The sequence below is a fragment of the Perissodus microlepis genome, chromosome 7, assembly GCF_051167445.1.
Source record: "Perissodus microlepis isolate ML-2025 ecotype Zambia chromosome 7, ASM5116744v1, whole genome shotgun sequence".
Lineage (NCBI taxonomy): Eukaryota > Metazoa > Chordata > Actinopteri > Cichliformes > Cichlidae > Perissodus > Perissodus microlepis.
Window position 1 is genome coordinate 41284088 of NC_140467.1, and position 60948 is coordinate 41345035.

The 60948-nt window shown below is 39.1% G+C and overlaps 1 protein-coding gene and 1 long non-coding RNA gene across 2 annotated transcripts; one reads left to right on the forward strand and one right to left on the reverse strand.

Moving 5' to 3' along the window:
* Nucleotides 1–9827: 9827 nt before the first annotated feature.
* LOC146383682 (uncharacterized) lies at nucleotides 9828–13699 on the reverse strand. Its single transcript, XR_014800784.1, has 3 exons — nucleotides 13407–13699; nucleotides 11309–11464; nucleotides 9828–10883 (listed from the first exon to the last, which is right to left on the reverse strand). It is a non-coding gene; the product is annotated as an uncharacterized LOC146383682 (long non-coding RNA).
* Nucleotides 13700–16258: 2559 nt separating this feature from the next.
* On the forward strand, nucleotides 16259–56781 carry sppl3 (signal peptide peptidase 3). The gene is made up of 11 exons (XM_084935089.1): nucleotides 16259–16846; nucleotides 41210–41287; nucleotides 44849–44940; nucleotides 45125–45244; nucleotides 45469–45547; nucleotides 46543–46655; nucleotides 47178–47284; nucleotides 50296–50459; nucleotides 51983–52173; nucleotides 52327–52436; nucleotides 53593–56781. The coding sequence occupies exons 1-11, from the start codon at nucleotides 16821–16823 to the stop codon at nucleotides 53662–53664; spliced, it is 1152 nt and encodes a 383-aa protein (XP_084791215.1). The 5' UTR covers nucleotides 16259–16820; the 3' UTR covers nucleotides 53665–56781.
* The last annotated feature ends 4167 nt before the right edge of the window (nucleotides 56782–60948 follow it).

The following is a 60948-nucleotide window of genomic DNA, read 5'->3' on the forward strand; positions in this document are numbered from 1 at the left end:
CCTAAATGGGAAAGCTGAAAGTTGTCACTCTTTTCTATTTACCAAGAAGTTGAAACCATTCAAGGTTCTTTAAGAGTCCTGATCGCTCCTGTCCTACACCTAGATAAGGTTTTCACTATGAATGCTTTAACTGCAGGCACTAACTAGCACTTTCAGACCTCACATATCTTGTATTGTCTCTTCATAGCAAGTAAAAGCATCTTCAAAGCATCACATTGTCATCTATTAAGGCCTTTCTACTGCTTCTCATAGGCTTTGACTATACCCACCTTATTACTCCTATTTCTCCAGTCAGATGCATTATCTTAAGTCTTATGGGTCTCTGCCGCAGTCAAAACCCATTTAGGATGGATACTCCAAGGCCCCCTCACAGATCTCCCGTCACATAACCGTCCAGTGCTGCATGGGAGTGTTGAAAGGTTTTATAAACTTGACAAAGTACCAGTGTGCAGTTAAAAAAAACTATCAAATCCAACCAGGACCCACAACAGAAGCCTTAGAGGTTCAAGATGGCAGTTACCATTATGCCACTCCCCTTGCAAGGCCAGCAAGCTCCCCCCTCACAACTCCAGAAAGGTGTGAAGAGACAAAGTATAAATACTTTGTTACCGTACTTTACTTGAGTATTTTTCTGACAACTTGTTACTTTCACTTCCTTCCTTTTTGCACAACTATCTTTACATTCTACTCCTCACACTTTCAAAATAGGCTTGTTACTTTAGGTTTAACACATTTGAGTGAAGCTTTTATTTCAGATTGCCGCACGCTTTGAAACATCAAACTAATTTGAGCCTAAATGGAGGGAACAATAATACAGTACTATTGGTGTATCCATGACAGAGGCTTATCAACAACACATACTTTTATAGCATTTACAGTTCTATAATCAGGGATCTATAATTGGGTCAGAACAATCAGGAACTGCGTTTTTGGTGCAAATGTCCATAAGCTGTAGTGCAGTACTTTGGCATCTAGCTAGTGCTACAAATGAGAAGTGAGCATAAAAGGAGCAATGTTGGGCAATCAGCTCAACAAAAATCAGTAAACACACAAAGTGTGTGCAGTTTGTCAGTCTGCTAGCTAAAGGTGCAGCAGCTGCTCCTTAATTTCCCAGAATGAGACACGAGAGGAAGAAGAGAGGTTATTTTTAAAGGTATGCTTGATAAACTGAAAATGTAAAGCTTCCATGTAATGTCATAATTGTTTAAATCAGATATTGGCTTTTTAAATGACATGAAGTTATGGGTTTGTTTGTTTTTTTCACTTTGTGAAACATCCTGCAAAAGCAAATTTTATATTGCTTAAAGGTTGCATGAAGCCTGAGTCTGAGTTAGGTTACATCAAGTGCAAAGATTCATTCATTCATTCATTCAAGATTTAGATTCATTTGCTGAATTCAACCTTTATACCAACATTATATGGTCCATTATAAAGTTAGTATAAACGGCATACTGTCAGTGTAGGGAATGGAAATCGGGTAAATCCACAAAGAGCAATAAACCTCAAATCAGCAGCAGCAGCACAGTTCACATGAGCTCTCAGTATAAATTATTGTGTTATGATTCTTTTCGATCGGCCAAATCCCACTTTAAGCCCCAACTGTTCTCACTTTTCTTTGTAAGCATGGAGGCAAACTAAAAAAAAAAGTTTTTCAAGTTCTTTCAATTTTCAAGTGTTAATATTATTTCATAATTATAGTAATATAACACAAGGTTTATTTAGCTTTATGCAAAGATAGTGGGTAGCTATCTTCAAAGAGCTTTAAAGAGCTACTTTCTTACTTGGAGTGCATTTCAGAGCCTGCCCTTTGTCACGTATTATTTGTATATGTACTTCAATATTTGTATATGTACTCACGTAAAGAATGTGCCACTGCTGCATGCACTGTCTCTTATCTGTTGATCCAATCAAAGCAATCTTGTCTGCAGACTGTTGTGAACCCTAGTTGATTGTTTATCCTAGATTAGTGACTGGTTCTCCAACAATTACCTTTAAATTTTAACAAGCATGAGTAGGGATGGGTATTGATAAGATTTTCACGATTCCGATTCCAGTTTCGATTCTGTTTAACGATTCGATTCTTTATCGATTCTCTTATTGATTCTTTTTAAAAAAGGAGAACACTAAGGTCGAATAGCTTAGAACTTTGTTTTATATCTTCTCTTTGAACAAGATAGAAATTTAGGAGTACCATGGCCTTACAAACCCAACAGTGACATCTTAAGAGATCCAGCCTATGGTGGGGTGTCACAGGGTCCCCAGGAAAAAAAATTGTAAATGTAAAATAATAAAATAAATATTCTTCTGTAGCAATAACAAAGTATAACATAAATTATTCTGTAGCAATTACACAAGAATATCCAGTAATGTCCCTGCCAACAATTAAACACATTCACTTACCGAAAATCGGGGGCATCTGCTGTGGCAAATGGGTGCAAGCCTTTGACCACAAACTTAGTCACTGCTCGGTGACATTCGTCTATCCTGGCCTGAAAGGAGACTACCGGTAGACTGCAGCGAGAACTGCCAGCATCTGAGCCAGCCAGACTCTGTCTGTCTCTCTCATCATGGTCACCTAAATGCACAGTAATGGCAGGTTTTGTAATAAGGCAGATCACGCTAACATAATATGCACTGTTAGTTGATTATTTACCTGCCGCATTAACAGGAGAGGACGTACAAACGTTACCGCTGCTGCTGGGTTGAGATTCACGAGTCCGGAGCGGAATTAAAAACATGACATTCATTTAAGGTTATCGCGTGTTTTGTGAGCAAATGCTTTTGCATATTCGTAGTGTTTCCTCCCTTAAATGAAATATCTACTTTTCAAGTATTGCAAGTTGCCCTGTTGTTATCCGTTCTCGTAAAGTATAACCAAACTTTTGAGCGTTTGAGCCGCTTAGGTACCATGTTTCCTGCCAGGTAAATGACGCTCCGCAACGTGGTGACGTCATTCGGGGCGACTGGAATCGATAAGGGAATCGTTTGCAAAAATGGCAAACAATTCCAAGGAACTGAAACAGTGGGAACCGATTCTCAACAAGAACCGGTTTTCGATACCCATCCCTAAGCCTGAGGCCATGATTGTATCTCCACATGAACTATATCCTTAACAGCAGTAAAACGCTCACTTCCTTTTGTTCAACTGTTCAATGTTCATAATCTTTATGCATTATCAGATTCCTCACATATAAAAACCATTTCACATCTCTGTCTTTCATTTAATGAACATTTTGAAATTGAAACAATTGCAATTGGTCTCTTTGACTGGACTGGGGAAAAAATCATTGTTTTGTGATCATAATTAAATTGCAAAGGCCTGTTTACTGGTTTAGATGAATCATCTGTCTCTCACCTCCATAATACACAAAATGCCCTTCCAAACTATTAACAATAAGTTCTAGTAACTCAGCTCACCTCGACCCTATTATATACTCTTTATTGGCTCACAATTTATTTTAGAATTGATTTTTAAATTCTTGTAATCGCATAAGGAGTATAAACAGACAAGACTATTTATCTTCTTATTAACCTCCTAGAACCTGGCGTCCACATACGTGGACATCAGTTTGGGTTGTCTAGACCAAAATACAAAGTTTTGATCTACAAGGGCCTGATATCCACTTACGAGGACATTATACTGTCACTGTTCTATCAAAATTTAAAACAAATGTCCTCGTAGATGGCGCTGGCACAGCTGGCAGCCTTAACCCAATTTCCCTCGGGATGAATAAAGTATTATCAATCAATCAATCAATCAATCAATATGTGGATCTAATTTTTCTTAGAAACAAAAGTCAGGTAAAAAAAAAAAAAAAAAGCAGGTAATTCTTTGTCTTTACATTCATCAGGTCCCAATCAGCCCAAATAGCAAAGAGAAGTTAAAAATGCATGCCATGAAAGATTTGGGGTCTTAGGAGGTTAAACACACTGCTGCTCACTCTTTGTGATGCTCAGAATTTTTTGGTTGCTCCACGTATGAGATTACAGACTCTGGGAAGACAGAGCCTTTCAACCTGTGGCACCAAGGACCTAGAGTAAATCCCACTGGATTCTTTTAAAGAGCAGCTAAAACCTTTTTGTTAAACCACTGATCACTGACATGGTTAAACAACTGCACACTGGCAGGGCCCCTGGGGATAAGATTTGCTCTAAGTTCCTGGATGTTTTAGAGCTGTCCTGGCTGACACATCTCTCCAACATTGCACGGAGGTCTGCAGCAGTGTCTCTGGATTGGCAGGCTGGGGTGGTGGTTCCTATCTTTAAGAAGGTGGGACCCAGGATGTGCTCCAGCTACAGGGGGATCACACTCTTCGGCTTCCATGGGAAAGTCAATGCCGGGGTGCTGGAGAGGAGAGTCCATTCGTTAGTCAAACCACGGATTCAGGAGGAACAATGCAGTTTTCGTCGTAGCTGTGGAACAGTGGACCAGCTCTCTATCCTCCCGAGGGTACTTGAGGGTGTGTGGGAGTTTGGCTAAGGGGTCTACAAGTGCTTTGTGGACTTTCAGAAGATATTATGGGTCATTCTATCCCTGTATAAACGTAACAAGAGTTTGGTTCATATTGCTGGCAATAGGTCAGACTTGTTTTCGGTGGGTATTGGAATCCGCCAGGGTTGCCCTTTATCACTGATTCTGTTCATAGTTTTTATGGATAGAATATCTATTCTGGGTATGTCTTACCGGGAGAATGCTGCAGTGCAGACCCAGGACTCGCTGGAGAAGATATATTTCTCGGATGGCTTGGCAATGTCTCAGCTCAATATGAGTTGGAGGAGGTGTCTGGGCTGAGGGAGATCTGGGCTTCTCTGCTGACTGCTGCCCCCGCAACTTAACCCCAGAGAAGTGGCAGAAAATGGATGGGTGGAGGTGATTCATCATTGCCAGGTTCAGTGGATTGAACTTTGGAGCAGCCATTTGATAGGTGTGGTGGGCCACTGGTTCATCTGTTTGGGCTGATAAGATTTGACAAGAATTTGTCTCTTGTGTAACCTTTACCAGCATTATGGGTTAGAGGAGAAGTGTATTAGGCTTCTTTAGTGCTGTGATCCACTTTAGGGGTTAGCTTAGCCACATATTCAGTGTACTCTAGGATTGGAAAGTGCTGTAGAGTAATAAATCTGCTAGTCGTTTAAGTTTCAACACTTGGAAATCACCACCAAATCTCTCCATTCCTAGCAGTAAAAATCTTCCAGTTAACCCAAGAGCAGAATAAGAAACTCCCCGTACACAAATGGGCAACTTTAACATTCTGGATCCAGTCCTAAAGGAAGTGTGAGTCACTTGCCTTAGTGCAGGGGTGGGCAATCTCAGTCCACGAGGGCCAGTGTCCCTGCAGGTTTTACATCTCACCTTGGGTCAACACACCTGAATCACATGATTAGTTCGTTACCAGGCCTCTGGAGAACTTCAGGACATGTTGAGGAGCTAATTTAGCCATTTAAATCAGCTGTGTTGGTTCGAGGACACATCTAAAACCTGCAAGGACACCGGCTCTTGTGGACTGAGATTGCCCACCCCTGCCTTAGTGTCTTATCCTGGCTCTGATCTCTTTGGTCAGTGACACTGGCAACATGGGCAAATACTAGCAGATCATTTGTAGGACCAGTTTATCAAATTTCTATCAGGCCTATAGCCTGTCAGCCCTCCCTGAAGATACTTCCAATTACGGTTTCTTTAAACATTTTTCTCTCTAAAAAATGGGAGTGTAAAAAACTTCTCTATTTAGCCCTTTCCTATCCACGCCTCCCCACCCTTACCTCACTTCCTGTCCTTATTTTTCTTATAGCTGATTGGCTCTTGTATTTCTTTATTTCTTAATTGAGCTCATCCGGCACACATAATTCAAAAAAGGCACTCCCTTCACCACCACATGGGGTGGCGGCTGAGTTATTGTGTCTCTGTCAGAGCTCAGCGTGTTGTGCGTATGTTCCCTTTGTTCAAACTACCTATAATAAACCCATAATACTGGAGTAGTCATTGATAGATGTGTTCTTTGCATTTTGACCACATGTTCATGCTGATAATAATCCCTTTGTTTGACCCTTGTAATTAACAAAAAAGAAGAAGAGTGCATTTTTATGATATTTTCTCACTCATTGTTTGATGTCTCATGAAGTACAGCTATTTAGCTATCTCTTGTCATGAATCTAGAAGTTTTCTTGCATGGTGAAAAGTGACTGGAGCTGCTCCGACGCAGCCGGGAGTTCTACATAGCCAGGATGTTTTTACCTTAAATGGCTTCATTTATACTCTAACATCGGTAATCAGGTAAACGGTATGAACTTGATAAGTCAGCCTGAGGTTTTTCAATCTAGATGTGAGCATGTTAATATAAAAGAGGTTTATTAGCAGCAGAATGATATTTATTTCAAAGTATAATTTTAGAAGAATACAAAAAGCATAAAAAGCATATAGGTTAAAAAAACAGCACAGCTACTGCAGACAAGAAGCAGCGGGTGTGAGTGTGTATTCTACGATAAGTGATGTACACTGGCATTGTATTATTAAAAGGCACCGTATTAATGTGTGCACTTTAAGCACTGTGGTCAGTGAGACTTCACTGTAAGCTGACAGACCTCTACAGCTGAGACTGGGACTCCAAATTCTGTTTTTACTTAAGTTAGCAGTCTATGCTGTTTAATGTGCTAAACTCACGACCTTATTCTTTCAGCTGCAGACCTGGAGGTGTTAAATTATCAGAGAGTACGAAAATTAATTCCAAAAAAACTAAACAAACAAGCAAAAAAAAACATCTCCATATTAAGGATTATAAAACAATACAACTGTTTTGAAAGTGCAACCAACAGGAGAAAGCAAAGACAAAAACTAGCCTGTACCACATCCTCACACAACCAGTTCCTGGGACCCTCTAGGAATAGTGACACTAATATACGGGGAATTAATCAGTTAGTGGGGGTTGACATTGTACATTCCTCCCATCTTGAGCATAACCTGATCCAGAGCAGATTAGACCTGCAGGAAAAGTTACCATGGCAATCTAAGGTGTGATGTAAAATGTGAACCACATTAATTAAACTGAGAACCCAATAGTCAAACAGTCAAACCTTGTGGTACCTGTTAAGTCCCAATTCTTGTTGGTACACGCCCATAGTGTCCAAAAGTTTAACTGTTTATGCAACAACAGTGTTAAACCTAATGCTCAGCAATCCTACTGCGTGTTCAGTGACAGCACCGGCTAAACCGCAGAAAGGTAAATTACCATGAAGCTTTGGGTTGAGCGCAGCTGCTCCTCTCGTGAGCCGGTGCAATCTCGTGCTGCGTTTAAGTCCCAAAGGTAATTACCAGTTTCACCATTTACAAATAAAGTTCTTTGAAGTTGTAAACATGGGATCTTCAAATCAGTAACCTGCAATTCCCACATGACATCAATGCAGCACCGTGGGTCCGACCAATAAAATGCTGAAATAAGTAGCGACAGGACGGGGCACTTCAGGGACCAATCAGATCTCAGATCTCAGTTCTCATTGCCCCCGCACCTGGACCTGCCCATTATTTCACAATAACTTTCCAGGTAATTCTTAGAAATTGTTATAATTACAGGCATTTTCTTGGTATTTTGTCACTAATAGCAACCCTTTTGTTCCAGGAAGCTTTTGACTACAGCTCCTGATTTCAAGGAACACAGAGATTTTTATCACAAGCACTACACAAAGCAAGATCTGTTTGACGTCTGTCTCAGTAAATAAGCACGCCATGGTTACGGGCGCCAAAATACATAATTTAAGAGTTCTGACATATCTAAAGTTACTGTAACTATTGTGCTTGGGGTTGCAAAGGTTATTTAATATCACTTAACATTAATTCGCTGAAAGGCTGTGTGTTACAAGGTTAGCTCATAGTTCCTTCTTGCCTCTGTCAGTCCCGATCTGAAAGCGAAACCACTCCAGCTGGTGTCTAGAAAGAAAACATCCTCTCAAACTAAACCAGCAAGTGGTTTCTAAGAAATGAAAGGCTAAACTTGCTCTCACGAAAGACTGAGGTAATCTCGTGTTTTATTTCACGAGGCAGTTGAATGTAGGATGGTCGATTATGCCCTAGAATTTCAGCTGGGTTTTTTTATGCTGATTCTGTGACTATGTGTCTCTCGTGCTGAGAACAGATTGTACATAATCTGTAAGAAAAGAAGCTCTTTATGGACTTTGGTAATCCCAGCACTCATTGGCAAGAGGGAATCCCACTGCCCCATTTATGACCCCTCATGGTATTTGTAAGGAAAAACCTCCCTTATTCTGTTTTCAAGCATCTTATTTTCCTCTGATGAATATATGTACAGTCAAAACTACGTATTTTGACAGCTTGAATGTGGGTGTTACAAATATGCAAGAACTAAATAGGAGACTTTTAAGGCATAGTTTAGAGGTTCAGAAGTAATTATACTGATCTGCATGAAGCTCAAACAAAATTATCATCTGCAGTGCTTTGTTTAAAAGCTGTCTGCAGTCATGCATAAACTATACACACATGAGCAGAAGGCCATACTCTCTCAAGCGTTCTCTGCAGCTTCTTTAAGCCTATGTTGTTTTAAGGTGTTAGGATTCAGCCACTTCACATCATACGTGTATACCTAATATTCAAAATTTTTTTTTTTTTAAGTGTCGACATTGGCATAACCACAATCCTCAACTTCCTCATCACATAGGAAAAAATACTGATAACAACAAGTTAGCTTTCCAAGACACACTACTAAAAATGAACAAGCCACACACAGATTTGGTTTACTTCAAATAAATGTTGTTTAAGTCAAACTGAATGATAGACAAATGAAAATATAGAAAAAAATATAGTCAAACATGACAGTTGCTCACTTAGAAATGAACAAAAATCAAATCCAAATGCAAATTCTTAGTGATAAAATCAAAGACAAGGAAATTTCAAGCTTTCGGTAGACAATATGTACATCTGCATGCGTGAATGTATTCAAATGAGGGGAACACTGTGTATGACCTTCAGAGTGTCAGTGAATGTTTCCAGCAATTCGTATGAGAAGAGTAAGTGTGTATTTGTTAGGGTTTTAATGCCCAAGAAGTTTAGAAGATGAGAAACATTAACGTGAAACAAGGACCCACAAAGACAAAGAGGTCACTGCTGTTTCCCAGCAGGTCAGACAGGTAGTTTCATCCAAAATTGCTGCAGAAATCAGCTCATTTTCCTCTTTGTCTGCATGCCAGGAAAATTCAGACAAGTCTGTGAGCTCTCTGTAGCACTTATGGTTACAATTTATGAGTACTTCTGCTGCTTTTTCTTTCCCTATCTCTCAGTCTGGTTAACCTTCCTCCCTTCCCATCGTCAAAATGGAAAGGGCTGTTCTGGAAAGATATTCTTCGCTGCGTGCTTGGCATTGTTGTCGCAACACTTCTGTCAGCAGTAAAATCATCAATGAAATTAATGTCAGTGTGCCAGTTTTATTGGCAGCTGTAGATGCTCACTCTGTTACTGAACCAACAACATGTTTGACAGATTCCTTTATGATCTGCACTGAAAAAAATAATCAGTGGGATAAACGTAAAAAAATTATTGTAATCGGTTGCACGAAATTAAGTTATGTTTGGTTAACCTTAGTTTTTTATGTTATACCTGCACACATTTTTCTGGTAACATGAACATGACTTTGTTATGTTGTTGTTATGTTTTTCATTCCGGTCAAATATTTATAGAAACCACTTGTTTATCAGACATGAACTTTTTGTGTTAATTGTATTGGACTACTATGTGTTATATTGACAAGATTATTTTATGGTAAGCTTATTTTATTTTATAACAAAATTCTAATATATAATATATAATCTAATATATAATTGAGTGTTCAATAAATAAAACTAAATTAAGGCTGATCTTACTGTATGTACTGTACACTTTCTCTTCAATCAAAGAAATAAGCAAAACATTTTTGAACAATGACCTGTATTTTTGAAAATACTACACAGTTGTAACAATGGACTTTCAATTCAGGCTTCCAAAATATACATGAGTCATATTTGTACAATGCATCTCTTGAAAAACATTCCACAACATTCCTCAAAGTTATCTTCTGTAAGCTGAATTCAACATTGTGGGGCCTTTTGACATCGCGCTTATGTAAAAAATAGTTTTTTAAATGTAAGAGCCATAAGGTAATATGGCAACAGGGGTGTAATTATTAAAATGACACAAAGAAGAGACTTAAAATAACATTATAACCCACAGGCACAAAACCAAGAGACCTAAACTGATTAGTATTGGCTTGCTTCTATCACTAAACATCACAATCACTAATACTAGACGATGCAATCTGTTTGTAGTGGTGCACCTTGGGAAAAAAATTGCAAACTGGTGAAATTGGTGCAAGGCACCATTTCCATTGAGAAAAATGGACATTCAAAGTTTGAATTTTTTTTAAAAGAGCCATGGCTTGAAAAGTGAAAACTGCAGTAATAAAGGCCCCAAGTTGAAAAGTGCCAGAAAAATAAGTTTCACTATGTACTGCAACTTTACCAGTGCTGGCTTAAAAGAAAGGATGGTACATATTCGAAGAGGTAAACATGTTGTTCCCACATCATAACTGGAAAACTGTTCAATCGTACAGTCTGGTCCTGAAAACCTGGGCCTTCTTTGAAAGGCTGTTCCTTTTGAGCTCCATAACCAGTTTCTATAATACCTCGAAGGTATACTTTTCCAGTGGGTAGGTGAGGTTCAAAGTGTACATTAGTCCAAACAGCATTGCAGCTGCTAGGGTATAGTTATCCAAATCCTGCCAGACTCTCTGGCCTTCAAGGACTATCCCGATGTCCTCAGGGCTGCCATTGGCATCTCTTGACTTTATGATGTAAATTCCCATGGTTGTTTCCTTATTAGATCGTTGGATAATGGCTTCATCTGTGGCCTAGAAAATGCAGAATTCCAAAATTTAATTAAACAGAACACTGGTCAAAGAACATTATACCAAATCTTATTTTAATCTGTGTCACTATTCCAAAAAATGTTAACATTAACACATTAGGTGAACAAAAATGGATTCATTACAGCATGTGATTTGAGTCCTCAGAATGCTTAAAAAGGTAATGCATTTCTGAAGTGAAATCTCCATGCAAAGAAGCAGAATACTGTCAGAACATAGAGAGGTGTTCAACTATGAACTCCACACATAGTTCTAATGCAGGTAAAAGAAGAAAAAAAAAAACGCACCCATGGTAAATTGTGAAAATCCCAGGTGATTTTCAACATACTCCTGGCATAGAGTGACAAGCAGCATTTTGTTAAAATTATTATTTTCCCTAAAGTGTATACACAAATTAATTTTTTTCTTACCTGGGCCGTGGGCTCCAGAATGTTCTGAAGTCTTCTTCCTATTTGTCCTCCTCGCCTTTTGAAGACCTTTATTAGTTTGTCAGATAGCACATCTATCTGCGAGAGTAATCTGGACTGCAGTGGCATGGTGGTAATGCGCTTAAACTCTGCATTTATCTAAAAAGAGAAGTTGTCACATAAAAATGCTGTCAAAATCTCAAATCTCACAAGGTTACATCCACACAAAGTTGTTATTTTTTGTCATATTACTATTTATTAGCTATTGGTCCCATGTTGCTGAGCAGTTCCATAGTTGCCCTTACTTCCATACCACCCAAAGCCTGTTTGCAACCACAGCAGTTGCCTCCTTCTGGCCATTTTGCAGTTCTGCCAAATGACCCAGAAACTACATCTATTATTGTCATATACACATCAAGGTCTTTCATTAATACTTAGTTAAATTAGTTAATTTGACCTTTCCAGAAAATTTACCTTACAGAATGTGAGATAACATATGCAAATCTTCACTAGTAAATAAAATAATGTTATTAAAACCTTAACTGTAACACCTCTACATAACAGCGCTAGAGAATTGTTCTGAAGCAACACCAATCTGCCCTTCAGCAGGGATAAGCACCATATATCGATACAGAAAAAATAAATTTAACATATTTCTATCGTCATTATTTTTATCTCTTTAAGCCCTCCTCTCAGTCTCTCTATAAATCAGTTAAAATAATTTGTTGGGTTTTTGTGTGTCTTTAACATGTTATCAGTACATTACATTCACTGCCCCAGAACATGAAATAAAGCCCCACGTCATGCACTTCCTCTCCTAATGAGTACTGCATAGGTGTCATGCCCTAAATAAACCGACTTTAGTGAAGACACCCCCCCAACACACACACACACTGAGCCCACCCCATGGCAAACTAGCTTATTTAACTGTTTAACTAAAACATTTTAGGTACAACCAGTTAACTAAATGGACACAAGTTTGTTAGTCTGTATTCACTGAGAAAAAACAAGCGAATGTGACTGGGCACACACTGAAAAAAAGCTAATGCACATAATATTGTCCCGCAGCTTAAGCTAGCATTATCGTTAGTTAACTTAAGGAATGACTTGTTTTTTCCATTATGTTGCTCAACAGCAATTCATGAGAAAAACTTCCCCATCTAATGGATGTTCTCTTCGTTTCCTCTCAAACATGTAGTTTTCAGTTTACCTCGACAAAGTAAAGCTCAGCACCAACCGTAAACTAAGCGAAGACAAAAAATGGCGGACCGCCACAGTGAATTTTCCCTCGCAGAACACACCCTGGGGGGGGGTGGAATTTCAACAGAAAACATAACTATTTTCTGTTATTTTGATATGACTGGTTTTAAAAGACTGAACATCCTTCTAAAACAAGTGAAAGGCGTGAGACTTAATTATGTTTAGACCAAAAATATAAATGATTCATGTTGGATATATTTACTGTATTTTTACTAATTTAACAACCTCATCATTGCATTAGTCGCTTTATGCTATAGCATTACGCTTACATTAGCTTGAAGCTCAAGGTCGTCATTTTATTTAATTTCTTTTTCTGGGCTTACAAACAGGACACACAACATTTAAATAACCGTTACACTGAATCTTGGGTCTGTGTTGAGTCTTCCAGCTGCTGACTACAGAAGCTAGATTGACCTTTCAGCATGTTTATAGCGGCTGTGGCTATGTGCTGGTAATGTTACCGTGTGTGAGCAGTCACATTGGCAGCAGACATGTTTCAACAAACTAGTCATATCCCGGCCCTACATTAGCTTGTTTAATGGTTAAGACACTGCAGGTACCACCACTTACTACAGACACCGATGCAAGTTTGTAATAGTCTGTTAATTTAGACTGAAAGAATATACAAACAATATTAACTCACATTATATATGTTAATTACTAATTTGCTTATCGCATAATTTCGGTTACCATTAGCTAACTGGAGCCTAACATTAGCCTTTCATGGTTTTCGATAAACAGCCCACATACCTGTAAAATAACAACACCCCAGTAAAAGTCCACATATATAAAGGGTCTACACTCTTTCTCACTGGTGTGTTAGCTTTAAAATCTTATTTACCTTCAAGTGTAAAACTCCAGATGGTAGTAGATTTTCCAAAGCGAGAGACAAAAATGGCGGACAGTGCAGCCGATTTTTCCTTTCCAGGGGGCGGAGCTTGAGGATAAAACACGACTAACTTGTTTCTTTTCAACATGATTTGTTCTGAAAGAATGAATATTCTTAAAGAATATGTGAAAATTAAAAGACAAAAATATGTTTAGATGTGAAATTTAAATTAGTCATGCTGGATATATGAAGTAATTCTATGCAAATTCAACAACCACCCTATTGCATTTTTTTTAGTGTGGGTCATGAGCCGTTCCCCTTTCTTTTCTTTCATCAACCCATCATTCTCTTATATTAAATCTGGTGAATTACACGTTCATGTGTCTTGTCTTGTTAGATAAGGTCAACACCTTGCTTATGTGCTTATTATTATAATATAATGTAGTTTTGTTTCCATGCACTCATCTGTACGGAAGAGGATTAGGGCCACTGGAAAAAAAAAATAATAATTCTGACTTTAATCTCAGAATTCTGACTTTTTTCTCAGAATTCTGAGATTAAAGTCAGAATTCTTTTTTTTTTTTTTCCAGTGGCCCTAATCCTCTTCCGTACATCTGAATACAGTTTGATCATCCAAAGAATAGCTATGGAAAATTCCTAGTGAATATCAGACCCCTGCCATGACCCTGCCTAATGCCAGGACTTTTCAGCACGACTGCTCGTGACAGTGTATCTAAAAAAAAAAGATAATGTCTACGAGATATGTCAAATATATTGAGTCATTGCCTAATTCTTCTTTCATCCCCATCAAACCAACATTTCCACCGTAGCACAAGAAATCTACTGAGCAGATTACCATCAAATTTCCTGACCACACCCATGATACCTAAAGAATACGCCAGTTCTATTTTGGACATCTGTCCTTTAAGACCCCATCTCATCAGTTTGTACATTTTGTGTGGCCTTTGATGGTCCTCCTGGGAACTGAGTCCTTAATGGTTTTGGTGACCCCCTCTGACCTTTCCTCTCTTACCACCGTCTGGCCAAAATATCCACTTGAGGACTTCAAAGTCTAAAGGGCAGATTGTCATTCAGTTTACTAATATATGCTATCCAGAGGATAAAAGGTAAAATTTGCATTCTTTTGTGCACCTTTGCTCAAAAATGCATCTTTATCAGATTGGCGTATTGATTGTGAGAAACTCTTACAAAGCATTTGTGTCATTCTCAAAGCAACAAACCCTGGCTTTAATGATACATTGATCTTTTAGATGTGTTGTGTACTGATAAGGCTTCTTTAAAAGGACAAACGGTCTATAGATGTGTCACTGCAATTGTGAGTGATGAGAAAAATAAACTGTTGCAAAACCTGGCTACAGGAGAAATCAGGTACAGAAACGAAATTCCAGAAATTCACAAAAATCTGCACAAAAACAGAGCAATTCATACAATAACTGCAAATCACAAAAAAATAACAGCCACGGGTTAAAGAAAAAACCCAATGTTCATCCTTTACACAAGACTTTGTGGCAGTCTGTACAATTATAAAGCCTGGACCAAAGTCAGAGACCGGCAGACAATGCCATCATTAGAGCCATACATTTAACAGGACTGATAATAATAATTTTGTGGTCTTTGGGTGCCATTTGGGCATTAGACAAGTTGGGTATTGCAGTGTTTTTGTTCCCATAAAATCTCCATTCCATGTTCACAGAGGGAATCAATAATCTATTAGTGGGTAGGCTGTGGTATCACTACTAGGAAAGGACAATAGAAGGCAGCAATATGAAGTTACACAATGGCACCCAACATTTACCGCTGCATGACTGACATAAAAAATTTAGAAATTAAAGCTGAGCCAGTCTTAACTTTTCTTTCAGTGCTCCAGCGGTGCAGGCAAGCATCAACCAAACATATGCTTCCATTGTTTGCTTACTCACAGTGGATTTATACTTTTGTGTTAAGTCTGTGCTGTAGTTACATTGTAATTGCAAACCCTATGTGGTAACTGGACATTTACCTCCCTAGAAGTGTAACTACATGTTGCCATCGACACAGAAGCACGGATATAATTGCAGGAAATGGCGTTAGCCACAGAACTATAAATTAAGCTACGGATAAGTCCGCCCATGGATAACGTCACTGAGTGTTTGAGCAGAGATCTTGTAACTTGGTCAAGCCCAATACACGTTGACCTTTATTTCACCGGCAAAATCCCAATCTTCATGTGGAGTGTATGTTTTTTACCACTAAAAGGGGAACGACAGTGAATGCCCTACTATGGTTATTACATCGAGGAGCCAGAGGGGGCGACACAACAAATGGATTTATTTACGTAATCATCATCAATTAAAACATAAACATTGAGAAAAAAAAACAAAGAACTAGGCCCAATATATTTTTTATATAAATTTGACTTGATTATTTCAGTAAATATTGCTATGTTGCACACTCTTTTATTTATATTATAATAAAGGGCATCTATGGGGTGATTCACATTTCCAGTCAACATATTGTCCTGACAACTTGATAACCGCACGACATTACTTTTATCGGCTTTTGGTCCCTTTTAAAAAACAAAAAAAATCACCAAAGGAGTCGCATTATGCAAAATAATATTTTTAAAAATCTTAAAACGAATTAATTTTTTTTATAATTATACACACGTATTCAATTTAATTTGCTCTGAAAAAAAGTTTTTTTTATTTTTAATTTAATTTACATTTTTATTTTTTGTCATAATACTAAAGTAAATTGGTTAAATATTCATGCACGGCCCGTTTTTTCCGTATTTTGTATGTCACATAATTCAGCAATTAATTGCAACAACTCGTTGCCTTTCACAATCGCTGTGTATATGATAGGCTGCAGTGCTGCCGGGAGGGGAAACCATTACAAACGTTTTCGATGCATGAAAGCGTTTCAGTGCACGTCCTATTTGTAAACCTCTTCAGTAGGGCGATTTTGCGCGCTCCCGTGGACTCGCCATAGAAAACAAAGCTGAACGTCTTCCATAACAGCTAGAGGTGCAGACTTGAGGAATATCCGAATTTAGTCTGCATACAGCGAGCTGAATATGGATTTACTGTGGGTGTAGCATCGTTGGAGACCGAGCCTTCTCGGTTGGAGTGACAGCAGGACACTAGCGAAACCACCGAAAATAACAGCTGTGTCTTTTTTTCTCGGGGTGCTTTGTCTAGTCCACCTAACGATAGCAAACCATCACTCTCGTTTTAACCGCAAGATATTCAGCTAGTTCTTACTAGCTGCTGCCGGGATGTATCACCATGTTGTCACCAAAAAGTAACCGCTAAGACGTCGAATTGTGAAAGAAACGCAAGAAAACATCTCCCGGGTCCCGACGGGTTGTCACTGGGACCTGAATCTGTGTTAGCCACAGTCGCGGAACCCACTGTTTTTGGCGATATGGCGGAGCAAGGCTACTCATCCTGGTGAGTGCGTACAGGCATTGCGCTACCGACTGGTAGCCGCTGTTGCTATTGCTAAACCAGATTGCAATAGGTCATTAAACCAACGAACCGTATTTCTGTCAGTATACAGAAACCTTTGTCTCTTCACATCGACACTTTCACATGCATTTATCAACGTCTTCAGAGCAAAAGGTCACTCATCCAGATATTTTTCCATCAGCTTTTTTTTTTTTTTTTTTTTTTTGCTAAACTGCTAACTTTGGCTAGCCGTAGCTAACGAGCAGCCCCAGCTGATGCCGTGCTAACATTGTCCAGCATCGGTTAAATCCAATGGTGGCTGTTGTAAGGAAATGCTAACGAGTTAGCTGCCCTGCTGATAGCTAAAGCACAATGGGGTGGTCATTTTGCGAATTTTCCTTCGCTTTTTGGAGTACGGCTGGCTTTGTTGGTAAACCCAGTTGTGCACAATAAACGCAGCATTTCATGACAGTGTTAAAATGCTTAGTTTGTTGTCCGTGCCAACAAATTAGCGCTAGCTGGCATTCGTCGTCGACCTGCTGCTCACACAATAACAAAGGTTCGGCTGTAGCTAAGCTAGCATCGGTGTCATGTCACAAAAATGCAGTTTTTCCATACAGTGACAAGCGATAGGCGGTCACAGAAGGCACCATCAGGTCTCGAGGTATAGAAACGATATATAACTATAGTGTCATAGTAATTTTTGTGGTCGGCGAAAGTATAGATTGCACGAAATCATTCAGAGATGATGTGATAAGTGAAATGCGTTGTCTCCGAAAACGACCTCTTTCTTATGGCCTAGTTAATCTATACTAGGTTATACTTGTCTGATCTATGAACTAAAGATTAAGTGTTTGTGTCATGTCTACTACAAAATTGTTTTGAGTCTGAGAAGGCCGAGCCAACCGGGTCTTCCCTAAGAGAGTGCATTCATTGAGTTGTACGAGTCGACTGTGTTTATTTCATAGCCTAACCTTTATTTAATGTCACACTTTTTGTGAACCTTCTGCCTCTGAAAATCCCAGTATTCATGCTCTTTAAAAAAAATCACAATTGAATATCTTTCATCAGTTTTAGATCAGTGAACAAAAGTCTTTCCCAGTACAGCGATATCTGTAAATGCAGATAAAACAAAGTTTTTCCCAACGTTTTTGCCAGCAGGGTGCCACTGTGTGCTTTTAGCTTCATAAGTGGTCTATCAAGCTGTTTGTGTGGTAAATGTGTTGTATAAAAAGTCCAAATCACTGTAAAATGTGAGGCCAAAGAAAGAAAATAGTTTGTATATTTTTTTTAATGCACAATTTTTATGACTACACCCAGTCCACAGGCTTTTACAATGAAACTTGATATTTGAAAGGGTTGTTGTCATTAATTTTGTGTGCAATGTTATTGGATCTCAGAATGCAAATTAGTGTCCAAAAAAACAAGCTTCATGATCCTGTTTGACTTGTCAACGGCTGTGATATATCAGAAGATAAGAGAAGCACTGGTGAGGATTAATTAACATAGTAAGCCTAATTTATGTGACACAGCAGCAATAAAACCCACTGCCGATCAAGATGGATTTACACCTCGATGAGATCGGATCAAAGCACAAGCAAAACTACCTCCAGATGTGGTTAAATCAGTGGATCGATTCGTAACACAGCAGATAATGTCCATTTATTCTTTTGCTTTAAATGGGACTAACATTGAAATATGTCTTCACAATATTACAGCCCCATCATTTTTCTTTTTTTAATTAAATTTATAGGACTGAGATCATCTCTGCCTGGGAGGGGAGGAGGGTTAACTTTATGTTTGATTATTTATTTATTTTTTTAAAAAAAGGTATGAATAGAAATATTCAGGCATGCCTTATATGCCCCAAACAGCTGTTCCGACTTTGACACACAGTCTGCAGTAATGTGGGTGGATAACACTCCATCAACCTCACAGCCCAACGTCTTCATACGGCTGATCTTTTTTTACTTCCATGTTTGATTATGAAGATTCATAATCAAATATATTTTTTTTCAAAATTTATATTATATGATCAAATTAAGAATATTTTCCAGGTGCACTGTTATCTATACTGTTCTACAAACATAAAAAATGATTTGGGGTTATTTTATGTGCACTCCTACACATGACCATTTTGCATGTGTCTGTTTTATATATGCTGATATTTAAGTTATAGTGAGGCAGATTAAATCAAGTATGAATTCAAAAGCTAATGATGATGATTTAACATGTTATTGGGAAAACAACCTGTAACAATCCTCTTGATCGGTAAGCTATCTGGGATTGCTCTGAACATATTTATTATCATCTGTCCCCAGGCCTTGCTTTAACAGTGTTAACGTATTGTTCATTCTCAACTTTTTAACACTTGTTGAAGGTAGCTTAGTACAAAGGGAATCTGAAAAACAGATAACCTCCATCCAAGAGAGTGAAAAAGAGGAATCAGAGACATTATACTGGTTGAAATTTATTCAGAACAGCAAAGATGGTTATGAAATTTTAACTGAGAGGGGGAAAAGGGAAGGGGGGAAAACCCCTTGCTTTTGGGGAAAATCTGTACATAATTTCATTATAAAACATTTCATTTGTGAGTGTAGTTTGTCTCAATTGCCGCTTAAGTTCGAGTTCATTAGATACTTGCTTTAAACTAACTCCCCAAGCAAGTGCCACAAAGCTTTACCCAGATGGCTGCTCAGTGGCAAGACTTTCTTCTAGAAGGACTTTGGGAAAATTCAGCCACTTCAAAATTCTCTCTGGTCTAATTTGCATACACTAGTCTATTTTTTTGAGGAAAAAAGAGGAAGAAAAGAACCACACACACCCACAGAGGCAGTTTATAGAGGGGAAAAAAGAAAACATACAGAAACACAATAGAAGCACTGATAAGAACATGCCAAGTGGACAAACCACAAAGCCATGTCGGCCAATCAGAACCACAGGCTCTGCGACGTCAAAAACTGCCAACCCTGCAAATGCCTTTTCTGAATTTCTTGACCCATGATTTCCAAAAGGCCAGTTTCAGTGACCTAAAACTGCGTGTGTGGCTAAAAGGCTAAAGTCCATGGAGAAGGAAAATCTGTTTTGTTTTTTAAACACGTAGTGTCAACAAGGCCTTGTACATTTTGTGACTTAATGATTTTGTGTTAACCATGGCTAAAGAGCTGTTGATATAAGGATTCCTGCTTAGAGATGTATTTATTGTAATATTTATGATTTAACTCAACCTCCTCAAAAGAAATTAGTCTAAATGGGGTTTAGATGCATAGTTGCTTGTGTTGATTTGCAAGCTCAGCAGAAAAACATTAGACCGTGACTATCTATTGTGCTTGAAATAGCTTAAATGTCACTGAGGAGCTTCAGAGATGAATAATGAGTAAATGTGGAATTATAGTTGAATCTCAAAGCTTGTGTGCTCGCACTAAATTTTCGTTTTCGTGTGCACAGCCAACCATCAGGGCAGAATATCATAGTGTTTGTAGACATAAGCTGTTTTCAAACACAAATTTAGGACAGTTTTGGAACAATCTGGTTGAGATATTTTCTGCTTTTCTCACTTGTAGTGAACAGCAGGAAATAAATTTGCAGTGTGCTGGAAATGTTAGATTTGCTGCAGTATTAGGTGCTCTGTTCAAACATCACATGGACCCATGAAGCTGACAGGTTTGCCCTACACTTCTATCAGATTACATCAAGAGAAGTTAAGAGTACATGCATGAAAATGGCTTCATATTTTCTACATTTTTATTGGTGTTATCTAGTAAGTAAGTGATGTTTTCTCTTCATATCAGCATCATCAGGTTAATATAGTTTAATATTGCACTAGATCAATTTTAAGTCATCCTGTTACAGTAGAGTAAGTGATGCCACTTTTGTCCTCACCTCAGTACCCGTTTGTCAGAAGAGCAGCAGCTAGGCCCAGTGCAGCTACCTCGCACACTGAGCCACTGAATGCAATGTGTTCCTAGTAACTTTCAGAAGACACCAGAAAGCACTGCTGTTTTAAATCACATGCCTAAGTTTATTAATAGTGTTGACAAAGAGCAGATATTTGAAGACCGATCTCTCACCGCAATTTGTAGAGACATTTGTTAAATGTGCACTTAGTTTCTGTTGTGCGCAGCTAATTTTATATCAAGTGTATTGCTGTCCAGCGCAAACGACAGTGAGCCCCTTTCAACCCCACAACAACCAGCTGACCAATCTTTCTGAAGAGTCTTCATTTGTTGCCACTATCAACTCTTGCAATAGCAGCAATTTGCTTTAAAGTTAGATTACTAACCATTGGTAGTTGTTTTGTTCTAGTTTCTCTTCCTAGCTTTTAGTTGTGTAGCTGACAGTGCATGCAGTGTAAATGAGAAATTTTCAACCGTGACATTTTAAATCAAATTATGAAAGTCACACTTCCTGAAGTGAAAGCATAGAGCAGCAAAACTATTCAGTTGTGTTTTTGTTGTATGGCACTCTTTCTGACACACTGATGGGGCACTGCCCTATTTGTAATATACTGAAAACTTTTTTTTTTTCTTCCTAATATAACTGTTTAAGTCCTGCCACCACCAGAGAGACCCAGTAAAGATATAAAGTGTTGGAAGATTTGACATAACCCCTGCCTGCTGACCTGTTTAGGCTAGTGATGGCGTTTACACCAGTTACTGTTATCAGTTCATCTGCACAGAAAACTGGGTTAAGTAGCACAATAGCAGAGAAGATGACGTTGTTGTATTTTATGGTAGAGCTGGAGCCTCACCTCTGACACACATTCACCGAGCTGTGAGCAAAGAGACAGCCCTTGGGCTAAGACCGTTAACTTTCTTTCACTTACCCTGAGCTTTAATTTTTTTTTCTTAAGTTGACAGCAACAGTGCTCGTTTTTATAATCACAATCAAGACCTATATTGGTAAAAAGCCATTAAGCTTATTATTTTAGTTTAAGCAGCCCAGTTGTGGGTGGGAAGAGTGGCAGCAAAAATATCCAAAGGGGGCAGTAAAACTGTATTGGCCTTTTTGTGTGTGTGTGTGTGTGTGTGTGTGTGTGTGTGTGTGTGTGTGTGTGTGTGTGTGTGTACGTATATCACTACTGTATATCCTCTGGTATAATATTTCTTTCTGTCAGCAGTACTATACTGCTGCTGAAATATGACTGCAAGAAGAGTACTACATCTCATTCCTCTGGAAACTAACGTTAAATAGTTTTGTGCCATCAGCAATTGAATTACTTGTAAATTCACATATTTTTGAGTAAAGTTGTTTAAAAAAAATAATACATAGATAATAATAAGCTAAAAATTACAGATCTGATTAGATAAAGCAAAAGTACCGATGGCAACAGTGCCATCTTTGCCTCCAGTCAAATTCCTCACCTCACTATTTGCCGAACACATGACCACTACACAATGCTCAGCAACACTTTATTGCTGAGCATTGTGGAATTTTGAGAGGACAGCAAAGTTGCCGTTTCAACAGAATTGTTAAACGGTTTTATAAATGTTAACATAGCCAGAGATCACATTAACAGTAGCCATTTCACTATTAGCAGTTAACCAATAGCCACAGTAGCCAACATCATTAAGCTAGGAACTAGCAGCTATGGCTAATAATAAAATATTAGGAGGATAACACAGTTATTTGTGTCCAGTGTCAAGTACTCAAAGGTAATAAGTGGCATTTTTTCTGTTAGAGCATTAAAGAAAACAAACTAATGATATAGTGATATATATGACTGAGTATGATTATGTCTTAGGTTATTAGTTTTATTGTAAATATTCTGTATTTTTATATAAACTTGTTCTCAGAAAACATTTTAAACTAAAATCATCATTCAGTCCAGCAGGCATCATTGTGTTGAGTGTTGAGACCCAATACACCTCTTTCTGAGAAGTCAAATCCAATGAAATGCAGAGTGGCAAGGGACTGATGTTTAGCTTCTTGGTAGTGTTTGGCTGTAACTACTCCAAGTTCCCAGTATGCATGCGTCTAATATGTTCTGAAGTTCATTGGTTGACTGCTCTTTGTTTTTTCAGTGTAAGCTTGACCATTGGGGCATTCAAGAATACAGATTACTGATGTTGTACTGTAGTTTAGTTTATGAATTGTTTGATAAGGAACGTTTTACCAGTATGTGGATGGGTAAAATATATCTGAAATAGTGTTACACTGACTGCATTTACCAACATCTTAAGTTTCCTTTTAGGTGATGCCAAGTGTGATTAGGTTTGCTGGCCTGAAAACTGTGTGCAAGATTATTGCTTATTGTTTGAGCTCTTTGAAATGATAGGAGAGGAGGCATTTCAGTGATTCCACTCAGTGATTCCACTTAGTGACGGTTCAGCTTTTAAGATGTGCCAGTGTCTGTTAATTATGTCCCTGGATTTCTGATGATAGTGGTTCAATTCAGTGATGAAAGTTATTCTTTCATTTTTTTTCTGTTAAGGTTTTAAGGCTTAAGCAGTTCATATCTTGAAGATACTAAAGCATGGAATTAGGCTCTGACGATTATGGAGGGATGGCACTTTCCTTAATTAAATCATGATTTCATCTCCTTTGTCATGCTTTTGAATTCTTCCAAGTCTGAGAAATTTCTCCAAAGGCATAAAAATTGCCCAGTAGGTATGTTTTCCTTGAGATGACTTGGATGGTGTTGCAGTGAAGAAGAGTGTTATGTTCAATAGGGTTCCTTTAAATTGAAATATGTAGGCTTCCATCTTGGTGTATAGACATGGGTAGATTACAATGAAAAAGTGTCTAGAAGGAAATACTTGAATTTACATGTCAGAAACATTTTGAGTTCTCCAAGAAAGTACCATCTCTCCATAATTGACATAGCCTACACCCAAGTCATATGTCATTTCTGTGTCAGTGTGACCTAAGGGTGGAGGATGTTAACAAGTAGTTACCTGATTGCCAGCGTATCATCGGTAGTGCAGTGCTCTTTATGCATAACAGGCCTGTGCAGTCATGCAGTCAAGTTAAACGGTGTGAGTCTCAGCAAGTTAGTTCACTTGAGGAATTTAACTAGCTAGCCACCATGCTAAAACTGAATCCATCTGTCTAATCTTTGAAACACTTTCAGTTAGTTAAAATACTTTTCTGTCAATTCAGATTTTGGATCAGGCTAAAATGTTAAAAAATAATGCTATATATCTTGACGCATGCCCAATCATCCAGGTAAGTAAATCCCAAAAGGTTGATTCTGTTCATCTGGACGTTTCGCCACTTGGGTGGGTGACGAAATGTCCAGATGAACAGAATCAACCTTTTGGGATAATGCCATATAGTTTCACGGTTATATTAATAGGTTATATTATATTTCAAGTACCCATGCATTTCCTTTTTGTTACTGACAAATGAGAGTAAAAAGGCTATAAAGGCTCAGGTTTTTTAGAAAAAAAAATTAATATGGGACAGGATTAGGAAGCTGAGGAAAAATGAAGACAAGATAGTGGCGCTCGTAATAATCATAAGATTTAAGTTAGGTTACTGCTCAGTTTAACAGGCAAAACTGAAACAAACTGCAGGCTCATTTACCACAGAGATACATTTGCGGTAGAGTTACGAGTGCCTGCGTGTTTTTAAAAATATCTGTATGTCTGAAGCGTAGCTATAATTGTATAGCAACATGGAGCACTATGATATGCAACATGAATATTTTATTGCACATGTAATTAGTGTGTCCTTGTGTAGAGATGCCACAAGACCCAAGACTTGAGTGGAAAGCCAGTACAAATAGTTAAGGACCTGATGGTACTTTTCTATTTTACTGTAATTTATATAATTGCAAGAACTATGAAGTTTACTCCAAAATAATAACATAATGCTGCAGCATGTAGGTGTACAGCAGAATCTTTGTAAAGAATTATTTGTTTAAACTAAGAAGTTTGGTGGGGATTTTTTTTTTTGCTTTTTGCTGGAGCTTTTTGTTCCTAAAATATTAGACTTTACATTGCATATCTGCTGATTGTCATATCCAATCAAATTTACAGCATATTTAAAAAATAGAACTTTTCTTTTAGTTGTGCCAATCTGACACATTTAATAGTTGACAAAAAACAAAAGGAGAGAAAAGCAGAGATCAACTTGTGTGTGGATTAGGGCTGGGCGATATATCGAGTTTTTCAAAAATATCGATATATTTTTATACGAGATATAAGATGTGACAATATCCTTTATATCGATATATACGTTATAATTATAGTTGTGGAGCCATAAGTTTGCCTCTCTTTTGTCTCTACGCAACGTTACTCCGCCTCGCCTCTCCTTCACTGAACACAACTCCCCCTCCTCCCCCATAGCTTCACCTGCAGGCAGCGACAAGATGAACACGGCAAATCTCCATTAACGAGTTACTGCGCATCGCTCCGTGCGTGGGGCTGGACGGCGTCAACGTGCTAACGAGCTAACCACGCTAACGCCATGCAGCCCACAGGGGCTGCACAGCCTAAAATCCTTTCATTTTCTCAAAAGTTGACAGCGCGCCTTATGTATGAATTCTGGTTGTGCTTGATGACCGCGAACCAATTTTATGTGGAACACAGCGCTCAGCAATCTGTCAAAAAATGTTTTAGTACAACTTTGGTAAGCTACGGAGCTGCACGGCTTGATGGATTGTCGGAGCATTATGGCTACCGAGGAGCCTCGCGGAGTGATACGCACTGTGCTTCAACGTAATATTACCGTATTGTGTGTGTATAAGGACCATAAATGGCACCTGAAGCGGATTTCAAACTCCAGGCTGTCAGTCACGCAGTAGAAGTTGGGAACAGAGCAGCTGTGAAATCTTTGTTATTATGCTCAGCGTCTGTTAGTTTACATTTTGACTGCACAATTGTGAGCTTTTTGTTATGCACAAAAACAACATAGTTTTCTTTTATTTATGGAGCATTATTATTTAATAAATGCTCATAATTTATTTTTGAGTAGTTTTTTTCATGTACATCTATGCTGTATGTTAATAAAAGTGCCTGTGTGACATCTGGGACACAGCTTTGACTAAGAACTCTCTTTTTGTTCTTACTTTATGGCTTTAAAAAAATATCGAGATATATATCTTATATCGCCATCCATCTAAAAAATATCGAGATATGAATTTTGGGTCATATCGCCCAGCCCTAGTGTGGATTTATGTCAACATATGTTCTCTCTCAGAACAAACCTGTAGAACAAGCTTTCTACCTGACACTTCAGGTTTGGCATGCTAACCTAAAGTCTTATAGCCCTTTTTCACTACTACCTGCTCAACTCAACCCTACTCTGTTTTGGCCATTTTCCATTACGATCAAGTACCACCTAATGTATGTGGGGGTCATTGAAACTGACAAATGCAGACTTGATGTCACAGCTCCAGGGTCAGGGTGCCGGTGCTTTAAATGCTTGTACACTGCATGTCGTGGAAGGAAAGCTCAGTCTGCATTTAAAACACTTGCTCTTGCCAACTAGCAAGAGCAGCAATGTTTAAACATCTGCTCAACTAGATGTTTAAACATTGCTGCTTTTGCTAGTCGGCACCAGAAGTACTTGTCAGGTAAACAAGTGATTCTTATTTTATTGATATCCAAAATTACCCATTGGTTGTAATCTCTCGTCTTCCGTCTAAGGGCAGGCAGTGGTGCTTGCTCCCTCTTTGTGATGGAAAGTAGGCAGACAGCTGTGAGAACTAGTGCGGTTCTACAATGCTTTGAAAGATGAGTGGTTATACGTTAGACATTACAAGAGTTAACATAAACAAGACTGAAGCTGTGTGTAACCACATTCTGCACAGGCACATATGTAGATGCTGGCCAACAGGAAAGGTGGATAACTGCTGCTAGCAGTGCTAATGTAACACTTGGCAAACTGATCTAATATTGCACGTGTGTAGTGTTATACACAGCACAAAATCTTCAGCAATATTTAAAAGCACAATGTCATTATTAAATGTCATTAATGGAATGTTAAATGCAAATGCAATGATTGTATTTGCAATGTTTAAGCTCATCTTTTAGATATTTGAAGCACTTTTCCTGCACCATTTTTTAAAAATAATCTTAATACAAACTTTTTAAAAATATTGTACATATGTACACTAATGTGATTATTTTAATGAATGAATACCTTAGTAAAAGTTAATAGAGTTAAGAAGAAACTTTACACCTGGAAACCTGGTTTTTAAAGATATAAATACAAAGTCCTGTTAAGACTTATCTACAGTGCAAGTCGATGAAGCTTAACCCTTTAAAACCGGTCGGAGCGGGTATGCTCAGTTTTGCGTAACTATTTTTAAATCCCTGTAGAGCCGGAACCACGTAAGCTAGCACAATAATTTTTAAAAGTCATTTTTGAGTTCATGGTTTTCTGAATAGTTTCTGGGATGCTTAGAACTCAAATTGCACTGCTGGAAATAGTTTATTTTGATGCACATGGTGTTTATTTGCATTATAATATTTATTTTCACTTCTCCAGCAGTATATAAAAATTGGTGCATCTCAAAAATAAAACTATGAAGACACTCAAAATAAATTTCCTGTTGTTAGAAACTATTTTGTGCAACTTTTTTGTATTTACAATTTTGAGGGATAAACCTCTTAAAACCCAAAAAATTATTATCAATTTTTTGTAGTTTATTGCACTTTGTTGTAATATATGTAGTTATTATAGACTTAATGCATACATATTATTAAAATCTGGGCTATAACGGTTATATTGATGTATAGCAACTTGAAATGCTCCCAAAAATGGCACTACTGCATGTAAAAATATAAAGATAACTCTGGCGGACTTGGTTCTATGGTAGGTCTTAAAGGGTTAAATGACTTTTGCACTTTTTAAATAATCCTGTTAAATCTTAAGGAGTTTTGAGGGCTTCTTCAGTAGATCTTACAGCTGTATAGACAGAGCTAATCCTGCTGAATTCTCTATTTAAGAGCACACATTGACCTGAGTTTGGCACACTACTAAGGCACCTGTTGGATGTGTCCTGAACAGAAGCACCACTAAGATAACCTCTCAGAGCTGAAAAGCTCAATTTGTTTTAATTTGGAGAGACAGGCGCCTAATCAAGCTTAAATTTTAATGGTGGTCATCTGTGCTGATTAAATGAGTAAAATCGTTACATGTTGAGGCCAGCCTTAATAGATATGTGCAACAGCTAGTATTATCCTTGATGTCTTAATACAAACTGATAGATGCTTGATTAGTTGGTTATTGAACTTATCTTTTCATTAACATACGTCATGCAGTTACAAAACTTTAAAACATGTCTTTTTGCAGGAGATTTTCTCTTTTTGTTTAAAAAAAAAAAAAAAAAAAAAAAAAGATTAATTCAAGAATGTATTTTTGACCTCATTATTATTTTTGCTTACTAGTCACTGGACTCCAAAATTGTAAACCCCTCCTAGATGCAATCTTTGTTACGTTAAGATGAACGATGGGCTGTGGGATTGTAACACCAGAGATAAAGCCTGACCAGAACCGCCTGGATCTGACCAAGATCCATTTCAATGCTAAATTCTCAAACAAACACAAAATGGACAGATAACTCATTACAGTACCAATGCAGAGGAAATGTGTCCTTTTATATTGGGTGTAGTCCATTAATGTCCATAATTGATCATAAAGGTGAGACACTAAATGCTACCTAATTGGAAGTCAAACACCCAGTGCCTCGCTTAATGTAATTGATGGGAAAACTTGTTCGCAAGATTAATGTTAGTCCTGGAAGACTTGCCTTTTTTCTGTTTAATTTATGTGTCTGTGTGTGTGTATTAGACCAGACCTGAGTAAGATGTTCATTTTGCATGCTTGAATCTTTAACATCTATACCTCACAGGTAGCAAAAGTCTTTATTGTGGCCTGTTGACCTGGCCTTTGGTGGTCAGGTCTGCATGCAACTAGGACTGGGCGATATGACCCAAAATCCATATCTTGATATTCTTTTGCTGGATGGCGATATATGATATATATCTCGATATATTTTTTTTAAAGCCCTAAAGTAAGAACAAAAAGTGAGTTCTTAGTCAAAGCTGTGTCCCAGATGTCACACAGGCACTTTTATTAATATACAGCGTACATGAAAAAATTACTCAGAAATAAATTATCAGCATTTATTAAATAATAATTCTCCATAAATAAAATAAAACAATGTTGTTTTTGTGCATAACAAAAAGCTCACAATTGTGCAGTTAAAATGTAAACTAAAAGGCGCTGAGCATAATAACAAAGACGGACAGATTTCGCAGCTGCTCTGTTCCCAAGTTCTACTATGTGACTGACAGCCTGGAGTTTGAAATCCTCTTTGTAACCATGTCTCTTAACTGGTGCCATTTGAGGCCCTTATAAACACACAATGCGGTAATATTACTTTGAAGCACAGTAGGTATTACTCCGCGAGGCTCCTGACTACGGTAGCCGTAATGCTCCAACAATCCATCAAGTGGTGCGGCTTCGTAGCTTACAGATTGCTGAGCGCCGTGTACCATATAAAAGCGGTTTGCGGTCAGTAAGCACAACCAGAATTCATACATAATTCTGGTTGTATGAATTCATACACTGTCGATTTTTGAGAAAATGAAAGGGTTTTAGGCCGGGCAGCCTCTCATGTTCAGCTGTTTTTTTTTGTAAAAAGATAACAATGTTAGCCTTTTCTGCAGCTATGGGGCATATATGGTATCGCTCTTGGCTGGAAGTAGTGCTTAAACAATGGAAAAAACACAAACTTTATCCAAAAACCTCTCATGTTTAACTGTTTTCCACTTTTTCTTTGGTCATTTTAGCCTTTTTGGCCAGGGTGAAGGGAGTATCTGCCATCAAACAAGAAGACAGCCGCATGTAGCTATGATGATGTTTGCTAGTTCACCTTACATGCATTAATGTAATAACGTGGTGAGCCTACTCAACGTAAATTACACACGAACAACATTAAGCGACTCACGCAGAGAAGAACGGCTGCTGCTGCCATCATCATCCGTCATCATTTCTGCTACACTGGCAGGGCTAGGGGCCAGGACTCTATTCTTCGGGTTTTTGGGGGATGTTGCTCCGGGTCCAATAACTGGCAACCCACCCGCAGTAGATGTGCACGGAGTGAGGTCTCACAGCAAGCTATCAAATACAGCGCATTTCTCGGCTTTTAAAAAAAACGCTATGCGTCGCCAGGTGTTTCATCGGATTTGAGGTGTTACCTCCTTTGACAGTATCACAGTATCAGCTTAAAGCACTTGTTACAGGCTGCTGAGTTTGCATATTTTGCTGTGAAGTACAGCCATACATTTGACCGGTCCTCCTTGGGCATTTTTAATCTGTAGCTCTGCTCTAAAAGAACGTACGTACCTGGACCCGCCTACTATCCTCGGAAACGTAAAATGATTGGCTAGAATCTAAAGTGTATCACAGCTCAGGAAAAAAAAGCACCGAAATAAAGCACCGAAATGTGCGCTGCTTTTCGGTCTGGTTACTACCGTTTATGTCAGAACCGGTGCCATCATGGCACCGGATACCGGTACCCATCCCTAGTTTTGACGCTGTCCAGCCGCATTGACGCATTAATGCAGTTATGGCGTTAACGTCGTTTTAATGAGATTACCATTTTAGTGCTGGTAGCATTAATCTCCAAATGTTTTCTTTTTACCGACCAGCTCCTCTTTGATAGCTGCCATGTCCATCTTGTCGTTGCCTGCAGGTGAAGCGATGGGGGAGGGGGAGTTGTGTTCAGTGAAGGAGAGAGGCGAGGCAGAGTAACGTTGCGTAGAGACAAAAGTGGACGAAAGACAGGCAAACTTGCGGCTCCTCAAGTATAATTCTAACTTAACATATACTATAGCGTTACGATATTGTCACATCTCATATCTCGTATAAAAATATATCAATATATTTAAAAAGTCGATCTATTGCCCAGTCCTACATGCAACTGCTTTGATTAAGAATGGTATTGGAATTGTTATTGAAAACCTAGTCTGTCAGCGAACAAGGACGTCTTATGGCACTTCGGGCTACCGTCCAGGCCTCAACAGTCCGGGATTGTATTTTGTTTTTAAATGTTCCATTCATCTATCTCACCCATGTTCTACAGGCTTCTGTGCACAGAATTCAGACGAACCAGTTCGATGCTAGAATATGAATTAGGTCTGTGGGAGATTAAACTAGCTGTCTGTCTGCTTGCTGTGTTGACAGTGGAGCAGTGACCTCATTGGTGTGTTGTAAAACAAAGTCAGCTTTCCCTTATCACTTTATGAATGCTCGAAACCAAACTGACCATGTTGTTTTAACCCGCACCTAGAGTCAAATATACCAGCCCCCATTGTAATGCTGTATGATGCAGTGCTGTCCTAGTGTCCCGTTTCCACAGTGAACTGTATGTTAGTGTTCCAGACTCAGAGACCCAGTAGAAGTTTCTGTACCACTGAATAAATGAAAGCGACAACGGTTTTGCTTTTTTCACTTTTGCAGAGTAAGAACTAGAGCAGGGGGATATGACCCAAAATATTTATCACGATATACATTTGAAAATTTGTGATAACGATATAACTGACGATATAATTGACACTAGACAAAATACTTTATAACTCCACAACTTTATTAGTGCAAAAAAATCAATGTATCAATGTATTTTCACTTAAACAAGCAGCTGTTTTTTGTGCATTAAAGTTATATAAAAATTTATCAGTGCAAATGCAAATTCCTTGCTGACTGTTTAACCAAAAGGCATTTCCAGTGGAAATTGGCCGACATATCCTCAGCATAACCATGTATAATATCCACAAAACTTAAAAAGAGGTTATAGACACACAATACAGTAATATTATGTTGAAGCACAGTACGTATCACTCTGCGAGGCTCCTGCCTACAATAGCCGTAATGCTCTGCCAATCCATCAAGCGGTGCTAAAACATTTGACAGATTTTCGAGCGCCGTGTACCACATAAAATCGTTTCGAGGTCAGTAAACACAACCAGAATTCATACATAAGGCACACGGGATTATAAGGGGCACTGTCGATTTTCAGAAAAATCAAAGGATTGATTTTAAAAACACCAAAAAACACGGTAATAACGACGGCCGGCTAGCATGCTCTACCAAAATAGTGCTTTGTTGTGTATCTGACAGACGAAAGCTAAACCAGTTCCACACCACTGAAGTTGCAGCATTTTTACAAACCAATTCTGGTTCATCCGTTTCATTCAACGATCCCCTTTCGCCCTTCTCGTTCTCCTTCGCCGCCATGTTTTTTCCACCATGTGCGTATGAATACAAAGGCACTGCGCATGCACGTTTTACCCATATTCTATCACGATATTTCATTTTCTTATCGTTGCCCAACATTATACCGGTATTACTGTGAACGGTATGATATGGCCCAGCCCTAGTAAGAACTGTGAAATCCTGTGTTAAAAGACACACCAGAATGAAAAATGACTTGAAGTGGCAAGCCTTCTTATGAGTTTCTTATAGTCACCAAACTGGGCACATAAACAGTGATGCCACCAAAGCGCTGTACGATTTATAGCACCACTCAGGGTGCAAGTAATCACTGCATCCAGTTTCTTTTAATCGGTGGGTGTCGCCACCCAGGTAAAACCTCCAAATCAGCACTGGTATAGGAGGAGAAGTTAAATCCAGAATAAACCCTGTATAATCTGGGGATCTCTGGGCTAAGCATTGACATATCATAAAAATGGCAGTAGAAATCAATACAATCGTACACTTATCTTCAACTGGGCAGCAAATAGGTGTGGCCCTTGTGTGAGGTTATAAAATTTGAAAGGTGCACAACTGGCCAAGAGAACACCAAAGTGCAGCTTGTGCCAATGGAAGTGATGTCACTTCTGGCGTCCGGTGCAACTCGCAAGGATGAGAACTGAGTATAAAGGGCCCATTATGCTAAATGTTCTATCAGTGTTTGGAGGAAAAATAATTATACAACTCAACTGCATGCCAGCAGAAAATAAATCTTTGTAATTGCACAGCCAAACTAAAAATGCATCCCCTTTATATCATGATAGTGTGTGTGTGTGTGTGTGTGTGTGTGTGTGTGTGTGTGTGTGTGTGTGTGTGTGTGTGAGATAAGCTTTACATTCGGGTCAGTTCAGGCCTGTAAAATAAAGTCAGCATGGGCCAAAAACAGCAGTTCCTCTGCCACTAGAACCTTGTTCCAAAAGCAAGTCAGCTCTCATAGACTCCCATCTTAAAATGTCCATCTTTCCAGCAGGATCAATTTTACATCCCCCAGTTTTAATAGCTGACCTGTTTGAATTGTACAAAATCTAAATTCTGTTGGAGGTGTGGCAGCATAGTCTGACAGGTGGCTGCCGAGACATGTGGGTGTAGCCGGTAGATATTTCCTGGGCTGGACCTCAGCTAATTAATGTTGATGAACTGGATCTCGGTTCGTGTACATGGTGTTGGAGTATTTCATCTGTGTTGACACAGTGTGTATTACGGTATATGTACCAATAACCAATTCAAGGAAACTGTTACTTATAACATTCAACCTATGGAGTTGCTCTCAAACTTATCTTCTACTGGCTTTAATTAAAAAAACAAAAACAAACAAAAAAATATCCGAGGATTGTTTGATTTAATTAAAGCTGAGAGGCATTATGGTGCACACTACAGAGATAAAACATCCAAGATTGCATTTGTTCATTGTCGCTCTTGAAGTATAGCTCACGAAATTGGCTTCAAAAATGCAGATTTTCAGTTAGTTATGATTGCTATATATTATAATATAGCTTTCACATTTTGCTGGTGCTGACAACACAAACGGAAATGTAATGTGTATAATACAGGATGTTGCAAAGGAAATCATTTTGCATCCATTCAGTGTTGTTTCATAATAACCAAAGAGGATGTAGCTGCTGGCATCAGGTGTCATAGCGTGAGGAACATTTGAAACACTACGAAGTGATACTATATTATATTACTTTTAAATGTCGTACATATAGTTTCTGACACTGTGTGTTTGTATGTTTTCTCTTTTTTAACACCTTATTTCTTTCTCTTTTTCTGCTTTGTAACAATTTGTATATTTTATTTCATTTACTCTTTAGTAAACATTAAATTCAACAGCACTTTTAAATACACTCTGCATTCCTCATCCATGACCAGAGTTTGACAGGAGACACACGGGGCAGGATTTGGGTCAAATTTGCACCTCGTACTAAGGCAGGCAAATTACAATACCAGCCTAGTTTTTGACTGCATAATAAGGTTGCATGTCAAGGATGTGCCGCATATTGATATGGGACGAAGATCAGTCAAAATAAAAGCCTGGGTAAACATTTGTTTGAAAACAGCTGCCACTGTTTAATGTGCAAACATCCAGATTAGATGCAGAACTCTAATCATGACTGATTAACAAACTGAAATGGATAGATGGATATCTGAAGTTTTAAAACCATGCTCATCCTTTATCAAAATAAGTGCAATGCATCTGTCATTGTGCATAACTATGATTCCTGCTGCTTTCAGGCTGAGTTGTGTGGATCATATTTTTAATAGTGACTGAGCAGAGGGCTATTGCGTTGTTGTGCTCGATCTGTTCCTCGGCTATTTAATAAAACTGAAAAACATAAGTGCTATAGCACATGGGGATTCCACTCCAGAGGCATTATTTCAGCAAGATCTGCAGATGATCATAGCTGGCAATCCCAGACTATAGAACATTTTCTATACAATCTTTTATGTTACAGAGTATTCTAGGAACCAAATGCATGATTTATATTTTCTATCTGGAGTGTTGGCTTATGCATTTCAGTCCGATCAGGAATTGTTATACACACAGTGAAATTTCAGATGTTGATGGATCTAATATAGGTGCAAAGCTAGTATTTAGTGCAAGCTCAGCTTTTATAAAACATCAATGTGCCAGTCATTTGCTTTTAAACTACACCAATAAACATAACACCTAAAACCTGAACTTAACATTAGTACAGTTCTTTCTTTTCTTTTCTTTTTTTTAATTCACACCCTCTTCTTTAGTATACAGTTTCCAGTGTGCCTTCAACTCTGTCCCATTTGCCTCATTGATTTTCATAATCGATAGCTTGCTTTTCCTCAGTTCTCATTTTAACATGCAGCAAAATTAGCAATTCAGATTCTGCTGTCGAATTGGTTTCATTCGCTGCTTTGGTGTGTGTGCATTATGAGGTCCGGTCATCTCAGGAGAACATATGCTCATCGTTGTGCGGCTCAACAGTATTGTGCAGCTTCAGTGGGATGTAGGGTGGTCATAATTAATTTATTCAGATTCTTTTCCAGTTCTGTTCCATGTTTGGTTATGTAGTGATAAACGGGGATTTTTTTTGTTCGTTTTATTCTTATTCTTTAACAGGCCACTGTGATGGTTAACTGAACTCTGCTGACCCAGTTCCCTTTGTATGCACAATGCACAATGCTGTACCTTTGTATGGAATGGACATGCTGCCCAGTTAGTTTACACTTGCTGGTACAGTCTGCAGACTTCATTATTTTATTTCCAAGCATTAAACTTGCTCCACTCAGTTTATCATTTTTGTGGTTGCTGTTGGTGCCACGCTACTTTGCTGGGACAAATGTGTCTCATGGTGATAAAATTGCCACAGCCAATTTTTCCATTGTCAGGTATAGCGTCTGAAAGGAGTCACACAAATTGCCATTTTCAGCTAGAGTCTGTTTTTGCTGTGTTTAGAGTATGATGATTTAAAAAATAATGCTCCATGGAAAGAACAGCACAGCCATAATTTATTCGGACATCACCAATGGTTTGTATGTCTCTATGGGTGAATTGATTACAGAGTAGAATCCAGCAGGAAAACCACCTTTATTCTCAGAGAGAGGCTTATTTACACAATTCACCACAGTCTAGCAAATCTAAGGGCTGAACTTTCTTCCCCTGTAATATACCAGCTCTGAAGCTCATATTTCCTCTTCCATAATTGAACTTTGAGTAAATTTGACAGTAATCATATGCATCCTGACTCACTAAATAATCCTTGTCAACTCAACATATTTTGTTTCATAACTTTATTTGTTTTGCTGGTGTGATAGTTTTTTGGTTTGTTTTTTTTCCCTTCTTTTTGGTAATGCTTGTGTTTTAGTGAATATTTTCTTCTCCTTTAGCTAAAAAAGGAGAGGCTAGGAAGCCTCACAAAAGCTAAAATCACTTTTAAACAATTTCTCTTTTGGTACGAGTTGTCAGATCACATCAAGTGAGAATTCAACTTGTGCAACAAGCAAAAGTATATTAAAAAAACTGAAGAGTGGGCAAATCCCGAGTTAAACTTTTCTAAACTTCAAGGCAAGCAAAGCTGGCACTAATGAAAGTACAGGATAGCGTTGATTGACATAAGAGTGAGTGGTGCATTTAGAGCAGGGATTGGCAACCGTGTGGCACGCGAAGGGTTAACTGATGGCACGACCATAGCTGGATTGGCCATAGGACATAGGGCATTTGTGCGATGGGCCGATTGTGATTTTTCATTTTTACGGGCCGATGGTTCTTTTTTTGTTTGTTTGTTTTTGTAACGATGCATCCCCTTTATATCATGATAGTGTGTGTGTGTGTGATAAGCTTTACATTCGGGTCAGTTCAGGCCTGTAAAATAAAGTCAGCATGGGCCAAAAACAGCAGTTCCTCTGCCACTAGAACCTTGTTCCAAAAGCAAGTCAGCTCTCATAGATTCCCATCTTAAAATGTCCATCTTTCCAGCAGGATCAATTTTACATCCCCCAGTTTTAATAGCTGACCTGTTTGAATTGTACAAAATCTAAATTCTGTTGGAGGTGTGGCAGCATAGTCTGACAGGTGGCTGCCGAGACATGTGGGTGTAGCCGGTAGATATTTCCTGGGCTGGACCTCAGCTAATTAATGTTGATGAACTGGATCTCGGTTCGTGTACATGGTGTTGGAGTATTTCATCTGTGTTGACACAGTGTGTATTACGGTATATGTACCAATAACCAATTCAAGGAAACTGTTACTTATAACATTCAACCTATGGAGTTGCTCTCAAACTTATCTTCTACTGGCTTTAATTAAAAAAACAAAAACAAACAAAAAAATATCCGAGGATTGTTTGATTTAATTAAAGCTGAGAGGCATTATGGTGCACACTACAGAGATAAAACATCCAAGATTGCATTTGTTCATTGTCGCTCTTGAAGTATAGCTCACGAAATTGGCTTCAAAAATGCAGATTTTCAGTTAGTTATGATTGCTATATATTATAATATAGCTTTCACATTTTGCTGGTGCTGACAACACAAACGGAAATGTAATGTGTATAATACAGGATGTTGCAAAGGAAATCATTTTGCATCCATTCAGTGTTGTTTCATAATAACCAAAGAGGATGTAGCTGCTGGCATCAGGTGTCATAGCGTGAGGAACATTTGAAACACTACGAAGTGATACTATATTATATTACTTTTAAATGTCGTACATATAGTTTCTGACACTGTGTGTTTGTATGTTTTCTCTTTTTTAACACCTTATTTCTTTCTCTTTTTCTGCTTTGTAACAATTTGTATATTTTATTTCATTTACTCTTTAGTAAACATTAAATTCAACAGCACTTTTAAATACACTCTGCATTCCTCATCCATGACCAGAGTTTGACAGGAGACACACGGGGCAGGATTTGGGTCAAATTTGCACCTCGTACTAAGGCAGGGGGTCGAATACGGGATCGTCCCGTATTCAGAGAAATTATTACGCGTTTCGTATTGAGCTGAAAAGGGAACAGTTTGTCCCGGACTTCAGCTACAATGGAAAAAGACACAAAGCTTGAGTTTTTCTGTTGTTACGCTATTAGCTGCCTCTTCTTCTCTCATTCGCTCCCCTCCCTCTCCTGTTGCTACTTCAATCATGAAACTGATCAATGATCAGCTGATCGGCTTTTCTCTCTTGTTTGTTTATCGGTCACTTTGCGCCAGAAAGAGGAAACCAGCGGATGACGCGCTAAACAACAGCAGCACATTTAAGCTTGATCAGCTGTTGTTAGAATTTATTTAATATTCATTTCTAGTATCAGCTGATGTTTGCTTGAGCCACAGCTGTAAAAGCTGCTGGTCATGATATCGGTTTGCTTATCTGGTGAGAGGGAAACATGAAGATGAAACCAGGAGATGTCCTGATGTTACTGAATCATCAGAGCTGAACAGGTGATGGAGAAACAGGTTTACCTTTTTAGGTGACATGAATGAGTTGAAGGGAAGTTGTGAACTGTTTCTGAGAGACAAATAACACCAGGATCCTTTTCTAAGTAGCTGACAGCTGGTAACTGTGCAGGGGCGGGTCTAGCAAAGTTTTGCCAGGGGGCCAGGTAGGGCATTAACAGGGAAAGGGGGGCACAAAGAAATACTTTTCTTTCTTATTCTCATTTAAAATGTCTGGCTTTTATTAAATAATTATCTGAATCTTACAACCAAAGTTTTCATCTCATGTAAAATGTATAGAGATCATACATATACCAACAGGACAGTGTACATCACTGTCACGACAGCGTTTGTTTTCATTCAAAGGCTTTATGGCTTTTCCTATAATACCTGGGCGGCCGGTCTCTAGTCAAAATGCCCGGGCCGATTTTTTTTTTTTGTCCCAGTCCAGCCCTGGACACGACACGCAGTGAATTAATCTGAGAAGGTGCATTAAAAAAATAAATGGCCGGGCCAGCGGTGCACATCGCAAATTAGCTCACATAGACACATTAGTCGTGCCGCTTCTTAATGATGGTATTTTAGCTGACAACTCCAACTACCAGATTCAACTTGTAGTTGGCTAAAGATAACTTAGCCTACCGGTGAGAGGGACGTTGCTAGCTGGCACCTTTTCATGCTATGTTGAAATTTCCACATTCCGACACTTCAAATGCGCTCGGCGCAGCAACAGCACTGTGGAAATACATGGATACATCCATAGACTCAAGACAGAATTCACAATGTGTTTTCAGGACTTTCAGGTGTTTGGACCAATGTTTTCTTTTCTGTACAAACCAGAAAGCCTTAATGAGCAGCTGGATTTGTCTGGCATTAACTGGCTAAACTCAGAGGACATCGAAATGCAGCTGACCGAACTGAAAAGCTCGACTCTGTGGGGGTCAAAGTTTGCAGAACTACAAACACAGCTGGTATCCATAGCTGTGCGTGTTCATGGAGTTTGCATTTTCACCTGCTGGACATCACTACCTGACAAGTTTAACTGTCTTCAGAACATTGCAGAGGCCTTATTGACAGTATTTGGTTCTACATATCTGTGTGAGCAGATTTTCTCTCACACGAAGAGTGTCCTCAGGTAGCCGTCTGAATGCTGGACACTCGGAGACCTGTGTCTCTGAGTGGGAGCCCAGACATCACATTAACATGTGTATCCCTGTATCAACAAACATGCCATATTGGCCCAGTTTATTTTTCTTATCATTGTTGTGAGGAGACCATAAATAGCATTTGCATTTTCTGTTGTACAGTTCATTTGCTGTTATGGAGTTCTTGTTATGGATAAAAAGTGTCTTTTTTTTGTTTCAAAATAGCTGATAACTATTCGCTGATAGTTGCCAACATCTGCGAACAAATATAATTCTATAAAGTTGTTCTATATACTGTGTAACTGATTAATATAGAGCGTTATTAAATTTATTGCTAATGCAATCATATGGCACATTGTCTTCTGAGGAAATTTTAGATGGCACTCATCATCAGAAAGGTTGCCGACCCCTGATTTAGAGGGTTAACTAGGTAACTAGAGTTTGGACCAAATTTGAACGACAAAGCATGAGGTTTCCTGTGTGAACATACCTTTTATTCATAGTGATAGTCCGTTATACTCTAATCACAACTACTACTATTCATATTTTGTGGCTAAATTAGAGACCGTGTAAAATGTGGACCGTGACATCACTATTTGAACACTCAAAGGGCTCTGTACAACATGCCTCATCCACCCATTCATTTATATTTTTGGTATGCTTTTTCTGCCTGAGTGCTTTTTATCTAATATTCACACATATTCCCAGTCTAATGGATGCATCGGAAAGTAACTTCTTCTTAAGTTCAGTATCTTGTGTTACTGTGGGGTTAAATGTAAGCTGAATAGTTGTCTCTTTCTGTGTTGGTACTGTTTTATACCTGTCCAGGGTGCACTTTGTATCTTGGTGGGATATTAAGAAAATGTATTTATGGACTTGAAACTAGTAATTTAGCCCATAAATTCATCAGGAAAGTATCTTTATCTTAAATCTTTCCCCCATAAAGACAATATTTGATGACATTTAACAACCTCCCCTGTACCCTTAATGATGTGTTTGACACTTCAGTATATATCAATAAAGATGTGGTTCGATGACCATTTTTTCCAAGGGTAGCTGCATAAGCAGAGACCACCTTCACTAACAGCCCTGAAACATTACTGAAACTGTTCCTCTAAGGCTTTCAAGGGGTAAAGAGTTAATATTTTTTATTTTGTTGTGTAACACTGTTGTGTAAAACAGAGGGTCAGTGGGCACATAAAAGTTCAGAAAATGTTTGAATGGCTTTGACTTTTTCTGTCTTTTTATATATATATATATTCTAGCAGAAGCATTTCACCACAAAGGTTTGATTGCTTTTACACCAAAAGCAGTACCTAAACTCTTAAAAAAAAAAAAAAAAAAAAAGTTTTTCACTTGAGTTAACTCCTCCACATTGTTGTCTCTTGCTGCAGGAGAGAAACTGCATCATCCTGACTTTTGTTGTTAACCTTTGTGGTTAAAAAAAGAGAGACTTTGGTGTTTTGTTTTCTTTTTGCTCATACTTTGAAGCATGTGACACTTATTTTCAGTCTCCTTTTCCTGGCTGCTGCATGTCTTAGCACTTATTAAAAAACGTTTAAACTGATGAAATATCAAGTCTAATAATGCCAAGTGTTAGAGGCCACACCACTGTATTTTTAGTTAAACAAATCCCATCAGCATCACAGTTGTGAGACTGCTCTCCAGAACAGCAGCCACTTTGCTATAGCAGTGAAACTCATCGCATATTCCTCATATTCTTAGCAGTTCTGTTTGTGAGATGTTATTCAGGTTGGCATTGGTCTATTTAATACTTTTTTATATGCTGTTCACTATTGAATGTAGTGAATGGAGCCCAGAGTTTTGCCCTGACAGCTGTGACCGGAGAGTACAGAACATAAACACACACAAGCATCAAGTATAATTGCTTGACAACAGCATCTGAGTGTTAGGAATTTGAAAACTTAAGCTGTGGTAAAATAAATATCGACAGCAGCACAGTTAATTATCAGATTAATGTGTTACTGCTCTTCAACAGTACATAGCAGTAATCTTGTGTTAATAATGAGACAGTTGTGCTTTTGTTGTTGTTAAATGTCCATGCGTAGTCATTTGTGCAGTAAGTAATGTTTGTATGTCTCTCTTTCTTCTATAGGGCGTACTCCCTAGTTGACTCCAGTCAGGTGTCCACCTTCCTCATTTCCATTCTGCTCATTGTCTATGGCAGCTTCAGGTGAGTGTTAATAGGAAAAGGTGTTTCTATTACAGTAGATGAGCAGTAAAATGTAGGTATTTTTTTAAATAAATTTTTTTGTTTGTGTTCAAGTCAGTAAAAATGCTCAAGTTCTAGTTTAATTGTTTGGATTAGCAAACAGCAAAATTACGACATCTCTCTAATTTATATTTTGTGATTAATCTGTATCTGTATGGATATATTATCTTCTCCCATCCCAGTAATAACAGGTGTAATCTATCATTAAAACTAGACATAATTTAATTAATGATCAAAATGATGATAACATTTTCAGTGTTTTACCAGTCAGCCCACAAAACAGTCCCTATGAATTTTCACGTAGTCTAAATTTGTCTCCATACTGGGTACCTGAGGGGCTTTACTGTTGACCGCGGCAGTCTTTATGTGACCAAAGCAATCAAAGGTTTTCAGTTAGCACTGTATAACTGTTTGTGACCAAATTTACCTAGTGACAACAAGCAACCTCCAGCAACTACTCACAACCACACAGGGAATATTAATGTTTTCCTAGAGAGCAGTGGTTACCTGGGGGTGGGGGAATGGGCTCCTGTTAGACTTGTAACCAAGACCAAGACAATACCAAGACCAGAGGGTATCAAGACCAAGACAAAGTCGAAACGAGACCGAGACAAAAAAGTCTTTAAACTGCAGCCAGATGCTGCTTCATTTATGGGTGTCAGGCATACTTATGTGTTTTTGCGATGCACTTGCACAGCCTTCCTCACCGCTGTCTACTGTCTCACTCACTTACTGAGAGGACAGACACACGCTCCACTTGACTGTCGCGTCTCTCCCCCTCTGTTTTCCACATAATGATATTATCCTATATCCTCGCATGTGATTGGCCACAATATGGAGGGATTGGACCATAGCTGAGCCACTGTGTGAGAGCTGAGCAGTGAAAGGAAATTGAGGAGCCGGCTCTCGCTCAATGGGAGTCGACTCTGATTCACTACAAAGCACTCTCTAAGCACGGCTCTTAGAGCTGATGCTTTTGCGCATGACACATTATTGAACGTTGCGTTGTGTGTCATGGATACTGTTGACTCCAAATCTCCCAACCACTATGTTGATCTGAGACAGCAAGACCGAGAGAGCGAGACCAAGACAAGACCGAGGGATCCGAGACCAAGACCAAAGTCCGTCGAGACCAAGACCACGTAAAAGTGGTCTCGAGACATCCTACTCTAGCTCCTGTGTGCCTGGTGCCTTATTCACACTTCTAATTATATGATAGAAATCAATAAGTCACACTATAATCTGTGAACAATAAACAGTTTAACTCTAATAACTGCACATTTGCAAAGCTACACACATGCTGGGTAATATTTGCTAGCTAGGTAATCTGACATCATTAACATCCGACATGGAGTCCATCATTGCATTACACAAAGAGACCAGGAATATGTCAAAAACATACAGCACTCGTCTACTGTCTGACTTTGTTCAATTTAAAAAAAGAAAAAAAAATTGTGCTGAACTTTCACTGTGGTTGTGTCTCAGGCAGCTTCTTTACACAAAGTATCAGGAAACCAGCTAAGGCACAGAAACATGTTACTTGAGGCAATCGAGTGGTCTTCCTGATAACAGGATAGTTTGTGCCACAGTTTTAGAATAAGTTTGTTTTAAAGTCTTTTAGTTCACAGCTCTGCTATGGAAATGCTAGCCTGATTTTTAACTTTTAAGGACTTTTTCCTTAAAATAGGGCATCACAGCTAACCAAAAACAACAGAGAACGCCTCTTATGGGAGTCTCTCTCTCTCTTTTTATGACCTTAAAATGTTTTATACACTTTGTGGTACTGAAAGAAGGTTGAAACACTAAACATTCATATAGCTGTGATTATACCATGAAACTGCCACTCAGCCATCACTCCAGCAAGCACACCAGCTTGCAAAGCATCAGACAAAATTTAGTTGGTTAATTATTATTAACTTATTGCACTCTGCTCATTCTAGTCTGAGGCGGCTGCTGTTGGGAGGCATTCCATTTAATTTTGCACAGTATAAATCTCTGGCAGCGATGACAAAAATAAATCAAAATGTAAAAAAATTCCAACTTGGCTAAGGTGAAATCTTAATTAGAAACAAAAAGTGATACAATTTTTTACAATAAAAAATGTCAGTTAAATATATCATATAGGAGACACACACTGTGATATTTGAGAAGTGAAACAAAGTTTATTGGATTTACAGAAGCAACCAATGATTTATACAGGAAAATAATGACTATTAACAAGGTTGCCCAAACTTTTGCATCCCACTGTAAGTGATAAGTGGCCTCAAACTACTTTTGCAGGATCTCCGAGGCAAGATACGTTTTTGTGTAGGAAGTGTTTGAAATGCGACTTGGTGGGAACTGATGTTCCCAAACTTTGGAATTTCCCACATTTTCATGTGTGTTTGAAAAGATGGTTTACATTAGCAAGTTTGACTTACTCAATGCATCTCAGATCAGCTTGTTGCAGCTGTTGACGAGACTATCTAAAGAACCTCAGCCAAACCACAAACACAAGTGGCACCTTTAAGTAACTGATATCAGGGTTTTTTATTTTTGGTTACTGTGTTGTTGGTCTTTAAAACTTTCGTTTTGTCTTTGAATCAAATCTGGTTTGAACTGTAGGATCCCAGCCTCTCTAGTGTGACAGTAATCTTGTACTTTATTAACATGAAAAGTGCCATAGATGTTAAAGAATGCAAAAAAGATGGTTAGAGAAGGCAACGAGTTTTCAAAGATATCCAGTGAGCATTTTTCTATCTGTGTAACAATAAATGGTATAAAGTCTGCTTATAATTGTTTAGATAAACATGCATCCATACGTAATTTCCACTGCTTCTCCACATTTTCAGTTTGCACCCTCTTCTGGTAGTATGGCTTATAGTACAAGATTGGAAAATTGGTATCACAGTATGACTTAAAAAAGCTACTGTAGATAAGCATAATTAATTCAAAACATGCATCAAGTTTAAATTTGCTAATGTTTAAGGATTACATTTTTTTGAACTCAAGGTTTCCAGTCACGGGATTTGTGAGTCAGGCATTCTGACTCAAAGAAAAGATGTGCTTTTTCAGGCACAAGCTTTACACTCTTCTGCCCACACTCTTTATTAGCAAGTCATCAGACTGGACCTGTGTATGCAGACTTGGCCTGCACAATATGAAGAAACTCAGTATTGATTATCTGTTTGACATGTGACAAAGAAATATTAAAATATGCATTTTTGGCAGTACAGTTCTCTTGTCTTTTTGCTTTAATAGATACACTGCTTATGTAGAAACCAAATATTTAAAAAAAAAAAACCTATGCCTAGTAAATGAAGAAATAAAATTAAAAGCTTGCATGCTAAATGTGAGGGTCTTTTGCAACGTGCTTATCATGCAAAAGACCCTGAAATTGAGCTGCTAGAGCATCCACAATGAGATCTGATTTGCAGAGATTGCGTTTTCACCTCCCTTCACCTCATACTAGTGTACATGCTTTGAGGAGCTAATTGTGGAAGCCAGAATCACACATAGGTTTTCTTTCCCTTCCTTGTGCAGGTCATTAAACATGGATTGTGAGAACCAGGACAAGGATAAGGATGGAAACCCTTCAACAACGGGGTCATTCAATAACAACAATACAAACAACAGTAAGTATTACATACAGGGCAAAGTTGAACTGTGCATGCTAAATGTTTTCTTGGATTTTCAGGTAATAACTAATGAATGATTAAATTCTCTGCTCGTACCGTTGTTTTTAAAGTCACATATAATATCCATTCCTGTTTTGTGCATTTTAATCCATCTTACATTAATGTTTGAATTCCTTTTCAGGCATTCAGACTATAGACTCCACACAGGCCCTGTTTCTGCCCATAGGAGCCTCAGTGTCTCTGCTAGTCATGTTCTTCTTCTTCGACTCTGTACAGGTGGTCTTCACCATCTGCACTGCAGGTAACTACCAGTCTTGAACATACCACAAAAAATAAGCTGTGGAGTTATTATGAAGCTTTTATGTTAGTGTTGTGTAATTACGCACTGGGGAAACATCTTTACTGCATTGATTATTATAACTGAAGGCATTAGCTGCCCCATTAAACTGACAGGAACCACTGGAACAAGCAGCGGAGGTGAACTGGGCTTTGGATTTAACTGCTGTGTTTTGTTCCTCTCCTCAGTTCTTGCAACAATTGCATTTGCATTCCTTTTGTTGCCAATGTGCCAGTATCTGACCAGACCCTGCTCCCCACAGAACAAGTAAGAAAATCATGTTTCATAGTCTTTCTGGCTCCTGCTCAACTGCTCCGTGGTGTTTTGCGTTTCTTCCACAAAGTATTCAAAAAGGTCTTTTACTACTGCTTATCAAATGTCCTTGTCCTCTCAGCTGTTCCTGGTATGATGGAAATGCTTTGCATTAATTTCACACAGTAGAACGGAAACTAGGTGCAAAGCTCAATACCACTGGGAAATTTATTTTGAATGTTTGGAGGTAGTAAAAATTCAATAAATTCTCTTGCATTGCCTTGCTCCATATAATTTCCATTTAAAAGTTCAGCATAGCCTCTAGATTAAGACATCTAGAATAATCAACTCTTCTATTCCACCGGGGAGTTCACACAGAGTCACCAGGAGAGCCCATCTGCTCAATAAACTGACACGGAAAAAACTGCTTTAAATAAAAACGACTTTGTTTAAACATTCAAATCCCCATATCTAGTTTTCAGTAAATCTTTGTCTGCTTCTCTCACCCAAAAACAATTCCATACCTACCCAGAATCCCTTTAGACTTAATAAAGTATGGTCATGATGGCAACGGCTTTCCACATGCCAGTTGACAAAAATTCCTGACATCACCCTCCCAGATCCCAGTCCATCAAAGCATCAGCTGAATGCCCCAGAGCAAGCCTGAACCACTGAGGCTCCACCCTACAACCTACACAATGTAATGGTTTCTCTGCCAGCGCCACACCCCAGGGAAAACTCCTAGCTGAAAGATGGACACCTGCATGCTATTTACCAAAAAAACTACTGTTAACTTGATCTGTAAAGCAGTTTACAGGCTTACCTTCCACTCTCACTCATCCAAACATCAGTTGTCTCAAACATAAGTTCTTTGTACAGTAGTCGATACGCAGGAGATCCTCAGTTGAGAAATATATCCACCTGTAAAAGTTTTTGTGCACTGCATTTTACCCCAAAGTGCTCTGTGAGATTTAAGTGGATCACTTCTGTGTCTTTTTGTCTCATTGCAGGATTTCGTTTGGTTGCTGTGGGCGCTTCACTCTGGCTGAGCTCCTGTCTTTCTCACTCTCTGTTATGCTGGTGCTCATCTGGGTGCTGACTGGACACTGGCTTCTCATGGACGGTACGTTGCTCTGCCTTAACTTTTGTATGAATGTTGCTTCAGTTCATACTACAAACAGAATGAGAATCCACAGATAAGAGCCGCAGCAATGAAATTTAAACACAAAGTAGTCAGGTTTTAGAAATGTAACTGCAATGTGTGATTTGGTGTTGTTTTAACATGCCCTGCTACACAGCATGCTAAAAGTAAACATTTTAACATCTTCAGCTTGTCATGATTCATAGTTTTAAAAGAAGTACTTCTCCTAATGGTGGAAAAGTACATGCTAAATATTAGTCATTGGTTCTATATTTTACCCACATGACTAACCCATGAACTGGCATTCCAGTTCGCTGGACTTTGAAAAAGGTAATGACAGACTCCCAGCTCAATATAAAGGTATATGTTGGTATTCATCTTCAGTTATGCAGCCCTGAGAAAATCAATTTCAAGTAGGAAAATAATTTGAACAGCTTTATCGTGTTGATGTTTTCATTCATTTCTTTTGAAAATGTGAAATTATGTGTTGTCCTCTCCTTTCAGCTTTAGCCATGGGCTTGTGTGTCGCCATGATAGCGTTTGTGCGACTTCCCAGTCTGAAGGTGTCTTGCCTGCTGCTGTCAGGATTGCTCATTTATGATGTTTTCTGGGTAAGAGATGCTCCCAACCCAAATTAAACCTGCAACACGGCGGACATACAAGCAGCTTCCATGAGACGCAGCAAACAGACTGCGATATATGAAGCACACATTCAAAGAGAAAATTTCTCTGTTTATAAACAAAAAACAAACAAACATGATGATTCACGATTATGAAAGGCTTTGTATTTATTCCTCAAACCTGCAGGCCGGTGTCTGTCATTGCGGATTAAGTGAGGCACTTTACATTGAACAGTATTGAGTTTGGGGGAGAACTTGATCGCATTGACTGCTGTGCAGAAATTAAATAAATGATGAAAAATTAAAAATTCATTTGGCAGAAAGCAAAACTGATCGAATTAACATGTTAAATGAATCATGAAGGTGATCTTGCTACAGAGGGTGCTAGTCCAGGAAACACTAGATCACTAATTCACTAAGACATTTAAGCATCTAAGTCTCGTTAGCATTTTATGGCAGACTTTTGGTATGTCTCTCTTCTTTGTTTAATATCCTCTAATTTTACAATGCTACACATCTTTCAACAGCTCCATGTCTGGTCAGTTAAACAGTTCTTCCATTTTGTAGGTAGTGTGTTGAGTACTGCTTAGAGCTGTTCAAAACAGAGGAAAAAAATATATTTTAAGACACAAAAAAATAGTTGTGTATCTGTGTTTACATGCACAAAAGGTTTACGTTTTGTGTCTATAAATAACAGAGCGATGTTTAGCTGTCTCTGCAGTAAGTTCATCTCGTGGATGGTCTTCAGCTCCACTGTCTTAGACCGCTCGTTCTGCTCAGCAACCTAGATGAGCTACAGCATCACAGCAGCAGCCCTTTACCTGCTGTGGGTTCAAGTTGTCCTCCAGCTCACAGCAGATCTCCAGAGCAGAACAACAACTTTAATAATGACAGAGACGGTTTTAAAAGTGTGCCGTCATAACGCCACCCATTCATTTCTGAAGTCCTGATTGTGAAGCCTCAAGTTGAGCATTTCTGCTCTCTCGCTTCCTTAATTGTAAAAAAAAAAACCCACAAAAGTGACAAGGACAAGTCTGACTGTGAAGCCACATGCTCATTTTCTAATAACTTGTGATTCATACCACAGAAATTCCTCTATTTTGAAACATGCCACGACGAAGATTTACATAACAGGCTTAATTTTTTTAATTATTTATTTTCGTGTTCAAAATTACCCGAAATGATTGACTGAGCCCTTGAGCTCAAGGAAGGTGTATACAGGCATAAAGTCAGAAAGCAGTTTTTTCCCTTAGACCTCTATAGGACCAGAAGTCTTTTTGAAATTATAGCCATCACTATCTAGTCGCCTTCAGATAGATTCCAGGATTAAGACACTTCCCACGTCTGCACTGGCTTCATTTTTCTGACCCGGTAGCTGCATCCATATTTTATATTAGACAGTTGTCTATCAAAGACATCTGCAGTTGTGGCTTCAGCAATGAGAAAAAGAGTCAAGACATATATACATAAAAATATATATATATATGTGTATGAAACTGGCAGTGATTCCTAAACAGACGATGCAGCACTTGTTAAAATCTCTTGAATTAAAACTTATTAAACTACGCCTCTGGTATGCAAAGACAGAACTTACAAACAAGTGTCTTATGATCGAAATACTTACGGACGTAGTTGTATTCTTGGGTGACATTTGGTGTATATATAAGAAGAGAACCTGGCCAGTTTATTGGAGGACCACTATTAAAAATGTTTCAATCTGTCAGTATATGGATTTAAATGAAAAGGAAGGGACAGAAAAAACAACCTTCAACCATGTTATGAAATCTGTTTGTTTCGTCTACCTGGAAGAAAAATATCGGTCAATATCTGAGATTGGGGCAGCACAGTGGCACGGTGATTAGCACTGTTGCTTCACAGCAAGAAGGTCATGAGTTCAATTCAACCACCTGTTCGAAGCCTCTCTGTGTGGAGTTTGCATGTTCTCCCCGTGTTTGCATGGGTTCTCTCCAGATACTCCGGCTTCCTCCCACGGTCTAAAGGTGAGGCTATTTAGGCAAACTGGTGAATCTAAATTGCCCATGTAAGTGTGACTGGTTGTCTGTCTCTATGTGTTAGCCCTGCAAAGAGCTGGTGACCTGTACCCCGCCTCTCGCCCTGTAGTAGCTGGGATAGGCTCCAGCCCCCAGTTCATGTTCAGGAAGAATTCAAAATTAACTTGATGACAGCCCTATGATTTTTTTATTTTCTCTCTTTGTTGATTTTATTTTGTAAAGCACTAAGGAATGGGTTAAATGTGGATGTCTGCTGTCCACTGATGAAGCCGTTTGCTTTTCCCAGAACAACCAGCATTTTGAAAAGTGCTTAAAAATGGTCAATTGTATTTTGCGCTAAGTACAGACATTTTTACACCAGTATTGAGTGTTACCCTAATTTAAAGCCAAGTCAGTTGCCTTTGAATTTGACAAATCCCATAAGCACCAGAATCGGAAAGCAGTACAGCAGCAACTTTGCAAACAAACATGCCGCTTTCCTTCAGATTTATAGAAATTTAAAATTCACATGGGTAAAAGGGTAAGGAAAGCTGAGTGCCATATACATTTCATTTATGGCATTCAGTAGAATTTCCATTAAATACATCAAAGTGAGCACACGCTCTTGAAGAGTCTGCCCTGTCAGCTATGACTGAAGAGCACATAATGCAAACACACAGTAGTCAGACATAATCTCCTGAGACCGGTAGCTTTGTCCTTTATTAAAGAGCTGTTATGAGTTGCTCTGTCAGAGTGAATTAAAAGTGCATAAATACTGATGGTGCCTCTTATCAAAACTTGGGCATTGACAAATTTATAAGCCGTCCCTGCTGTGGAATTTCCGTGTTACTTAATATCAAACTGGCTGCAGCCGCCTTCTTTTAAGTGGGATTTTCTTGCTTTTCATGACATAAACATTGTGTTTTGAGTTTTATGAGAAAAGTAGCAACAGTCACTTTGGGTTGTGGTGAAGCCTGATAAGTGTTAACGGCCGGCTCTCTTTCTTTCCAGGTGTTTTTCTCAGCATACATCTTCAATAGTAATGTGATGGTCAAAGTAGCCACTCAGCCTGCTGAAAATCCCATAGATGTTCTGTCCAGGAAGCTCCATTTGGGGCCGGGGATGGGCCGTGACGTACCCCGCCTCTCCTTGCCCGGCAAACTCGTCTTTCCCAGGTAATGCTGCTCTCAATCATAAAGCAGTGCAGTGTGTGCTTGGTACACATTCATTCGGGATCACCGAGTCGTTTGCTTGTGATCAGCCTCTGCGTGTGCATGATGTGTGACCTTTATTCAGTCACTGATGCTCACTTCATCACTCCGCTCAGCTTTTTGACATTTAAGTTTGCTAAATGTTACCGACCCTTGAAAAGACATCTTTCAGGTCCCACGAGGTGAATCCTAAAGTATTGTTATCTCGCGGCTGTTGGTGTCACCAACAAATTTACAACACCTTCAGGAAACAAAGGACAAACATTTTAACTACCTCTTAAGATCTGCCTCAAGATTAATGCTAAAGGGTACATCCTAATAGCTGAAACTGTCAGTGAATTAGTATACCAGTTTGTGGGTTTTTTTTGTTTGTTTGTTTGTTTGTTTTTGTCCCTTTGTCACAATGAGTATGTATTCTTTGTGTTGGATGACAACCTGAACATGAACTTAGACACCGTCAGACAAAACACGTGCTTGTGCTTCAGAAAGGTTTGATGTGTTATGTTTTCCTCATACTCTGCTTTGGAGTTATATTGATTAAGTGAGAAAACAGCTGTTAATGTTTTATTTCCTGCCATAGAATGAGTTGCAAACATGACCTTGCTGATTCTCTATACCTCCATTAAAGGATTGGATTGCATGAATCGAGTCCCTGGATCAATATTAGTTTGGTGTTTTCCCTTTTCCTTTTTATTTTTTATTTATTTATTTTCAGAATTGCATATTTTTCGGGATATGATGTGAAATGTTTTGCCCCGTCTTGCAATGGTAAACAGTCCTTACAAATGGAAACGTGGAAACCGAATCTAAACCCAGATTTGGACCAACGCCAGAGGTTAATCATCTCCAGCTATAATTTTGTTGCATGATCCTGCTAGCAAACTAAACCAATCACATATTCTATCTTACTCTGCATAACTTTCTTTACTGAGGTAAAATCAAGTGAAGCTCAAGCCTCAGACTGCATTAAGTGCTCCATTTTGGACAGTTTTTTGACTCTTGTATTATGTCAGAGAGGAGATATACTTAATATGGTCCATGGGCTCCAGCGCAGCAGGTCAGTAGAAACTAGGCTTAAAGGGAGAGGAGCCACAAGTGCCTTCCAGGTGTAGGTTGAATTATAAGTTAAATAAAGATTATTATTATTATTATTATTATTATTATTATTATTATTATTATAATAAATAATAGCTGGTAATAAGCAGTTCTAGGTCCCCTTTAAAATTAGTGTGTTAGTAGCACTAACAGAGCTGCAGTTAACATAATACAGCTGAAGCTGACACCTAAAGCTGTCAGTTCCTTTTCTGTTTCAGTGAATGTAGTAACCACAGTGCGGCTACCATGGTGACTGACTTTTGGCCGATTTCAGTCTGATATTTGCTCAGGACCTTGTGTTGGCTTTAGCCAAGTAGTGATGAAATGGAAATAAAAGACACAGGAATTGATTTGCCATCATTTCTTCTTTTTTGCTCTTTGCTTCTGCGCAGTTCCACAGGAAGTCACTTCTCGATGCTGGGAATAGGAGACATCGTGATGCCAGGGCTGCTGTTATGCTTTGTCCTGCGTTATGATAACTACAAGAAGCAAGCGACCGGGGAAGTCCCAGGGCCCGGTAACATGTCTGGACGCATGCAGCGCGTGTCCTATTTCCACTGCACTCTCATCGGATACTTTGTAGGTAAGCAATCAATGAAGGGATGGATAAGGTCAAGGTTATATTGTCTCAGCGTTAGGCAGTGGTGAATTTTTATTTTTTTTAAGCTGTGACCTTTCAAAATGTTTTGTCTTAAGTATTTGTGACATTTCTGACATGTTGTTGATGTTTCCTCAGGACTGCTGACTGCCACCGTGGCCTCCAGGATCCATCGTGCTGCACAGCCCGCTCTGCTCTACCTGGTGCCCTTCACCCTGCTGCCTCTGCTCACCATGGCCTACCTGAAGGTATAATAACAGCCATCTAGCTGTTGCAGTTCTGATTTAGAAATAACAGAAAAAAGAAAGAAAGACTACGTGTGGGGGAAAAAAAAAAAGCTCTTTGCTTTGTGCTGCTTTTAGAGAAGTGTGAATCTAATTGTTAAGTGAAACTATAAACTGCACTCAATTTCTATAAATGGTAACATTTTCTTCGAAAGTGCTAAAGGCTTGCCCATGTTGCGCATAAGTGTTTAATAAACTGGTTACTGGGACTTTAAACTAGGGGAAATCAGAAGACAGTGATAAAATGTCAGCATGCTTTTTCAACGCACATTCATCTGACTTCAACAAGAAACTCATACTTGTGTATTTAAAGGTTCAGTCAGAGTTTATTTAATAGAAAAAACTTGTCATACTCATAAATATACATTGATTAGTGTGTGTGTGTGTGTATGTGTGTGTATGCCTTCCAACAAACTAATGCATACTCTTAAACTTAAAATTAGTCCATTTAAAAAAAACAACATAGAAGCAGGCGCCACTTTGTGGAAGCCACCATGTTGGCCTGCCATCTTGAATACAGTGTTTGAGATGGACATCGCCATCCTGCCGATAGTCTTTTAGGTATGTTGACCTAACCCAGCAAAAACGGGAGCGCTTACTGACAGAAAGGTTCAGGATACCCTCGATAACTCACCTCAGTATCACTTTCATGAGACTGAAGTGAGCTTCACTGAGTCGTTGCCTCGTATCAGACTACTTTCACAAAGTTTTACAGCCTCCTCCTAAATAGAGGTGGACACCTGGCATATTGACACCTGAGGTAAACAGAGGGATGAACAGCAGCGAGAGTTGTTTGTCCTACAGGGGCCACCGTAGCTTACGCAGTTGAATTGGGAGGGGTAAGAAAACAGAATTCGGTTGACTGCTGTCTGCAATCTACTGACATCTAGTGGTGAGATTTTATACACTGTACTTTTAAGTAGTGAAGAATAATTTTAGGTGCTGATTCATCTGCCAGTGACCACTTACAGCGTATGTGCACAGCTGTGTGGGGCAGAGATATTTATTTTTACTTTTTCTGTTGATCATCATCTAGTCAGTGTCAGTTTATTAGGAAACATTTGAGTGATTCGCTTAAAGACTCTTAACTTGTGTTTGTCTTGGTGTTTGTGGCCCACAGGGGGATTTGCGGCGCATGTGGTCTGAGCCTTTCCACACTAAGTCTAGCAGCTCTCGCTTCCTAGAGGTATGATACAACTTGGGACAAGCGACCAGCACGGAGAAGTTTTTTTTTTTTTTTTTTTTTTTTTTTTGTTGTTGTTGTTGGGTTTTTTTCTCCCTTAATTCGAGGGAAGGAGAGAGGGCACACTCACAGTGAGGCCATGTTGTCATCACTCGTTCATGCTTTCCACCAATCTTCTGAGAAAACCCTCCGAAGGGACACCAGTGTGTGGATCACAACGCCCCGACACAACTCATCTTTGGTCCCTATATCCTCCCTGTTTCATCTCTGCTTCCTCTCTGCTGTTTAGTTCCTCTTCACTACAGCACATCCTGCCCATGCTGTTTTTGTTCTGCCCCTCCCTGCCTTTGTTTTGTTGTTCCCCCCCCCCCCCCTCCTTTTTCACACATGTATAGTTGGTCTCATTTGCCACTTCCCTCACATGGCCTCGTCTCATTCGTCAGGCCTCTTCTCTGTCTGCAGTTTCCTCCTTTTTCTACGTCTTTAATTTCCTCTGCATCTCTCTTTGTCTATGACTCAGATGAACTCGAGGGCAAGGCCTCCCCTCCCCCCTTTTTGTGGACTTGCAGTTGTGAGACATAGCAGGGGTTTATATATATTTTTTTAGCATTGTCGTGGTCATTATTATTAATATTGTTGTTATTATTATTATTATTATGGAACAACTGAAAAAAAAAAATGGAGTTGAGGTGGAGTATTGCAGCGGCACAGGAGAATGCCCACGAGCAGCGACACGGTAAAGGAGAAGAGTCTTCCCCTTCCATCCGTCTGCCCTCGTTCACCTTAGCTTTCTCCCATCTGTTCCACCATCGCTCCATAATGGCTTCTCCTCGGCGCTCCTGCTCTCCTCTGACACTCCCTGCGAGCTCCTCCTCTCTGTTCATCTGCTGTCCTCATTCCCCACCCTCACAGATAACTATGTATTTTATTTAGAAAAGTTTTATTCTTGGCATATACAGAAATGATGCATTATAAATTGTTAAGCTGCCTCCTCCCCCCAGCGTCGGAGGGTGGGGGGCGCTTCTATTTGTATATATGTGTACACATGTATTTGCAGTATCTTGAGTTTGTATTTGTGTTTGGGAGCATGTTGAACAGGGTGGGAAACTGACGCCAGCCAACAGCCGAATTTTTGGTGAATTTTGACTGCCAGCTGCGTCGACAAGCAAGCGTCCATCTATTGGAGACAGTTTTCTAAATGTTTGTCGACTTGTCCAATAGAATCAACAGATGGATTTTTGTGTGTGTGTGTGTGTGTGTGTGTGTGTGTGTGTGCGCGTGGGGTTTAAAAAACAAAACAAACAAAAAACCAATTTCCTTTGTTACTGATCAATTGCAAAGTTAGTTTCCTGTTCTAGTGTTTGTGTGTGTGTGTGTGTGTGTGTGAGAGAGAGAGAGAGAGAGAGAGAGAGAGCAGAACAAATGAGTGATTGGTTGTTTTACATGGGTTTTAATTTGAAATCACGAACACTGAAGTTTAGAAACAGCGACAATAGTCAGGTTTGCATTGAGCTGGATGTTCAATCAAAACTTGCATGAACTTTTACGCAGAACTCACCAGAGGTCATTTTTCTTCAGACAGGTGGAAATGTAAAAAGTGTTGTTCTTTGTTTGTTTCAAATAAATGAATGTTGAAGTAACTTGAAGGTATGCTACGTTACTTTTATCCTGAAACTACATGTTTCAGTGATTTTGCACATCCCAAATTTACACCTTTTATATATGGCCTTGAAAATACACTTCTTTCCAGAATACACAAGTCTTTTTGTGTTTTGGCAAAAAAAAAAAAAGGAAGAAAGAAAAAACAACAACAAACCACAAAAAGAACAAATCAAACGAAACATCTGATCTGAACTCTGTAAATGTCAGTGTTTGACCTCAGTCGATGAAAACCTGACTATTGTGAGAGTTTGAAATCGAAGCCTGCTCCAGAGGAGGGTCATTGGATATGAAGGCTTACTGAGATCAAAGTAGCTACAGATTAAAGGTTTTGTGGATGGATGGTGTGTGTGTGTGTGTGTGTGTGTGTGTGTGTGTTTGGACCTGTTTGAATCCATTGAGCTGAGTCATGAATCAGTCACACCATTCAGAAATCAGTGAAATAATTGAGGTTGAAGCTAACCCACAGGATGTTTTTACTGTCACCATTAACTGATGTTTTTTTTGTTTTGTTTTTTCTTTTGGTCTTTCCACTGTTTTGTGGTGCTTGTCAGTTAATATCTAATGTATACTGGAAAGTGTGTGATTGAAGATGTCTGGATGCATTTTGCTGGCTTTTTGGGTTTGGGGTGGTTTTTTGTTTTGTTTTCTTTTTATTCTTTTTTTTTTTTTTTTTTTTTTTTACTTTTTTATGCTACCTGGCCGTGCATGTTAAGTGTACAGTGTATCATTTCTCAGACTGCATTAAACAGGGCTACTGCAGTGCTGAGCTCTGCTGGCCAACACGGAGACATTGGACCTATGAACTCCTGTCAGTGGGTAATACAAAGGCTGCAGGTTAGAAGGACTTTGATTGGTCAGCTCTGACTGAAAGTTTTGACCTGAGTACTGTCTGCTTCGGGATTTCTGGCAGTTTGCTCATTGCAGTCGTCATAACTGACATCATGGATCTACAACCCCCCCCCCCCCCTTCACCTCTTCATGGACAAGGCAGAAAATATATAGATTTATATACACATATACATACGCGTGTGTGTGTGTGTGTGTGTGTGTGTGTGTGTGTGTATGTATATGTGTATATATGCATAACTAATGATCATGGTGGGTTTTTGGGGTTTTTTTGTTTTGTTTTTTTTTTTTATAGAAATTTGTTTTCTTTTTAGCCCCTCTGTATTTTTAGTTTAGTGCTTTAGGTTTTTTCTTTTTCTTTGTTTTTTTTCTTTCCATCTCTCTTCCCCTCCAGCAGAGCACACGAGCTCTGTCGGTTGAGTTGATATTACGGCTGAATGGATTCTGTATAGAAAAATGGTGAATAAAATAAATTAAGAACTGTGTAGTGAAACATGAATCCTGAAGCGCTTGATCTAAAAACACTTTGTCTCCTTTTAACCCCTCTTCCCCGCCCCCTTTGCTCCTCTCCCCCCTCATTCAGGATTCTGCTGTAAATAAACATGACTCTAACTGTAACGAGTGCATCTCTTTCTTTGGGTCACCTGTTAGTAACACGGTCGATTGCACTCCATCTCCTGTGTTGGTTTGTCATACATGATCGGTAGTGCCATTGAAGAAGGGGGGAAAAAAAGGTTGTGCTTCTACTTAGGTAGCACTTGATTAGGCACACGTTAAATACAGGGTTGGTCCTTTTTGACATGAAAGCATCACACAGTTTTTGCACATCCATGAGGCAAATCTCATTTCATCCCAAATGTGCTTCATTGGAGGTCATTCAGTACAGTGAACTCATTGCCAAGTTATGAAACACTGAGGTGATCTGAACATTGTGAATGGGTGTGTTATCCTGCTGGAAGCAACCATCAGAAGATCAGTACACTGATCCTAGTGGGATAAACATGGTCACCACCAATACCTCAGGTAAGCGGTGGTGGTTAAATGATGCTCGGCTGGTACTAAGGCGCCCAGAGGGTTGCAAGAAAATCTCCCACACTATTACACCACCACCAGTTTGAACTTTTGATGCAAGGCAGGATGTATTCATATCCCAAATTCTGATCCTACAGTCAGAAAGTTGCAGAAGAAATTGAGACTCATCAAACCAGGTGAAGGTTTTCCAATACTGTCCTGTTCTTCATGCGAGCCTTAATTGTAGCTTCGGTTTCCTGCTCTCAGCTGACTGGAGTGCTACCCAGCGTGGTCTTCTATGGCTGTAGTCCATCACCTTCAAGGTTCGACGTGTTGTCCATTCAGAGAGGCTCTTCTGCATACTTCGATTGTACTGAACAGTTATTTGAGTTGCTGTTTCCTTCCTATCAGCCTGAAGCAGTCTTGCTATTCTCCTCTGACCTCTGATAATAAACAAAGCATTTTGTCTCAGAAAGCTGCAGCTCACTGGATATTTTCTCCTTTTCAGACCATTCTCTGTAAACTCCAGAGATGGTTGTGCGGGAAAACCTCAGTAGATCAACAGTTTTCTAAAATACTCACACTTGCCTCATAGAAAGTTCAAAAGTTACTTAAATCACCCTTCTTCTCCATTTCTGATGCGACAATTTGAACTCCAGCAAGTGATCTTGACAATGAGTAAATCCACTGAATTGCTGCCATTTTATTAACTGATTAGGTGTTTGCATTAAGGGACAGTTATACAGGTGTGCCTAATAAAATAGCAGGTGAGCGTAATAAACGTTTTCCTATGCAACAATTTTACATGACATGCTAATATTGACTAAATAATGGGTGCCACACTTTTCATCAGCTCTGTGGTGTAAATCATCAACTCACACCAGAGATGGATGATGAAGGCATCAGCAGTACAACCAAGTAAAGGTAACAGATATCGAGCAAAGAAAAGACTGTTTTTGAAGTCACCCCCCGCTGAATTCCAATATACGGCGTTTAAAAGAAACCACTGGAGGAAACGTCTGTGTCAGCATCCTGTAATATCCACGAGGTCCACTGGCAGAACAGAAGCCAGCTAGAGTTTTGGTCAAAGTAATATACCACATATAATGTGTGCCGGAGTCTTCACCCAAGCCTCTGCTCGCGTTTATGCGCACCCTTCAGTAGGCGCAGTGATGTGGTTTGCAGGTGTAAATTGGTAGAAAGAAAATAGTTCCCGTGTGAAACTGCTCACAGTAAGAATAGTGGATTATGATTTCTATTTTATGATGTACACTTTGGAGAAATACTTTAGCTAACAAACCTAAAAAAAAGAAAAAAAAACTTACAGGTTTTCCCATTTACGTTAGATAAAAATAAAGAAAAATATATTGTCAGCCTAGAAACAGAAATTTCAAGCCATTTTTAAGGTAGAATGTATGCACCGGTAATAGATTCTGGCGGTCTTCATATGCAGCTACAGAATCGACCCCATATCTTCCTATCGCAGATGAAATTTTCCATTAACTATCAGTTGCATAATTCTCTGCAACATGAACATCGCCCAGCAGATGGCAGCAGAGCACAAATATCTGAAAACCCTATGACACCAGTCAGTTATGAAAGGTTTTTACTCTTAAACTCAGCGTGTGTATTTTCACTTATTGGCCGATGTTATAAGCTTGTTTTCCATTGTATATGAGCAGCTTTCACCCAATGTATCAACACGCAGATGAGCCGCAGCGTTATACAGTTCACATTTTCACAGCCAGGCTACATTGGGAGAAGCAGAAAGCTGCAGAATCAAACAATCAAAGAGAGAAATCATCCCTTGATTGAGCAGTTAACAGAAATGAAAGGTGTGCTCTCATCAAAGTACAGTAATTGGTTCCTGCAGGGCTCCGTAGGGAGATCTTAATGGGGGGAAATGGCTGCCTCAATGACAGACCAAAGACGCTGAGTCAAGAGTTTACAATAATGTTGAGATCTTCACTCCGTGCTTGTATCTGTAGTGGATGTGAGGCATTTTGTCTGATCTGCTGTGGCAGATCAGCGCTAAAATATTTGAGTACGAGCAGGGTCAGGATTGAGCTCCAACGTTTATGGAGAGGAAGCCAATTTACTCTAACAGGGACCAGTTTAATGAAAAGATGCTGGTGTAACATTTGGCTGGGGTTTCGTGCTAAAAGAAACGGCTCCATATTGAGTGCTCGTCGTTGCTTAAAGACACCCAGAAGACCTTCAAACTGCCATACAGATGAACAGGCCGACCCACTGACTGACTGATTGACTGGCTCGGTGGATAGGTGGATGGTGTGGATGGTGGGTGAGGGGGTGGATGAAGGGCAGGACACTGAGTGCATGGCTGGGGGAGGTTTTTTGGGGGGGAAGGTCTCTGAGGTCAAAGCAGGCAGGGTCCATCCCCCTCCACCTATTGGCCTGAGCAATCCACGATTCCTGCACAGCTTTGAAGCCCTGAAGTGGACAGAATTCCACCACAGTCATGGGGATTGTAGCATGTCATTTGTAAGATATTTTGGCGAGATGGTCCTAAAACTCGGGAAGCTGGCCCTTGCCTGGAATGCAGGGTTTTGTATTCAGAGGCGCTCGTACTGCTCTCTCCTTTTGATCCTAAAATTAGAGACATGCAGGTCAAGACACAGTCCCAATTAGCCAGCAACTGCTGTAGGAATCAATCCTTTGTTTTAATTTATGGGGACAGAAGATCAATAAAATCCAATGAACTTTCAGGATATTTGTCTAGTACTAAGTGTGAAAGCTGCACATGAAATAGAGACAAATGTGGATATAAGCCTCGCTGGTGTGTCTTAAGGAGTGCCAAACACAATTCATATGAAAGGTTTTCCAATAATATCAAAAATATTTGGATGAATTCTGCACAAGAGTTTTAAAAAACAATGCAAAAGTCACGAAAAACAGATTTGATTGGGCATAACTAATAAAAACAAAACAACAAGCCTATATTAATCTACACAACACTGTCAGTATGTATACTAAACTGAGTATAAAGTCTATATGTATTCATTGTCCATCTTCAGAGCTTCTCTGTTTCAGAGGTTGATTGCACTTCCTCAGTCTGCACGGCACATCTGAGCACACATAGTAATTTCACCTATCATTACAGGAAGACTCATCTAAGCAGTAAACATCTAATGAGGGAAAGCTCATAATAAATTTCAGAGTCAGTAGCAGATGAACTCATCCAGTGCGGGTAATTTAAAAAGTGCTGGTATTCATTGGCAGTGGCCCCTTAACTCATTTTAATGGCATAGAGGTTCCTTCCCCTTCTTCTTCTCCTTCTTCTCCTCTCCTCAAACCAGGCATTCCTGGCTTGTTTAAATAAGGCCTGCCTGCCTGCCTGGGCGGGGGTGGATTCCCCTCTGGCCCTTTGCCCTTTGACCTAATGTGCATTCCGTATGTAAAGTGAGGAATTCCTCTGAAGTTCAGCTAATGGGGTTGAGTTTTTTCATCCTTTGGACTCTGCTCCTGCACTCGCCCGGTGGAAGTGAGGGGGGGAAAACAAGCCTGACGTAGCCTTCGCTGTGAGTTATGGACAAGGTTTGTTGTTTGTTGGTGGTAGGAGAGGAATCGATGTCTCCCACCCGCAGGTTTTGAGCTTCAGTAAGTTTCTGCAGTGATCCTCATGACTAATTGATTTAATGGAGGGTACTGTTGAATGGAGGCATGAAGGTCTGTGGAAGCTGAAGGCTGTTTGGTGCTTCCACTCCCTGCTACCACTACAGCTCAGCTGTTGGGTTAATATGATGACAATAAAAT

Excerpts from the sequence above, each read along its gene's own strand:
- sppl3 (XM_084935089.1), top strand. The coding sequence starts at position 16,821 with ATGGCGGAGCAAGGCTACTCATCCTG. Across the intron at positions 47,285-50,295 it reads TCATTTATGATGTTTTCTGG|GTGTTTTTCTCAGCATACAT; the intron begins GTAAGAGATGCT and ends CTTTCTTTCCAG. Across the intron at positions 52,174-52,326 it reads TCTCATCGGATACTTTGTAG|GACTGCTGACTGCCACCGTG; the intron begins GTAAGCAATCAA and ends ATGTTTCCTCAG.